Here is a 71,368-nt window from a genome sequence, read left to right as displayed (position 1 = left end):
TCCGAGTCCTTACTGGCTCCTCGTTGAGTGTAGGTAAAATCCAGTCTTCCCAGCCTGGCCTTCCACAGTCTAACATCAGCCCACTTCCCAGCAGCACTGAGGATAGTCTAGCCAAATGTTGTGTGTAGCCCTGTGTCTGGAGTCACTCTCAGTGAGACCTTCCCCCTCCTTCAAGGAGCAGTTTCAACGTCAGCGTCTCCCATCATCTTCCCCGTTCTCCTTGATTCAAAGGCTCCCTCTCTGAGCTGCGCATGCGTTCCGGTCTCTTGGCATGTATCATACACGACTGTGTAGTGCCGTTTGCATGCTGTCCTTACTCAAGCTCAAAAGCAGGGCCTATGACTTAGTCACCTTAATGTCCCCAGGGCCCAGAGCACATAGTGGCAGAGAACAGGAGCTCAATCAATGTTTGTTTAATGAATAAATACATAATTCAAATCCAACGCCCTGCTGTCTTCCAGTGAACTCAAATCATCCTAGGCAGAAAGCATATTTACCTTTGTAACCTGACCTCCCACCATTGGTCAAAATTAGAATAAGAGCTTTGAAGATTAAGAGCTGTCACGCTCTATCTGGCACCTTTCAGACTCAAGGTTGGGAGTGACTCACAGTTTACACCCATGGGTCTAAGATGTTGGCAATAGCATCAGCTGCCAGTAGAATGATGCCTGGACTTCCAGGCCTGCTGGAGCCTGTCCCTGGAGCGCTCCTTCTGACTTCACAGGCCCTGGGCCCTGGACTGGGATCTCCTTCTCTGATCTGACCCTCCCCCAGGACTGTTGGGCCTTTGATTTTGGTGTGTGTTTCTTTTTGCTTTCATTTTTCAGCTTTTATCTGCTAGGAAGTTTTGGGTACAAGCAACAGAAAGCACTTTGGCTAATGTCAACACAAGGAGTTTATTGTAAAGATGGAGCTGAGCTCATGCAATTGAAGGGCACACTGGAGAGCCAGCCCAGAGGGCCTGGAACCAGAACAACATATGAAGTCACATATGGGTCTCAGAAACAGGAAGGATTGATAAAAGGACAGATCTTAAAAGGCTGCTGTTGCTGCTTCTGCTGCTGGTGCAAGTACGTGCCAATGAATTTTCGTCTTTTTGTCCCTCTGGTCCAGATTCAAGCTCCAAGGAGAATCCAACTGGACCTAGAATGTGCTTCCTTTTTGCCATCCACTGCCCTGCCCCCTGATCCTTTTCTGGTTACCAGCCCACAACTCACAGTTCCACCCGTCACTCGTCGCCCTCCAGTCCTGTACAGTTGCTCATGAGGGGTCTCCGAGTCGCCCCCTCCAGTCTTCTGCCTGGTCCCAGTGACACAGCCCTCTGAGTGGCAATGCAGGCAGCAGCAGGAGAGCTAGACACCAGCTGTCCTCCTGCTTCGAAAATAAAGTGTTTACTTGTTTAGCCAAGATGACGGGTCATTGGTGGCCAATAGCATAAAGCAAATTTGGATTCAATGAGTCACTTTAAATTTCATAAACCTTACATTTCCTTTCCCCTGGCACAAAACATATAGTCTGATTCTGAAAACTCACAAGCGATTTGTTCTTTTAAGTGCAAACCTGAGACCAATTTACTAATTAGCGATTTGTTCCTCCTTCCTGGGCTTTAGTGACGCCAACTTTAGGCACAACTGCCAGATTCAAGCCTCAGTCTCACTTGTTCCAGTACCAACAGAAGCTTCCTGAGAAGCAGTTCTGAGCAGAAGTCATAAACACAGTGCTCTTCATTTCTACCCATGGGCCTTGTGGGTTCACTTCATGCTCGTTTTCTCCCTAATGAAAGGCAAGGGAAATATCAGCTAGAAATTTCATAATCAGAGTGTTTGCCTAGTTTGCTATTTTTAAACATCACGGGCTGTGCTTGAAATGAAGGATGTGCCTGAGGCTGGTGAGCGTGGCTGGTGGATGAAGAATGAGTGTCCCGTCCGCAAAGCTGCGCTGGAGAGGACAAGGAGCACCCGTAAATAATGGATTAAGCGTGGCTCCAATGAGAGCCTATTTGTCCAGCAGCCTCAAAATGAAAACACGCCGCCGATGACTCATTGGATAATAGTAAATATGACGGGCTCATAAAACCGCTGGTTCCCACGGGGGCTGTTGCACAGCCTTTGTCTGGTCTTGAGCTTGTTATGTTCAGAAGCTACCAATTTAAAACTCCCTTCCCCCAGTAAAGACGTGGCTCCTGGATGGAGAGAGTTATTGGGGTGATTTGCAAAGTCTGGATGGCACAGGGGGAGGTGGCCTGCCTCCCAACTGAGATGCTGCTCCTCTGCTCGCCAGCCTGTGCCCAGGGGCTGGGTCCAGCTCTGCCGTGGGCCCCACGGAGACCTGGATGCTATATGGACTTCATTAAGGGGAAGGCAGAGACCTCGGCCCCAGGGAACCTGAAACTGAAAAGAGACATGGCCTTGACATAAAGTGAGGGTTCTCAGTCCAGCCTGGGAGACGAATAAAGAACATAAACATGTCTCCTCTCCACCAAACTAAGCATTTCCAGCCAGAGTACCACTGATAATACAACAAGAAGAGTACGAGGTTCTCTAGGACTATGGCTGACGGGAAGGGGATTGTTTTCAAGTTTGGGGGAGCCATGTGGGCAGAGGGTTTGAGTGGGTTCTCTGGAGTCTCAGAGGCTTCACTGGGACCCAGGAGGGGAGCGGGGAGGCAGAATGAATTGGAGAAATGTCAACATTAGCGTTATCTGAAAATGGGACGGAGTTTCCCACCGTTGGAGGAGTGCTGGAGGGAACTGATCATATAGTCACTGACTTCCTTCGGCTGCTGGTGCCATAGGCACGGCTTGGATGTCCACTTGTAACAAAACAGAAGCCCTGAGGATTGACTTCAGTTTGCGGGTGGGTTGGTTGCCCTAAGAGACAGGTGCTTGATGCAAATTTCGCAAATGTAGGAGTAACAGTGAAAGAGGGAATTAGTCTCAGCTCTGTTGCCAAACCACTCAGGCAAAGGGGCAGAGGCGGGGAGATTAGAGTGGGTTGAGTTCTTCTGTGTTCTGGGGATCAGGCTTGATGCTTTGCATAACAACTCTTTACCAGGAGTAAGGGATTCAGGGACTGTGTGAACATGGGCAAGTCACTTACCCTCTCTGGCCTTCAGTTTCCTTCGCAGTCAAATCACAGTGGAGGTGTAAAGGTAAGTGTTATTTTCACTTGTAATTCACTAAGTATTAATGCACATATCTATTCAACAAACCATTTCCCATGGCACCTTGATGTGTTAGGTGCTGGGGAAACAAAGACAACTGGGACCAGGCCTGCCCTTGAGCAGCTTGTGGCTCATACGAACATATGTGATGGGGTGGATGTGATGCCCACCACGGTGGAATCAGTGAGGACTGGGGAACGTAGGGCTGGGAGTGGAGGGCAGGGAGGGGTAAGAGATAGTGGCAGCTTTCTGTGCCTGGGGGCAGTTGGAGAGGAGCAGGAATCTAAGCATATTATTATTGTCATAAGCGAAGATTAGCAGAATGCAGAAGACCCTAGGAGGGCTGAGTTGTGAAATAGGCACGAGGCCTAGAGTTATGAACATCACCATAGGACGAGCTCCGGGCTTCCTTCCTAGGGCATTTGCCAAAAGGGAGCAAACTCTCCATCACTTTCCAGTGGCCATTGTATCTGAAGTGAAGAGGACAAGAAATAGGAGCCAGAGGGCCCCGAACCAGGCTCTTGTTCATGCCCACTCAGTGATCTCGTCCTCCACTCTGGCCTTGCAGGGCCTGGGAGTTAAATGTGTGACTCAGCAGAACTGCCCCTGATTACAGACCTTGGGACTCAGGGGCTGCCAGTCAACAACCCAAATCAGGAATAGGAAATTTGCAAATGACAAGGATGCATCTGTTTGTGGGATGCAGAGTGTTTGTGCTGGAATTCCTTAGGGGTAGGGAGCAGAGGAGAGTTTTCATTTGGTTCCTGCCCTTAGACCCTTACACCCTGTGGGTAACTCGGAAAGTCCCAATAGTGTTTGCGCTGAGCAATTGTCTTAGTTTTGCAGACATCTTAACTGGATAACTTGGTAGTCAATGATGCTGTGGACTCTGGAGGGAGTCCTGTGTAAACATCTCAGCTCTGCACTTGGCAACTGTGTAAACTGGGGGAAGAAACAAATCTCTTCATGCCTCAGTTTGTTCATCTGTAGAATGGGTCTCACAGGGGAATGAATGAGAAGAGCATGTATGCTACTTAGCAAATAGTAAGGGCTCAACAGATGTGTAGCAGCAGCAGCAGCACCTTGTTATTCTCTCTGTCTTCATCTTTATCACCACCCTTATCATCACCACCATTATTTTTGACCCATGAAGGTCAGGATTGGAGGGGTGGATGGCCACCTCCTCCCATAGGTCTTCTAAGTGCCTCTTTGGCTCCCAGACTCCTTTATTCAGGGTCAGAATTCTGAATAAAATATTTTATCAAGCAAACTTTCTCTGACTGTACATGCCAAAAGAACGAGTTTTAGACTTTCAAAAGTTTCATCTTAACTGATGTTTTCCAGGGTCCGCTGGACTGCAAGGAGATCAAAGCAGTCAGTCCTAAAGGAAAGCAACCCTAAATATTCATTGGAAGGACTGATTCGGAAGCTCCAATACTTTGACCACCGGATGTGAAGAGGTCACTCATTGGGAAAGACCCTGATGCTGGGAAAGATTGAAGAAAAAAGAAGGGGGCAGCAGAGGATGAGATGGTTTAATGGCATAATCAACTCAATGGACATGAATTTGAGCAAACTCCGGGAGATAGTGAAGGAGAGGGGAGCCTAATGTGCTACAGTCCATGGGGTCACAAAGAGTTGGACATGACTTAGCAACTGAACAGCAACAGCAATGCATTGATATTCAGCAGTAAAAATGTGACAGAAGATCAAATTCAGGACTTTCTGGGTCCATCTGTGGTTGTTTTACTTCCCGTGATGTCAAGCGAAGAGGAGAGTCTAGCTGAAAGCTGGATCCTAGAAGTTAATCATTGGTTCCTCGAAGCTCACCCTCACTCTCTCACAGTACTGGTTCAAAGACTGCTTGGGGGCAGGAAAATATACCATATGTTATGAGGTTGAGTTTAGAAGCCGAGAAATAAATTGTTACTATTATGGATGAAGCAATTATCATAAATCTATTTTTAATCTCTCCTTCCTTTTAAAATAATCGAGGCTGTCTTTTCATAAGAGGAAGAATCCAGGCTTTGATATAAGGGAAGGTGCAAAAAAGCTCTCCTTTTTCTAGCTGAAAATGCTAATTGAGCAATACTTATTTTTTTAACCTTCATTAACTGCATTAGCCTGCATTAACACCTTTTAAAAACCTCTTTAAAATTGTGTTCGATTCACCTTCTTTAATCTCTTCTTTTCTGGGAGTGTGGAATCACTTTGATCCTCATCTTCATCTTTTCTTTGATGACAACTTTGGGTTTAATTTGTATTTGGGAATTGAAATGCAAATTTGCAGTTACCCACAACCCCCTCCCGCTCACACTCTGCTGGAGTGGTGAGGACCTGGATGAATACTGATGCTGTATGTCCCTGGCCAGAGCCCCCACTCAGGCCCCAGGCTGGGGTAAGAGTTCACTCTGGTCGCACAGGTCCTGAACACTCGAGAAAGTTGCACAAAATGCTCAGTATTGTGCCTGCCTTTGGTAAACCTTCAACCAGTTGTAGAACAGTTGTTTCTTTTCCAAAATTTTATGGGGAGCTTCTTTATTTCTCTGAAAACTGCTTTTCTTTGTCCTTTATCATAGTGCCTTGACGTTGGGGAGAAAGCTGCAGAAATTTTCAAGAGGAGAAAGACATAAAACTATATCATTTTCTCATGAAATTAAACATAGAATTGCCATAGAACCCAGAAATTACACTCCTGGTAAATACCTCAACATATTGAAAACAGATGTTCAAATAAAAACCTATACATGAATGTTCAGAGCATCATTCTTCACAGTAGCCAACAGGTGGAGACAGCCCAAGTGTCTATCACCTGATGAAGGGATAAACAGCATGTGGCATAACCAGGCAATGGCATATTATTCAGCCATGAAAATAAATGAAGTAATGTACCACTCTACAGTGTGGCTAAACCTTGAAAACCTAAGTCTAAGCAAAAAAAAGCCAAGTGCAAATGCCACATATTCTATGATTCCATTTACATAAAAAGTCCAAGGTCAGCAAATCCACAGAGACAGAGAGTAGGTGAGTGGTTGCCATGTTGGGGTGGGGGACAGGGAAATGGGGAGACACTTTCCTTTTGATGCGATGAAAATGTTCTGGAACTAGACGGTGATAAGGATTGTACAACAGTGTGAATGTGCTACAAGTCAATAATGATACATTTTATGCACATTTTACCCCTAAACTAATTTTTTAAAAGATACTGATTACTCCAAAGGGAACTGGGTTTAACCCCAAGATAATATCAACAGCAGGCCTGGGTTAATGCATGTGGAGAGACACTAGGAAGGCTGGAAAGAGAATAGCCTTGGCAATCAGGCAGACCATGGGTGGGCTATCATCAACCCCACTCATTCCCAGTTTGCACCTGGGCAATGTTATGGCTTTAGGAGCCCAGTCTGTTTCTTAATCTGTAAAATAGGAACAATAATCCTACTCACATGTGGTTAAAGACATGTTATTTAACTTGACACTTGCTCCTTGGAAGAAAAGCTGTGATCAACCTAGACAGTATATTAAAAAGCAGAGACATTACTTTGCCAACAAAGGTCCATCTAGTCAAAGCTATGATTTTTCTAGCAGTCATGTATGGATGTGAGAGTTGGACTATAAAGAAAGCTGAGCACCAAAGAATTGATGCTTTTGGACTGTGGTGTTGGAGAAGACTCTTGAGAGTCCCTTGGACTGCAAGGGGATCCAACCAATCTATCCTAAAGAAAATCAGTCCTGAATATTCATTGGAAGGACTGATGCTGAAGCTGAAACTCCAATACTCTGGCCACCTGATGCGAAGAACTGACTCATTGGGAAAGACCCTGATGCTGGGAAAGATTGAGGGCAGGAGGAGAAGGGGATGACAGAGAATGAGATGGTTGGACGGCTTCACCGACACGATGAACATGAGTTTGAGCAAGCTCCAGGAATTGGTGATGGACAGGGAAGCCTGGCGTGCTGCAGTCCATGGGGTCGCAAAGAGTGGGACATGACTGAGCGACTGAACTGAGCATGTGGTTATTGAAAGGATGAAGAGAGATGACATGGTTAATTTTCTTGACACTTGTGGGTGCTCAATGAGAAAATTGCTCACCTCCCCTTCTGTATCAACTGTGGTTATTTTTATCACGAGCAACCAATTTTAGTGGACTCAAGCAAAACAAGGAACTTCATGGGAAGACTCTGGGGGCATTCCAGAAGTCAAAGGCGAGTTTCTTTGAGGAGGGCAGGAGCCAAGCTGCTCCTGTGCTCCATAGCCTCTGGTTGGTGAGCCTTCGCTTTGCCTCAAGCATAAGCATTCCCTGACCACCATGTATCTCCTTTTTTAATCTATCAGGGGAGAGAGTCTGATTGGCCCAGCTTGGGAGACGAGGGTGTCATCCTTGCCCAGGGCAGGGTCTTGGAGTACCTTTATATCCTGGGAGTCCTCTCCTGCATCCTTCAAGAGCAGTGCCTAAAGAATGGGAGTCCTGAAGCAGTTACCCACTGGTGCCCACTACACCACTCCTAGTGGCCGGGGTGCGGCAGGGAGTGAGGAGAAGCAGGGCATGCAGAGAAGTGGAGCTGCAGCCCCTGAGGCAAGCCTGACTTCCCCCTGCATGGCATCTCCTTCTCTTCCCTCCTCTAATTGGATGATGCAGCTCCCAGCATCTTCATGACTCTTCACACAAGAACACACATGCCCCTTACTGACTGTGCAGCTGAAAGCAAGCCTTGGCTCGCGTGGTTGTCCTTTCACTTTTCACCACAATGTAAGACTGATGGGGCTCCTCATGCTCAGTTCAAGTTCACCTCTTCCTTGTTGCCTTCCCTGATTAGCCCCCACCCCAACTCAGTCTTATCTCCCCTTCTATTCCTCTTTCCCTGCAAAGACTGCTGACAGATGCCCCTAGTGCTGTTCAGCTTCTCATAGCGTGTGTGTATGTGTGTGTATGTGTGTGTTATGTGCATGTGTGTGTTCCCTACAATCCTGGTATGTGGGCTCCAGTGCCGCATCATTCATTTGTAGCTTCTGTAGCACCAGCACGGTTTTTAGTGATGTAAAGGGGTGACTGGGAGTCCAGGATGACTGCAAAGAGGTAGAGGGACCCTCTAACGGGTACAGGTAAGAACTGACTGATGGAAAAGGACTGTGCTGCCCAGTGAGTCCACATCCATCCTGGGCAAGGCCATAGAAAGAGGGTCAGCCTGCAGAATTGGAGACTCAGGCCACCAGAGGTCTATTTGCATGAAGACCAGAGGTTCTCATGGGAAAAATTTCACCCTAAGGGAAAGAGAAGGGGCACACAGGTGTGACCCATCTCAGAGCAGGGGTGGGTGACAAAGTGTACCTTACACTGTCTGCTGATCAGACTCCCAAGGAGGTAAAGCACCCACACCTCTGAACCTCAGATGCAGAATCCCCACTGTGGGGCAGGAGGTAAAACTTCCATGCATTTGAATCTCACTGGGCCCCTTACTGACTGTATGACTGAAAGCAAGCCTCTTCACCTCAGTTTTCTACTCAGCACAATGGGCACAAAAACACCTGTTTTTGAGGGTTGCTGAGATTAAAGGTAATGCATTCAACATGCCTCACTTCATATAAATGACTTTAAGACTTAGGGCTGGAGAAAGTGGTTGGGAACTCCTGGAGTTTGGAGGGAAATACAAATAACCTGGAAAGTCTTGTGACTGGCTCCTGCTCAGTCTGCCTGGTGGTCAGCTTTTGTTGGGTAAACACCTCTTGGGAGGCAGGGCCCAGCTGTGAAAGTCCTTTTGCTCTGAGGTCAGGGCAGGAGATGCGTTTGGGAAGGCAGGCTCCCCTGTCTGGTGTGGCTGGTGTGTTCTGGCAGCTGGCCAGGGCTGGTGAGCCATGACAGGCAGACCTAGGCAAGCAGCCTACCCCTGCTCACTTCCGCAAGTTGACTAACACTAGTGTTCTCTATTCTGAACCAAGAATCTGTAAAGACACAAAGCTGCTGAGATGGGTGTAGAGAAGGATGCTTATTCTCACCCACCACCCCCGCAAGAGGCAAAGTTCCAGGGCAGCAAACCCCAGATAAGCCTAGCATATTTTCCTGGAAAGTTAATTTTCCTGGAAGATTCTAATATCAACTCTAATATAAAACTCAAACATGTTGGAAAGCAAAATTCCCATGAATTTTTTAGATGAAAATCTGCAAGTTTTTCACAGTTAGAAGGGAACTTTCAGTTATACTGCAGCCTGTGGAAGTACCCACTCACTTCCACCTAAGACTTACTTTCATAGATAAATCTGGGTAACTCTGGATTAGAAGTGTGTGTGTGCGTGCATGGGGGGTTGGTTACTGGGCTATAACTTATAACTGCAGCTATAGACTTTGGATTTTAATCTCTTTTCTGCAGCTCAGAACCACTCTAAGGACAAAGCTGAACTATTGCCATGCCTCTAAGTCAGATTTTATTTTCTTGGGCTCCAAAATCACTGTGGACGGGGAATGCAGCCACAAATTAAAAGCACTTGCCCTTTGGAAGGAAAGCTATGACAAACCTGGACAATATACTTAGAAGCAGAGACATCACTTTGCTGACAAAGGTCCATCTTGTCAAAGCTATGGTTTTTCCAGTAGTCATGTACAGACGTGAGAATTGGACCATAAAGAAGGCTGAGCACTGAAGAATTGATGCTTTTGAACTGCGGTGCTGGAAAAGACTCTTGAGAATCCCTTGGACAGCCAGGAGATCAAGCCAGTCAATCCTAAAGGAAATCAATCCTGAATATTCATTGGAAACGATGATGAAATGAAGTTGCTCAGTTGTGTCTGACTCTTTGCAACCCCATGGACTGTAGCCTACCAGGCTCCTCTGTCCATGGGATTTTCCAGGCAATAGTACTGGAGTGGATTTCCATTTCCTTCTCCAGCAGGTCTTCCCAACCCAGGGATCAAACCCGGGTCTCCTGCATTGTAGACAGACACTTTACTGTCTGAGCCACCAGGGAAATTCATTGGAAGGAAATTCATTGGAATGACTGATGCTAAAGCAGAAGCTCCAGTACTTTGGTCACCTGATGTAAAGAGCCCTACTCATTGGGAAAGACCCTGATGCTGGGAAAGACTGAGGGCAGGAGAAGGGGGCAACAGAGGATGAGATGTTGGACAGCATCACCAATTCAATGGACATGAGTTTGAGCGAACTCTGGGATTGAGTAAAGGACAGGGAAGCCTGGCATATTGCAGTCCATGGGGTCACAAAGAGTTGGACACAATTGAATGACAGGGTGTATATTGTCACCCTGCTTATTTAAATTATATGCAGAGTACCTCACGAGAAACACTGGGCTGGAAGAAGCACAAGCTGGAATCAAGATTGCCGAGAGAAATATCAATAACCTCAGATATGCAAATGACACCACCCTTATGGCAGAAAGTGAAGAGGAACTAAAAAGCCTCTTGATTAAAGTGAAAGAGGAGAGTGAAAAACTTGGCTTAAAGCTCAACATTCAGAAAACTAAGATCATGGCATCTGGTCCCATCACTTCATGGCAAATAGATGGGGAAACAGTGGAAACAGTGGCTGACTTTATTTTGAGGGGCTCCAAAATCACTGCAGCCATGAAATTAAAAGATGCTTACTCCTTGGAAGGAAAGTTATGACCAACCTGGATAGCATATTAGAAAGCAGAGATATTACTTTGTCAACAAAGGTCCATCTAGTCATGGCTATAGTTTTTCCAGTAGTCATGTATGGATGTGAGAGTTGGACTATAAAAAAAGCTAAGCGCCAAAGAATTGATGCTTTTGAACTGTGGTGCTGGAGAAGACTCTTGAGAGTCCCTTGGACTGCAAGGAGATCCAACCAGTCCATTCTGAAGAAGACCAGTCCTGAGTGTTCATTGGAAGGATTGAAGTTGAAGCTGAAACTCCAATACTTTGGCCACCTCATGCGAAGAACTGATTCATTGGGAAAGACCCTGATGCTGGGAAAGATTGAGGGCAGGAGAAGAGGGTAACAGAGAATGAAATGGCTGGATGGCATCACCGACTCGATGGACATGCGTTTGGGTGAACTCCGGGAGTTGGTGATGGACAGGGAGGCCTGGCATGCTGCGGTTCATGGGGTCGCAGAGTCGGACACGACTGAGCGACTGAACTGAGCTGAACAACAACAATGAAGTGTCCAAATTCCAGGCAGAAAATCAAGAAGGAGGAGACACACCACAGCCTGAGGCCATGACTCAGTAACCCTCGAGCTGCTACATCTCAGGGCGCATTTCACATGGCAAGAAGCGTCAAGAAATCACAGGCTTTCCTGTTACTCAGGAAAAAAGTGGGGGTCATTCCAGCTCATAATCAGCCTGAAAGTTGTCCTTTTCCTTAGATAAAAGCCCAGTCTGCCTGCAATGTCTCTTGCCGTCCCGGTGTAGATGCAGAGAGATCAAAATGAAGGAGATTCTTTTAACACTCCTGCTGGCTGATGACTAGCTAGTCTAGGTGTTACCCATTAGCTGGTGACTTTGGGTAACTTATTTAAACATTTTAAGGCTTTTAGTTTTCTCATGTTTAAAATAGTACTAGTTAATAATACTTTCCTTAAAGTACCGTTTGGAGCATTTGGTGAGGCAGTGAATACCAAAGGGCTTAGTTTGGAGTCTAGAACATAACAGACACTCGGTGCATATTAATTATTATTATTAAAACTGAGAAAGTGACAAAAACTGTTCAAAGGATTGGGGAATATAGGAAATAAATGGAAGCCAATTCTCAGAATTTCCCTCCAGCAATACTAAAAAAGTGAATTAAAAATTGCGAACTCCAGTAAGCAAGCAACCACTGACAGGAGCTACATGAGGAAAGACATGCCCTGGTCCCATGAATGTTAATACTGACGGTGAAGAGAAGAAAAGAGGATTCCAAGTGGGGAGGAGAGATGCAGTACAGTGAGGCTCCTCTTTGATGGATAAAAATCTAGATTTTTTTTTTTTCCCCAAGAAGACCTCTAATCTGGAGAGATGCAAAATGACTGGGTTCCTCTCCCTTTTCCAAATCTGTCTTGGGAGTAGTGGGAAGGCTTCATGGGCACGTGAAGTGGGAGATGGTAGTGAGGAAGGGGAACCCCCTCCAACAGACATGAAGGCTTCAGGGCTACGTTCTGAACCACAGGGAAGATCTTGGCTCAGGCTGTTCCCCATGGTGATGGAGCACATCCTCAAAGCAGGTGGGGAACACCTGGGCCAGGCCACTTAGCAGACTTTGGACGAGAAAACAGAACCCAGTTACTCTAACCAAGAGTGCGTCCTGCCTGAGCTCAGCTCCTCCCCACCCCGTACCCTCCACCATCCCTCAGGATGAAGAAAAGTGGCCAGAAATGCTTTCCCCAACCCTCAGCCAGGAGACAAAACCACTGGTCTCAGGTGTGGCAAAAAGCACTGAGGAGGGACTTCCCTGGTGATCCCGTGGTTTAGACGCTGTGCTCCCAGTGCAGGGGATCCGGGTTCGCTCCCTGGTCAGGAACTAGATTTCCCAAGTGGCAACTAAGGATTCTGCAAGCCACAGCTAAGACCCGGGGCAGGCAAATAATTTTTTTTTTTAAAGTGCTGAAAAGCATGTTCACTATATTGATGCAAACAGGAAGTCCAGAACTATTCAAAGGAAAGAAAATAAACAGAAAAGATAAGGCAACTAGTTTGTGTTATAACCGAGAGAGGAAAGTACCCAACTTAGAAGAAAAGATGATCATGAAACAGAAGGGGATTCTCCACTACTGCTTCATATACCCGTTTGAAGACTACCCAGACTAGTTTCATAAACCCATAAATTCTAGCCCTAAGTTACAAGAGAGAGGAACAGAAGGGGATAGAGATTGCAAAACCCCAAAACTAAATGCCAGACCCAAATCTTCATGTATGCTGAATAAATTAGAAAGAGCCAGGAAGGAATTGACATCCTTGAACATAGACAAAACTGAAATTATGGACACAGAGAACAGGCTTGATGAGGTAGAAGAAAAAGAGATTACAGCAATTAGAGCGGAGTTACTAGATATCAACTGAGAGGGAGATGCTCCAATATGTTAAATTCAGGTATTGCCTGAATTTAAGAATGCATCAAAGGATAAAGAGGATGTACTTAAAGTTGGACCAGACAATGTCCCTGGGATGGAGAAAGGAATAATCCTGCAGATCAGAAGAGCACAGGTGATTATAAACACTCATTGCTGAACATAGCTTAGGTAGGCTACTGAACTTCCAGGATAAAAACAACAGTATCTTTGGATATTAGGAAAGAAAAAGCAAATCACCAACAGGAGTTAGAGAGATGGTGGGGGAGGGGAGTGATGTAGGAGGAATCAGGCTGACTATGGGCTTTCTCTGTCATAGTCATCAATTCCTGAAGACCATAAAATAATGTCTCCAAAACTCTGGGAGAAATGGAGTGTCATCTAAGAATAAAACACACAGGCATGCTATTGTTTAAGTACAAAGACCAGGTAGACAGGCATTCTCAAGTCTAAGAGAATTTGTGAACATATCAGGCATGAACGCTTAGTTGAGCTCTACTTGGTAAGAAAACCCAGCCAAATAAGTTATGAATAAAAGTAAAGAATTCAGGAATTAAGAAATATTGATGGTGATCACAAATGCATTTAAAAATAAAGTTTCAAACAACTATGAGAGTTACAGTTATCAAACATGAACTCTTAAACCTTATAAACATAAAATAAAAAATACTAATGTCTTTATACAAAGTGGGAGATCAGTTGATACTGTTTATTATTCAAACAGGCTTCCCAGGTGGCACAGTGGTAAAGAACCCGTCTGCCAATGCAGGAGGCCCCAGAAATGCAGGTTCAATCCCTGGGTTGGGAAGATCCTCTGGAGTAGGAAATAGCAATCCGCTTCAGTCTTCTTGCTTGGAAAATTCCATGGACAGAGGAGCCTGGTGGGCTACACAGTCCATGAGGTCACAAAGAGTCGGACACGACTGACTGAGCACAACAGCAATCCAACTCCAGCACTCTTGCCTGGAAAATCCCATGGACGGAGGAGCCTAGTAGGCTGCAGTCCATGGGGTCGCGAAGAGTCGGACAGGACTGAGCGACTTCACTTTCACTTTTCACTTTCATGCATTGGAGAAGGAAATGGCAACCCACTCCACTGTTCTTGCCTGGAGAATCCCAGGGACGGGGGAGCCTAATGGGCTGCTGCCGTCTATGGGGTCGCACAGAGTCAGACATGACTGAAGTGACTTAGCAGCAGCAGCAGCAGCAGTTTGAGAAAATACTCATTATAATGTATAGTGCTTTTTCATGGTGCCTCAGATGGTAAAGAATCTGACTGCAGTGCAGGAGAATGGGGTTCAACCCCTGGGTCGGGAAGATCCCCTGGAGAAGGGAATGGCTACTCACTTCAGTATTCTTGCCTGGAGAATTCCATGGACAGAGGAGCCTGGCGGGCTACAGTCCATGGGGTCACAAAGACTTGGACATGACTGAGTGACTAACAATTTTTCACTGTTAGTTAACCTTATAGGAATCTTCAAGGCTGTATATTGTCACCCTGCTTGTTTAACTTATATGCAGAGTACATCATGAGAAACGCTGGGCTGGAAGAAACACAAGCTGGAATCAAGATCGCCGGGAGAAATCTCAATAACCTCAGATATGCAGATGACACCACCCTTATGGCAGAAAGTGAAGAGGAACTAAAAAGCCTTTTGATGAAAGTGAAAGTGGAGAGTGAAAAAGTTGGCTTAAAGCTCAACATTCAGAAAACGAGAATCATGGCATCCGGTCCCATCACTTCATGGGAAATAGATGGGGAAACAGTGGAAACAGTGTCAAACTTTACTTTTGGGGGCTCCAAAATCACTGCAGCCATGAAATTAAAAGACGTTTACTCCGTGGAAGGAAAGTTAAGACTAACCTAGATAGCATATTCAAAAGCAGAGACATTACTTTGCCAACAAAGGTCCGTCTAGTCAAGGCTATGGTTTTTCCTGTGGTCATGTGTGGATGTGAGAGTCGGACTGTGAAGAAGGCTGAGCGCCGAAGAATTGATGCTTTTGAACTGTGGTGTTGGAGAAGACTCTTGAGAGTCCCTTGGACTGCAAGAAGATCCAACCAGTCCATTCTGAAGGAGATCAGCCCTGGGATTTCTTTGGAGGGAATGATGCTAAAGCTGAAACTCCAGTACTTTGGCCACCTCATGCGAAGAGTTGACTCATTGGAAAAGACTCTGACGCTGGGAGGGATTGGGGGCAGGAGGAGAAGGGGACGACAGAGGATGAGATGGCTGGATGGCATCAATGACTCGATGGATGTGAGTCTGGGTGAACTCTGGGAGTTGGTGATGGACAGGGAGGCCTGGCGTGCTGCGATTCATGGGGTCGCGAAGAGTCGGACACGATTGAGCGACTGAACTGAACTGAACAGGAATCTTAAATTTTTTTTTTATGGTAAAGAACATTTATTTGAAGTTCAACGATTTCTTCTGTTTCATTTCAGTTTCCTTTTCTGCTGATAAATTCATGTAAAATTAAATTTAATACTTTTTATTAAAATAGCATATATAGCATTATCCCATTTTTATTAAAGTATTTCTGACTTTCTCTCTACATATGTATCCAATTGTTTGGCTTTCTCTTCATATAAATGCAGAGAAAGTTATCTGCAATGATGTTTACCTAATGTTAATAATGGTTATTTCTGGTTGATAATTAACTTTGATCTTGTACTTTTCTGCTTTGCTTAAGTTCTTTATGATGAACATACGTATATTTTTAAAAATCAAAACTATACAGTGATTTTCTTTTCTGTTTATTGTTGTAGAAACCCCTGAACATAACCATACCAAGAAGTTAACAGTGTTTTTAATTCTGAGTGTTGGTAACAGGATACTATTTTTTTCCTAAGAATAGATACCAAGAGTAGTTATCTATGGCTTTTTCCTGTAGTTTTCAAATTTTTAAAAATAAAAAATCCTAAATTAAAGAAAGTGATGCAAATAAAAAGAAAGAAATAAACATTTTGCAGAAGGCACACTTTGAAGGAAAGCAAATGATCCTAGTTTGGGATATTGACTAAAGTCTGGAAGTGATCAGAAGAGAAGGGGTTAATGCTGTCGGAATCAGCAGGGTAGAGACTCGGAATTGAAGGACTAGCCTGTGAGCAACTACAGAGAGCACCTGCAAATTCTCTGATGAAAAATGTGGCCATTTCAGCTAAGATTGGCATGGGGTAGTAGATTGGTAGGTAGGTAAGCAGATAGATGATATAGAGACATATAGTTAGATGATTGGTGATGGATAGATTGGGATCCAGAGGAGAATCCCAGATGGAAAAAAGCTAGATGATGAAGAACAAAAGAATTTTGGTGGACTGCCTCTTCCCTCCCTACTTTTGATGAGGGGTTTCTCAATTCTCCATGTTTATAATGGGGTACCCGGTAGGTAGAGCCTGGATTTTAAAATAAAGTTGGAGCTGGAAAAACTCCTCTGGGGGCTTGTGAACGTTTGAAGCAGTGTAGTGTAAGACTGGAATTCATCTCTTGGACAGTTCTGGGAGTGACCTCTTCATCAGGGCAGCAAGTGCCTGTCCATTTTTCTTGGGGAATCTCTGAAACATGGGTGAAGTGTACCAGCATCAGCATCTGCAGCCTGCAAGGTTCTGGCTTGTACCTGGTACGTTAGGAGAGTCTGGTCCCGTGCAGTTAGGATCCTGCCTACACCCCACTCCCCATCCAACACCTGGATTTACGATATTCTCACAGTGGCTTGTTCCTGTCCTCTTCTCTTACGTTTTCTCCCGAGATATCTGGAGCCAAGAACCAGGCATCACTAGGTGTGGGAGCTGCGTTCCCCCAAACCTACAGATCTTCTTGGGGGCGGGGTGACTGTGCGTGGAACTGGGCATGAGTTACTGTTGAGCTTCCCTCACCCAACAGAGTTATTCCGAAAACGGGAAGTCATTCTTTTTTTTTCTTTTCCATTATGGTTTATTAAAGATCCTGAATGGTTCCCCGCGCTGCACAGCAGCACCCATCCTGTGTATGTTTGCATCTGATAATCCCAAACTCCCAATCCTTCCCTCCCCCAGGCAACCACAAGTCTGTTGTGTTTTTGTTTCCTCAGATACATTCATTTGTGCTGTATTTTAGAGTCCTTCTGATTGTCACATCTGGGCCCTGCTGTTCAGGCCACATGTGTGTGGCTCAGAGCTGTCCAAAAGGAGAGGTGTGTCCCGAGGCCATAAAGGACACAGGCTTTGCACTGGGGAGAGGCGGATTTTCTTCTCTCTCTCTGGGGCCAAAATGAGTGGTCTTTGAGGTGTGCAGACTCCTGGAGACTCCTAGGACTGTTCCCCCTACCTGGAATCCTGCTAGGAGCTGGGCAGACTCTAGGTCAGATTTTGACTATGAGCTTTAAGACCAAAAACATCTGGTAGCAGTTGCAATTAGTTTCCACCTTCAGTAAAATTGTCGTAAGGTATCAGTTAGGTCTTGGATGAGTTGGAGGGTGGAGACACTGGCCTGCGTCCAGGACTGAGAAGACACACTAAGGAGGGTGGTGGGTGCGGTGGCTGGAGAATCAGATTATGAGCTGGTAGGCGGTGATCCCCTGTGTGGAGCTGTGTGGGGTGGTAGAGAGGGGGAGTCACATAATAAGAAACGACCAGAGTCCTATGAACATGTTTGCATTCTGAGGGGAGGCTCAGAAGTCCACGGAGAGGAATCCTGGGAAGCACTGCCCCCACCCTCCCCCGTCACAGGAGATGGACGCTTGGACTTGTTATGGGACTGTTAAAGGAACGGTGACCCCAGAAATCTGGAGGATGGAGGCATTTGGGTTGCTTAGGTCGAGTGTGCATCTCCCCGTCCTCATTTCAGGAAATGCACAGCTATTCTCACCTGAGCGTTTGTGGGCGGCTCTAAAACCCTGAGTTTAAAGGTACTTGACATGACTAACGGGAGGGCCCTGAGCCAGCTGCAGCCAAGATCCCAGAGGTGGGGGTGCTGTGGGCTCCCACCCCTGAGAGCCAGGGGCTGGATGAGCTGCACTCCTGCCTGGGGCCCCCTCTGCTCACACACATGCCTGCCGGGCTGCATTCCCCCCACAGCTTCACGTTCCTCGTCCCAACTGGACTTTCTTCTTTTTTTAGGCACTGCAGGAGTGGTTTTAGGAACTGAAATTTCCCTGTTCTCTACTTCATTTCATCCCTACAACACAGCTTATGAAAAATGGACCTTTTTTTCTCTTTTTCCACCCTAACTTCCCCCCTTCCATCTCCATTGTATTTTTTATTTAAAAACAAATCATTTGTTTCTTCATATTTTAAAAACGTATTTATTTGTCTGTGCTGGGTCTCTGTTGCTGCTCGGCCTTTTCTCTAGCTGTGGCAAGCAGGAGCTACTCTCTAACTGCCATGCCTGGCTTCTCATTGCGGTGGCTGCTCTTGTTGCTGAGCATGGGCTCCAGGCCTGTGGGCTCAGTGGTGTGGCTCTCGGGTTCTAGAGCACAGGCTCAATAGTTGTGGCACACAGGCTCAATATTTGTGGCACACAGGCTTGGTTGCTCCGAGGCATGTGGGATCTGCCCAGAGCAGGGATTGAACCCATGTCTCTTGCATTGGCAAGTAGATTTTTTTTTTTATCATTAAGCCACCAGGGCAGCCCTTGTTTCTTCGTATTTTTTAACATAACTCATATGCCTATGGTAAAAATTTGATCTCGCTTAATCTGGGGGACTATAAGCTTGAGAAGCCTGCAAGGTATTGCAATTGGGCTGTTTTGTTTTTCTGGGGCCAAAAGGCACCTGCTGCTGTCGGGCAGAGTCTTGAGTGTTGTGGGGACTAAGCTGTGGTGCCCGAGGGCAGAGGAGTGACCACTGGAGGGCGCTCAAGTCGTGGCTGCGCCGGTCCTGGTAGTGGCCTTGCTTGGTAGGAAGGGGGCGCTGTGGAGCCAAGCAACCCAACACTGTAACTTCTGCCCCTGCCAGTCACACCTTGAAGAATTCACCTTGTGCTCCGTCGCTCAGTCATGTCTGACTCTTTGCGACCCCCTGGACTGTAGCCCTCCAGGCTCCTCTGTCCATAGAATTTTCCAGGCAGGAATAGTGGAGCTGGTTGCCATTTTCTACGCCAGGGGATATTCCTGACCCACGGATTGAACTGGTGTCTCCTGCGTCTCCTGCATTTGCAGACAGATTCTTTACCACTTCACCTCATGGGAAGCCCCTCTGGAGACCCACTTGGTATGTTGCAAGTCCTCCACTTGGTCCAAGGGCACCCCACCAGCAAACTCTACCATCTTCTACAACTCAACCTTTATGTTCGGGGCCTTAAGGCACCTAGGCAGGGTACCTTAAAACATGACTACATTTCATCTTCACAATAACCCTAGAAGGGAGATGTTATTATTCCTATTTTATGAAGGGGAGCAAGTGGAAACTTAGAAAAAATAGGGAAGTGGTTCAAGGTCAGGATCATTCTACTAGCAAGGAGTGGGGCTGAGAATCTCAACTCGCACCACTGACCCCAAAGTCCAAGCCACAAGCCACTACTTCTCTGTGTTGCCCCCAGAATCAAGCTGAGAAAGCATCGTAGTCCTTGTGGGGAAGGGGAGGGTTTTGGCCGAGCAGCAAGAAGCCCACTAACCCTGCCCAGGGACCAGGTGTCATGGAACTGCCATTCCATGGGGGTTGCTCTGCTTTTCACAGGGAGCCATCAGGCCTGACCAGGAAGTGGAGGCTTACCTTTTGGTTCAGTCTGACTAGGGATGCTGGTGTGCAGGATGTGTGGTATGTGGTGAGCAGCTGCTCTCCCTGAGGGTTCCTGGGTCTCAGCCAATGACACCAGGGCTGTGAGGCTGCTTGCTGGCTCAGGGGCAGCTCCAGGTGTGGGTGTTCCTGGCTTATCTGAAGGGTGGGGCTGGAGTCCTGCTGAGCTCAGTCTTCAGCCAGGAGGAAGTGCAGCCTCACTCCAGGGAGGCTCGCATCCATGCAGCACAGTAACCCAAGGCTGTTTCAAAATGGGGGTGTAGGGTAAGGATGGGAGTGCTCTCTGGGGAACAGGGAAGCACAGGGCAGGTCTTGTCAGTCTAAGCTTCCTGTGACACCCCATGGTCAACAACCAGCTTCTTAGAACTAGAAGTACAGACCAAATTAGCCACAAGAGGAACTTGTCTGAAATCCTCATTTTACAGATGAGGAAACTGAGACTTGAGGGAGGCTGTGACTCATCTCAAATGACAAAACCAGCGAGGGGCAGAGGGGAACAGGCTTCTGACTTCTCAGCACACTTTTGGGCTACCCCAGGCCTTCCCTGCAGGGACCCGGGGGTCTTCTGCTATCTTATTGGAGACTAAATCCATGCTCTCCCCTCCTTACTCCCTGCGCCAGCTCCTCCTAGGCCAAACCACACATTCCCTTCCATTGCCCCAGCTCTTCACTCCCACTTCCAGGCCTTAGCTCACGCTGTCCCCCTGCCTGGCCTGCAATGCTGCACCCTGACCCCACTGGCTTGCCTGTAGAATGCCTCCTCATTCTTTACAACCTGTATCAAATATTACCTTCTCCAGTCTCCCCACCTGGAAGCAGTTCCCTCTTCCTCTTTATTCCTGAATCCAGTGTTTGGGCTTTTCTGTGGGAGGAGTTATCTGCTTTCTCTCTTTTTATCACATCAATTAACACCCTGTGAGTCTTCCTTGAGACACTGGGAGATGAGAAGTGTGAGTACTGTAAACCCCTGTTTGGACATGAGAAATCTAAGACTCAGAATGTTAGATGAGCAGAAGCCAGGCCTCCTGACTCCCACACCATCTGGGTGGGAGCCAGCCTGCTTCCTCTGCAGAACCACCTCTGTTGTCTCTGGGAATGAATCTTCTGGAGTTGTGCAGTGCACAGCCTGGGCAACTGTATTTTACAGCCCTGCCTTGGTGTCAGGCTCAAGGTCCTACTTGAGGCAGATGCTCCATAAATGTGGGCGAATTCAGCAGAACCACAATTCAGAGGTAGGTCTCTTTTCTTTTCCTTCCCTCCCTGCTTCCTTTCCCAACCTGTTTCCCTGCCTTTAACTCCCTGCGTTTTCCCACTGAATTTTTCATTGGGAAGAAGCACATTTAGAGATGTGAAGCGCACACTTTGCTGGGCTTCAGCTTTGATGAATCTTTGATGCTGACCCTGGGGAGGCTGAGGCTGCGGCAGACTGGGGGAGGTGAGGGAGGAGCTGGGAGGGGCCTCTATGCCTGACTCTCCCTCTTTTGCGTCTTGGTGTGGGGGCAGAATTCAACCCTGCCTCATGCTTGGCGGGCCTGGCTGCGCTCTGCACCCCAGACGTGTGTGGATGGGAGGGCTGAAGTGTGTGCAAGCTGTGTGTGGGCGGGGCCAGCACAGGCTGGGGGCAGGGTAGCCAGAAGTCACACCACCAGACACCACCCACTCCAACCTCAGCTCCCTCCACTCCCCCTCCCTCCTCCTGGGGCTTTGAGGTCACACCAGTTTCTGGCTGTGCGGCTTTGATGAGTCGTTTAACCTTTCTGAATCTTAGTTCTTCAAAGCAAATTGGAGATGCTAATCCCTTCCTCTGCAGGCCAGTGTGAGTAAATGAGATACCTATTGACTGGGCCTGACTCATGCTACAGGCTCAGTAAAAACCAATCTTCCTACCCCTCCATTCAAATCCACTTTTTGGCAGGTTTTAACACCAGTGAGTGCAGTGCTGTGGGCAGGGCGGGCCCTGCCCTGAGGTCTGATACTCAGCTTAGCCCTGTCTACACAAGCAATAGAGGATAATCAACGTTCAAAGTGCTGTTCTTGGCATCCCAAGCCGTGAGTTTGAGTTCTGAGCTGACTCAGGGTTGTGCATGTGACTCCAACAGCCCCTTGCGTGGGGGGCAACCCTGCCTGAGTCACAGCTGGGTGCCCCCGTGATACCCAGCACAGGTGCCTGGCCTGGAGCACTGCTCAAGTTGTGTAGCTCAAGTTAAAGGCAGGGAAACAGGTTGGGGAAGGAAGCAGGGAGGGAAGGAGAAGAAAAGACAGCTACCTCTGAATTGTGGGGGTAGAGTATGGTGGCAGTGGGCCTTTGAGTGTGATGAGAATGCCAGCCATTCACTCCCTCAGAGCCTCTCTCTGCACAGGCTCTGCCAAGGTCATAGGCTCATTACCCTAAGAACAGAGGGGGATTTGTTTTGTGGCCCTGCCTCAGTAATTTGCTTCATATCATCTCATCATGCACCCTTTACTAAAACCCATGGCTGGGACTCTGCTGTGAGCGGCTGCACAAACGCCTCGGCCTGGGCTCAAACCACTGCCACTTCTTTCTCCCCGCATTTCTCTGTTGGCTGAGATGGAACAGCTGGCCCACTGAGGCTGCGTCCAGTAGGCCAGCCACTCTGCCCTCTCTGGAGCTTCTCCAGGGCCCCTTCGGGCGTTTCCAGCAGAAGATAACTGGATAGCACAGGGCTCACCATCAGCCCAGCTCTGCTCCCCAGACCTTCCCCTGCAGGTTGACTCTGAAGTGGCGAATGTGTGTCAGTGTGTCTGGATTCACAAACCCCAAGTCTCCCCTTGGGTTTTAAGGTCCCTTCCACTCTGAGGGTCTGTAACTCTAGGATTAACCTTGCAAATGCGTAATGGATTGTGGAGGTCCTTACCTTGTCAGGGATGTCAGGGACCTTTCAAATCCCTTGGATCCTCTCTTGAACTACCCTCAGGTCTGCTTTCATGGGTTGGTCAGCTGTCTCAGATTTCTCCCTCTATTTGGAGTCAGCAAGGTACCCAGACAGTCACCCTCCCCAGCTCTCCCCACCCCCTCAGTAGTCCTGTCAGCCACACCCAAGTGCGCATGACTTAATCAGATTTCTCCCCCTCACTGTCCCCAAAGGAAGGGGATTTTGACTGAAGTAGAGTAAGGGCCTAGATTACTCAAGAAGCTCTAGTGAGCCCTGCCTTTCAGAATCACTCAGCTTTGCATCAGTCTGTATAAGCAGCAGAGTGTAAGGATGAGAAGACAGCTGCCCTTGGCATTGAAAGGCCTTGTTTGAGCAGAAGAAAGTGCTCTGGGGCGGGCAGGCCTGGAGGCTTTCAGGAGGGCCCCTGAAGACCGGGAGCCAGGGGTCTCCCTCTGGGACTTTGCCCCCAGGCCGAGGGATAGAACGGGCATCCAGGTTCCTCTGTCTGTGCCCAATGCCCATCTTGCTGCCCAGATGGCCCTGAGGCATCTGAATGCTGGAGCCTGACGTTACAAACATCTAACCACCAGCAGGGGTCGCTGTTTTGGTGTCTAAGACCAAGCTAGAGGGTGGTGTCTGGGTTTGAGGGGAGAACCTGAGGGCTGGAAAGTGAAGGCGTGACACTTCCTTAGGGATGGGGGTGTTCTGCAGCTGGAGAGCAGATGGCTTGAATTTGGCACCCAAATCTGAGCCTCCTAGTGAGTATGTGGCATCCTGAACACCCCCCCCACCGCCAGGATCGGGGGGGGCCAGGTTCAGTTCTCAGGCCCCTGGCCCTTCACATGCCCCCATGCCCCAGGTGGAGGAATCTAGCAGGGCTGTCCCCTCTGCCACAGTCATCACCGTGATCTGGGGAGCTGGGAAGCGCCTTGGGAACACAGCATGTGCAGTTAAGAGGCGGGGGCCTGGGGCTGACTCTCACCCACCCCTTGGGAGGCCCTGTCTGTGCAGTGACGGGTGGACGAGAGGTGCCCTGAGGGATATTCGGGCGTCTTGGCTCTGTCACTCCTACCAGCCAGAACAGCCCCAAAAAGGGTCAGATGCTGGAGTCTGGGGAGGTGCGCCTGTTGCTGGGATATTTGGACTCCAGGCATTTCGCAGAAGCAGGTGGAGTGGGCAGCTGAATGATAGTTTCTGAATGGCTTCTTGTCCTGCCAGCTCCCTTCACTGCTGGCAGGAAACTGCCCCATCAGAGAACCCGCATCTGGCTTTCAGAGGATTTCCTCCATTAACACACCCAGGGACAGAAGTAATGCTGGAGTCACTGCCACTGGGACTAGGATCATTGTAGGGGGCACGGCTCCAGGACTCGGGGCACTTGTGGGAGCAAGAGGGGCCCGGCGAGCGGAGAACTCAAAGACAACTTCCTCCATGCGGCTGTCTGACCTTTGCCTCCAGAGCTTCACTGAGCCTAAACTCTTACACAAACCTGGTTTTCATAGAGCTCAAGGTACCTGAGGGTGGGGGTGGGGGGTGGGAGTGGGTACATAGCTTCTATCCTGCATCACGGATGAGGGCCCCAAGGTTCACGGTGATTTGCCCAAAGTCACAGAACCAAGATTCAGCAGAGCCGGGTTTTGTGGCTGTAAGATCCAGCTGGGCCCCATGGCCCCATGTGGGCTTGGGGTGATTTAGGGAAAATCATAGGTTTCTGCAGCCGCGTGGTCACTTCAGGGTCAGTCCAGGCAGGGTTTCAGGGCCCCTGGACTGGGGCTGGGGCTTTTGGCCCGAGGGAGAAAGTTGTGAGAGCTGCTGGCTGGGCTGCATATAGAGTTTTGGAATTAGAAGGGAACTCAAACTTTGGTGGGGTCAACCCCACCCTCTCTGTTTACAGCAGAAATGCCTGAGGCTCAGAGGGGCCAAGATCCCAAATAAGGTCGCCAGCGAGTTGTGAGCACAGAGGAAACTGACCCTGGTCTCCTGGCCACCTCTCCACGTGGCCCCAGAGCTTGTCTCTTTCCAGTAAACTCTGCCCTAGATATAGGCTGCTGCTCCGCTGTTTTCCTCACAGCACATACAAGGAACCTTTTCTCTTTGACACTTTCCCCTGGGCTTCCGAGTTTATATTCTTGTCTCTCTATTCTCTGACCTCCCACTGCCCTGCCTGCTTCAAGCAGTTGTTTGTCTGTCCATTCGTCCTTCCATCTATCTATCCATCCATGCGCTCATTCCTTGATCAAGGGTTTAAGAACACCTCCATGTCCCAGGCTCTGTTCTGGGCCAGCCAGACCTGGGTCTTGCATGTTCTAGAAAACAGCAGAGACTTCAAATGGAGACTCTCCCCATCATCCCAGAAGGCCTGTGATTCAGGCCATAATGGGAAAGCACGAGGGCGAATAGTGTGTGTGAGTCCTGGCCTGCTGGGAGAAGCAGGGAACTCTCTACAGGGAGTGACGTTATTCTACCCCCTCCTTAAGTGCCACTGGTTCCTCAAGGTTAGGGACCTCAAGATCTAGCCCTCTGTGTCTTCCCAACAAAAGCATAGTAGTGGGGGCCCAGTGGTGCTCTGTGAAGCCTGGGGAGATGAGTCGGGAGTCAGACGAGCATGGCTTATGGACACAGCTACAGTGATGAAGCTTGGGGCAAATTCTTTAACCCTCTTGAGCCTCAGTTTCCTCATCTGTAAAGTGAGGATGTAGGTGGCCCACCCTACATCTAGGAAATGGGGACAAATATACAGTCCCTTCTTTCCTTGGACTTGACACTGGGAAGACTCGTTTCTCAAGCCCTCCAGCTTGTTCCTTGTTCTGGCTTTTTGTTCCTTTTTAATCTTGTGGTGCAAACGAATAACAGGCTGACATGATATGACTGATATGAAGTGGTTGTTATTGTTGAAAAGAGCACCAGTTTTGAAATCACAGGCTCGAGGGCTGCTTTTACCCCAAGTAACCGTGTGGACTTGGGCAAGCTTCTGTCTCCAAACCTCATTTTCTCATCTGTAAAATCAGTCCACCTGTCTCCCAGATGATGGAGGTATCAGATGTCAGCGCTTGGAACTATTGAGCATTGTAACCTGGGTGAACTCCATAGCAGGCTGAGGGTCTAACAAGAAAATGGGTGGGATGGAGGCCAGGCCATCCAGCCCGGTGCCCCAGCTCTGGCCATTAGCTGTGTGAGACCCTCGGCTCTTATGCTGCGGATTTCCATCAGAACGAACAAGCAGCACTTGGGTGCAGGGGGCTGTGTTGTGGAGGGAGGGCCCAGCTGGTTCCCAGATGCAGGCACGGCTACTGCATGAGAGGACCTGGGAGGGCTCATTACTGGCTTTGCTTCCACCTCTTCATGCTCCCAACCCAGGAAGCACTATCCTTCGGGTGGAGCCATCAAATATTCAGAGCAGAAGATGGTGGAGCTATGAGCCAGGGAAAGCAGCCCCTCCTGGCCTTCAGGTTAGCCAGCCCTCCATGAGGCTGATGTGTGGGCCCGCCTGTGGGTGCCCTGGAAGCCTGTACCCACCCCTCTTCTTTCATCTCCTTTCTTGTTCTAGACACTCCCCCTTCTTGTTTGCCAGTTTTTCTCCTTCCTCCTTTTGACCTTCCCTTCCATCGGGCTTGCCCTCCCCATCTCTGAGGCCCTTTCTTTCCTTCATTCATTCAGAAACTTAACTGACTGCCTCCTCCTTACTCCACGCAGGGTCTAGGCAGATGCCCAGGTTGGTTGATTGGCAGTTCTGATTTGCAAGAGTTGGTTTTTCTCAGTTAAAGTGCCCATGGACTCCTAATGTGTAAAAAGGTACAGAGAGAGCTGCACCATCTTGACCTTGCCCTCCTGGGTCCTTGCTGGGCATGGACGTGTCCCCAAACAGTATAGATGGAAATTCTCAGCTCTGCTCCAACCCTTTGTTTCAAGGCAATGGGACCCCACTCCAGTGGGAAAATCCCATGGACAGAGGAGCCTGGTGGGCTGCAGTCCATGGGGTCGCTAAGAGTCAGACACGACTGAGCGACTTCACTCTCACTTTTCACTTTCATGCATTGGAGAAGGAAATGGCAACCCACTCCAGTGTTCTTGCCTGGAGAATCCCAGGGACAGGGGAGCCTGGTGGGCTACCATCTATGGGGTCGCACAGAGTCAGACATGACTGAAGCAACTCAGCAGCACCAGCAGCAGCAGAGAGGGCTTTGCTTAGGTCACTCAGCGGATTGATGGCAGAACTGGGGCTGGAATCCCTGTGCCCCAACTTCCAAGATCTCCTCTCCCCAGGTCCCAAGTCTCTTCCAGTTTAGTTTAACTTCTCCCAAAGCCCACCCCCCCCCCCCTTGGTCTCTTCTTGGAGACCTGAGCCTTCCCTCCAACACACCTGGTCAGTGCTGGGGCATTTCAGGTGCTTTCTGGAGGTAAGATGAGGCCAAGGGAGGTCAGAAGATGCAGGTGGCACCCAGGTGAAGCAGATATTGGGGACAAGGACACTATGATGAGGGAAGAACCCCTAGAATGTACACCGACAGCAGCTGTGGGTCTTTGGGGAGGAAGTGGATGGGCACCCAACCCTCCTCCTTGGTCAGAAGGGCTATTGTGAATAATAATAGATTCCAGATCTTGATCTCAAATGGTATCACAGGCACAGTCATTGTTATTTAATCCAGTGAAGCATTTATATTCCTCCTTGCCCTGCAAAGGAAGCCAAGGCGTAGAGAGGTTCAGTGACTTGCTGGAGGCCACATACCCAATGGCAGAGCTGGGATCCGAAGCCAGCCTGGCTCCATGAGGAGGGCTTGGGGTGCCTCTGGGTTGTTTGTGTGGGAGCCTCATGCTCTTGAAGTACCAGCAGGTGATAGGTCTCCTTCTCCTCCACCTGCTCACACCTGCACCCCTAGGCACACCCGGTCACCGTGGTAACTCTATGCGCTCGTGAAGGGGAGGAGTAGGATCTTGGCAAAGAGGGTCTGAAGCGCAGGACCTGGCCCACCTCTCAGGTGAAAGCATTGACTGCGTCTATTCATCTACTGCCCCCAGACAAAGAACTGTTTTTCACAAGTTTTGGTAAAAGGCTGCTTGTGTGATCTTGGAAGACACGTTTGCAGAGGCGGGTCTGTGAGATTCAAGACTCTGACACACAGAGTCAAGGTTTTTGGCCTGACAAGTGGTCACAAGGCTACATGAAGCAGGCCCGCCGGTGCTCCTGACTTTGGGGGACTCTCTAAGCAATTATGCGCATGCTCTTGGGTCCTAACCCTTGAATTGCTGAGACCTCCTGGTTTCCTGATAAAACTATACAGACTTCCCTGGTGGTCCAGTGGCTAAGACTGTGCTCCCGATGCAGGGGCCATGGTTTGATCCTGGTCTGGGAACTAGATCCCACATGCTGTGAGAAGAGTTCACGTGTTACAACTGAAAAAAAAAAGAAAAGATCTCACACGCTGCAACTAAGAATTCTGCATGCCATAACTGCATGCTGCAATGAAGACCCAGTGCAGCCAAATAAGTAAATATTAAAACACACACAAACAAGCAAAACAGAAAAACACCTAATCCTTGGCGTGTGCAATTAAAAAGAAAAGAATTGTTCTATACATTGGGCTTTTCAAATCCTGGTTATTCCTAGAGCCTAGAAGTACATTTAAGTGTTAAAGACCCATTATAAGAAAATTCAATCTATTTTCACCTCTGATGCCTGGAATCACAGAGGAAATGCCCTCTTCTCATTCAGCAGGCCTGGGACAGGTGGGCCCCAGGGACGACCTGCTTTTCCTGCCCAGGTGCCCACTTGAGAGAACCAGTGAATGTTTTCCTTCTGACTGGGCTCATTAAGCCAGGCGCTTGGAAAGGGGAGAGGAAATTTCCTCACTTCATAAAAATTTAAACTCCTGTGCAGAGGCAGCCAGCTCCTACCTAGTTATTTTCTCTCTCCTGCCTAGAGATATTTAGTTATCTCTCTTCCTGGTGGGAGATAAGGGACTGGGAGAAGATGGAAGCAGCGGAGGTGGGTGATGATTCATTCTCTGGAAGATGTGCTGCCTTCTGAGGAACTCATGAGAATAATCAGCATTGACTGAGCCCTCCCCATGAGCCACGTGCTTTGTATTGTCTGCATTTGTACAAAAATCCTCTGAACTGAAGATTCTTTTCCCAGTTTCACAAGATGCTCAGAGAGGTCAAGTGACTTACCTAAAGTCACACAGCCAGAGGCTGGAGGAACTGGAATTCAAACCTGAGTCTCTGTGCCACCAAGGCCTGGTTTGAGAGCACTGTGTTATGTGGCTTCCTGTGGGAGCAATAGCTGCTAGCAGCTTCTGGGTGAGGGGGTCAGGTTTGGAACATGCTGGCTCCTGGCCTGCTAGCTTGGGGACTCAGACTGTCCTTACTTGGCTCTGGGTGGGACCCACTCGGGGGAGGGTGGGATGAATGGGAAGATGCTGGAAGATCACATTCCAGCCCATGAGAACTGAGACCCTTTACTTTTCTTTGCGGGGAGACAGTTCTGGAGTCAAAGTTGGGGAGTTTGGATCCTGAATGGTCGCTGACTTTCCCCATGCCAGGTTCAAGCCACTTACATTCTTACATCTCAGTGTCCTTATTTGTAAAACGAGGCTATCTGTTAGGATCAACACCAGGGTCAAGACACTGATGTCTGTGAACAGCCTCAGCCTGGCGCACGGGAGGCGCTCACAGCACATTCGTTCCTCTCCACAAATTCTGTCTGGAGCAATGCTCCTCTGAATTCTATGTACCTCACTTTGCTGTACTGTCCACTGTGCCCGCCACAGCTCTGTGGAAGGAAGGAGACCACCCGCCCCTGCTGGCGGGGACAGGGTCTCCCTTTGCTCTGCCCAGGCCTAGGAAGAGCCCACGACGCTCATCAAGTGCGTGTGGAAGGCGCCTCCGCATTCCAAGATGCCAATTGATGTGGTGAGCTCTGTAGCATACAGGCTCTGAGGGGAACCTGGGAAAACTAAGAAGAGGACGCCCTCATCCTGAGCTCCATCAGGAGGCAGTGTGACCGGATTTCAGATGTGTCACAAACCCAGTGTTTGCTTATTGAGCTTGGGACCTCTTGGGGAATCGTATCCTGTGCTGCCCGGAGCTTAGAAAAGGCACATTTTAGCCTTAATGAAATGATGATTCATCTAAAAGCATGGACAGAAAACCTCTGCCTTAACCAGGACCCAGAGGAGCAGGCTGACCTCACCAAGTAAGAGCCTGTTGGAAGAGGACATTCAGGCAAGTGCATGGCCAGCTGGGAGAGTCTCAGCACTAGAAGGGGGACCTGGTCAAGGTAGGGCAGGGCAGGGCAGGGCAGGAGGAGTCATGGGCTCTCTAGAATTGTTTTATAATTTTTTGGGCCTTTTCTATTATATGCGTTAAAAAAAATTGGAATATAGTTTCTTTACAATGTTGTGCTAGTTTCTGCTGTACAATGCAGTGAATCAGCTCTGTGTATACATATATCCCCTCCCTCTTGGGTCTCCCTCCCTCCCCACCTTCCCCATCCCATACCCCGCCTCCCCCACCCCCAGGTCATCACAGAGCACTGAGCTGAGCTCCCTGCACTCTACACCAGGTTCCCACTAGTTATCTATTTTATAAATAGTAGAGTATGTATATCAATTCCATTCTCCCAATTCATCCCTGCCCTCACCCGGCTTTGTGTCCACATGTCTGTACTCTGCATCTGTGTCTCTATTCCAGCTGTGCAAATAGGCTCATCTGTACCATTTTTCTAGATTCCACATACATTTATTATCATTTATTCCTGGGCTTCCCTCATAGCTCATTGGTAAAGAATCTCCCTGCAATGCAGGAGACCCCGGTTTGATTCCTGGGTCGGGAAGATCTGCTGGAGAAGGGATAGGCTACCCACTCCAGTATTCTTGGACTTCCCTTATGGCTCAGCTGGTAAAGAATCCGCTTGCAAAGCGGGAGATCTGGGTTTGATCCCTGGGTTGGGAAGATCCCCTGGAAAAGGGAAAGGCTACCCACTCCAGTATTCTGGCCTGGAGAATTCCATGGACTGTATGGTCTACGGGGTCCCAAAGAGTTGGACACAACTGAGCAACTTTCACTTTCACAGCTTTGTGAGGTACAGATGTAGTTACTTCCATTTTACTGGCGAGGACAACGAGGCTCAGAGAAGTACAGCATGCATTCCAAGTCACGCCGCTAATAGCAAGACCCTAGAGGGGAACCCAGGTCTAGCTGGTTCCAAGGCCTGCGTCATTGCTACTGCTCCTTGGAGTTCTGGCTATGGTTGGCTTGCTAGTGAAATCACCAGTCAGCATTCTTCCTCAGTCATGGGCATGGAAAAGCCAGTGACAATTCAACAAACTCTGGGTGGACAAAATCAATTAATAAGAATCTTTTCCCCTCAGGGGGCTCATAGTCTAGGCTGGGTGTGAGGCAAATAACCAGGCCATCTCAGGGAGGCTCGTCTATGATGGGAGAAGTGACTGCTTTGAACCCAGCCTGAGGGACCAGAGAGCATTCCTCAGGGAAGAGGTGTTTGAGTCTGAAAGAAGAATAGATGGAATTAGGACCCTCAGTCCTCTTGCAGGCAGAGGGGAGACCAGGACACCCAATGTACCGCCTTCCCTGCACAACCAGACCTTCAGTTCATCACTGGGTTGCCAGCACCACTGACGGTGAGATGAGAACTTGGGAATTTCAACAGATTGGCGGCTGCTGATGGCTTTGCATCAGAAATGTAGTCAAAGTTGGGCAGTGCAGGGACGTCCCTGGTGGTCTAGCGGCTAAGATTCCATGCTGCCAATCCAGGGGGCCTGAGTTTGATCCCTGGTTGGGGAACCAGATTCCGCATGCTGCAACTAAGAGTTCACATGCCACAGCTAAAGATTCTGCGTGCCACAGCTAAAAGATCCCTCATGCTACAAGTTAAAAAAAGAAAAAAAAAAGAGAACCCATATGTCATACAAAGACCTGGTGCAGCCAAATAAATAAATTAATAATAATAATGATAAAGCTGGGTAGTGCACAGCTTTGCCCTGGTCCTACAGAGTCAGAATCTGGAGGGTTGAGGGGAGTCAGGGAACTTGTGTTTTAAACCAGTGGATTGTCCACAGAGCCCACACAATGCATCAGGAGGGTACATGTTCCCTCGGACCCAGCCCCGGCCTGAAACAATGGAAGCACTCAATAAGAAGTGAAAAACAGGAAGAAAAATATACAAGAAAATTAAAAAAAAGAAAGATGTATACCTTATTCTTTTCCACTGTGAGTTTATAATCTCTCTGGGGAGACAAATCACCCACATCAAAAAGACTCATGATTCTGTCCTCTCATAGGCTCTATTAAACATCCACTGCCTGGATCAGACAGGGCTTCCCTGGAGGCTCAGACAGTAAAGAATCTGGTGCAATGAGGGAGACAGGGGTTCAATCCCTGGGTCAGGAAGAACCCCTGAAGAAGGAAATGGCAACCCACTCCAGTATTCTTGTCTGGTGAATTCCACAGACAGAGGAGTCTGGTGGACTACAGTCCGTGGGGTCGCAAAAAGTGGGACACAGTGGAGAGACTAATGCCCAGATCAGACAGGCAGGGCTGAGGCAAGTCCCTGGACGAGGATTGGGACAGGATAAGTAAACTCTCCACCATTTTTGTCGGATCCAGTTTAACCCACATTTATTGAGTGCCTCCTGCATGGTGGGCCCTGGGCTAGCTGCCGAGGATATGGGAGAGAGACATGGTTTCTGCCATCTAAGAAGGAACTGTTTAGAGACGGAGACAGACAAGTGAATAAAAGATTACACCTCGGTGTTGTATACAGAGAGAAGGCAACAGGCAGATCACAGCATGATGATTAAAATATGGGCTTTGGGCTTGGATAAGCTGGGGTCAGATCTCAGTTCCAACACGGCCCAGCTGGGCACCTGGGGAAAATTCCTAAGATCATTCAGCATCAGGTCCCCGTGTGTATAATGGGATCGTTTTAGGACGTTAGGCAGGGTGTCTAAATAGTGCTGCAGCTGATGCACCACTGCCGGCCCCGGGAGTCTCTCAGCAATGTCAGCTCTGTGGATCATGATGTACAAAAGGGAAAGTGACGAACTCCGTGAAGGTCAAGATTGGGGCAGTGACGCCAGGACAGAGTTTTGAAGGATGAAAATGAGCTCATCAGGCAGTTGAGGATGGAGGCAGTGGGAACACGCTGTACAAAGGCTGCCTGAAGCGTATGGTAATGTATTGTTTTCGAGGATGTGGTCAGAGAACCTTAATCATTTGGGAGTGGCTGGAGGTGAGAAGGATGGGAGAGGAGTGGGAGGTAAAACTGTTGGAGTGGATCCTAGGTGCCATGTGATAGAGCTAACAGGGATCGTTAGTACACCACGGCCATGCTGCCACTCTCGGATGCTTCACCCATCGCAGACATTGCTAATCAATCACAGACCTCTTCTTTGCTGAGCCAGAATATGACTCTGACACTGTGGGCAAATTCTCCAGCCACCTGATTGGTACTGACCTGCAAGCTGAAGGCTATTTGCCATCCCTGAGTGAGGACTAGAGACAGGTCCTTCCAGAACCCACTCATGTATCCCTGCCCCCAGCGGGGAGTCTTATCAAACCTTTCCTGTCTCTGCCACACTGTGGCTTGGGCTGCAGTGAGCTGGCAAGCCATAGCCTTTCCTTCCTTTAGATTAGACTTCTCCGGGTCCATGTCCTAACCGCGGGTCTAGGAGGCAGCTGGAGCAGCCTGCCATTTGAGGTCTGGCTGGCCCTAGGCTCTTCCACCCCACCCTCCCCACAGCGAAGGCAGCAGTACCACCCAGCCCCAACCAGGGTTGACTCTGTGGGTGGGCGGATCCCTCTGCTGGGTCTGGCTTTCTCTCCACCTGTAGCAACTGCAGCCCAGGTCCACCACATCAGGCCCAGTAACAACCTTCCTCGCCCAAGATGATTCCAATTTGGCCAGAATCTCATGGTGCTTGTGTGAGTGAGGGACGTGAGCAGGGCGGGGCTCCCTCTGAGACTGGCCACTGCGGCAGGGACCGGAATAGCCCAGACAGTACCACGTAGGTCAGGCCTGCTCCACTGAAGCAAACCCTGTCCTTGGAGAGGCTGGAGTGAAGAACACAAGACTCAGTTTCCAGACAGTGTGGAGTCAAATCCTGGCTCTGCTATTTACCAGTGTTACCAGTTTGCTTCTCTCTGCCTCAGTTTTCTTATCTGTAAAATGGGGATGATAATAGTAATTCCTCTTAGGTTTTTTGCAAGGATAAACTGACTGATTCTTTTTTTAAAAAGTGCTGGCATTTAGTAATCACCTTATAAAGATTAATTATTGTAAGGAAGGAAGGACAGAATGGGTACACAGAGGGCTTGTAAATAGGATAGAATGGTTCTGAATATGACCTTGCAGGGCAGGAAAGGCACCTAGAGGGATCATGACTGTAGAGGCTCCAGTTTTATGAAAGGTCAGAGCTTCCCTCACATTTGTCAGGGGCCTGGGACCCCACAGCCTGTCTTGACCCACCTCACAAGCCCTGGGACGAACCTTGCCTCTCCTCCACTGGAACTGACCTCCCTGTCCCCCAGAGGCACAGAACTCCTGTGAATTCCCTCCAGGCCTGGTGAGATGGGAAATTAATTCCCTTTAATCCTATACTTAATGTACAAGATTCCACTCCCCAGTGAGACAGCGAAATTAATCTGCCACTAATTTTCTGTTTGCCAAGCCTGGGTTTCAGCATTTTCAACCCTGCTTTCCAACTGTCTTTCATCCTGGGGAACAAAGACCAAATTTCTTCTCAGGCTGTGTTTATTCTGTGTCTTCAAGAAAAATGAATCACCCAGGCATTCTGCTTTACTGGTTTGAGGAGGGTGGAATGAGGTCTGCCTTCGTCTCTCCCGGAGGGCACAGATTCCAGGCCCATCACCCCAGCCTCTCCCCAGCTTTCTGGGTGTGATGGGATTAGGAGCCCCATGATCTGTTTGCTTACTCAGAGTCTGTGTGTGTAAGTCACAGACAGGATGGGTAATGGCCACCTCCTGAGAACTGCAGGAGGGGGAGGCCCTGAAGCTCAAACGCCATGCTCTAAGGTGAGGTGAGGACCTGGGTCCCCTCTTGCCAGGGTGTTTGTGTGCTTGGGTGGAGGCTCAGGACCTGGCCTCACTTACCTGTCTAGCCTCTGTTCCCAACACCTAAGGCTTCAGTTATGCCTGCTTTTTCCTGAGCACGTTTATTCTAAGCTGCTCCCTCTGTTGGGCCCCCTGCTCCCCTGGCCCCCCTGATGCCAAAGGCTTTGACTTCTCTGTGCCTCCTTATAACAGGAATAATGGTAGCACCTGACGGAGGGGGGAACGGGTGTACTGAATAAGTGGGAGCTTGGACTGACTCAAATGCCCCACCTCTGGGCCATGTTCCCAAACCCCCGACCGACAGGGGGAGGCCTCTCCTCTGGGCTCCTTGGCACCTTGTTCACATCTCTGCTCTGTCAGGGTGCCCTAGCCTGAGCCTGGTGCATACTGCTGCATGCCCTGGAGCCAGGGAACGTAGTCTCTCTGCATTTTGTTTTCCTCGCCTGTAGAGCAGAAATAATGGTAATAAAGACCTCACTGGGGTTGTCACGGGGAATTTAATGAGATGATGCTCATTAAGGGTGTAACACAGGGTGTGCTCTGCGGTAATCAGTGAATAAGTATCATGATGTCTCTTGTGAATCCAGTTATTGATCATGCATTGAAAAGTCTGTCTTCCCCAGCAAAAGCTCCGGGAAATCTGTCCTTGCCCAGCAGAGCTCCCTAAAGGCAGAGACAAGCCTTAGTTTTTTGTGGGATCTTTGGTGCCCCACGTACTGGGCATGTCTCCAGAGAGCGGCAGGTGAGGCTGCCCAGGTGGAGGGAGGTGCTGGGAGCTCACCTATCCTGGGTGCAGGATGATCTGCCCCCAACCTAGTGCGTCCCTGGGGGCCATCTTCTGGCACCATCTGAGTGAGCTCAAATCCCCAGCCCTGTGTCATTGTCACCTGTAAGCTGAACCATCGCCCCGACGATGGTAATAACCTTGTTCCACTCACCGTCCCCCTCCCCCAGGGTCACTATCCTGTTAGCAAGCCCCCAGGTGTGTCAGAGAGACCCTGGAAACCATCTAACCCACCCTCATATTTATGCCCAAGGAAACTGAGGACCAGAGAGGCTGTCCAGCCGGCCTAAGGCCACACAGAAAGTCAGAGGCAGCACCAAGGTTGGATCCAGTCTCTTGATTCCCACTGGAGGACTCTTCCTGACATTGGGCCGCCTGTCATCCTTCACCAGAACTGCTATGGTGGAGGAAGGACACCAGCAGTTACTGAGCATCTACTATGTACAGTGTACTTTGTAGGCTTTTGTGTGTATTAGTTCAGTCACTCCTCCTGACACATCCGGAAGAAGTGATGCTATGCTGTCCATTTTACAGGTGGGAAAACTGAGGCTAAGGAAGATGAAGTCCCTGATCAAGTCACAGTAAGGCGATGGCAAGGCTGGAATCCAAACTTAGATCGGTCTGCCTCCAAAGCCCATGCTCTTTCTGTTCTCCCTACAACCTCCTGTGGAGAAATGGGCATAGCTGGGCCACAGGCCTGGGTGAACGGGCAGGGGGCAGCCAGCCCTGCATCTCTGTCTCCCTCTGCAGTGGGAGACATGGGGCTGCTTGAACAATCAAATTACAGACAGTGACTGAGGAGTCAGGAACAGTCAGGGCTTAGATTATCCTGGTGGGACTTCCCACAGTCTCCGTGACCCAGCGCATGGCCCCTCCACCTGGACAGATTCCTGCTGCTGGGGTGGGGGTAGCGGGCGTGTGCAGCTGGGTTTGCAGAGGGCTAGGACTGGAGCAGCAGAGACCAAGACCCGGCAGCTGCCACGAGCCTCAGGCTGGCGGTGCCAGGAAAGGGGCAGGAAGTGGTTTGTGGGGAGCGGTGACGAGGCTGAGGCTGTTCGATGTGGTTTCTGCCCTGGAAACCTGACTCATGTGGACGAAGCTGAGGCTCCCCTTCCCCAGGGGGCAGTTAGTGCAATTACAGGCCCTGGTTGGGCAGGAAAGGGAGGGTGTGTGCTCTGAGGGAGAGGCCGAATGGGGCCTCAGGAACCCAAGGCCGCCCTAGGGGTCCGCGGTTTCCCCACCGCCCGGTGGGCGGAGGGCCTGTGGGCGGACGAGTCGACGAAGGCCAATGGGCCTGAGCCGAGGAGGGAAACTGGCGGTGCGCGCTCTGCCTGCGCAGAGCCTCCTGGAGGGAGGCTGCAGTCTTCGCCGGAGCCCCGGCTCGATTCTGACTCACCACGTGAATTTGGGCAAGGCCCTCTTCTTTCTCTGAGACTCACTTTCTTTCTTTATCTCTCAAAGGAGGTTTCCACCGTTTCCACCAGCTCTAAGAATTAGATGACTCTCCCCCGCCGCCACCCAATCAAAGGCGCGTACAAACCGCAGGCAGAAAAATAACAACACAGAAAACCACAGTTAACAAGTAGTAACTGCTGGGGATGTGCTGGGCCCTGCTCTGAGCCCTTTGCATGCTTTCTATTGAGTTGACCAGAAAGTTCGTTCCGGTTTTTCTGTAAGATGTTATGGAAAAACCCTGATGAACTTTTTGGCCAACCCTCCCAACAGCCCTGATGTGCCCATTTCACAGATTAGGAAATAGATGAAAAAGTCACAGGGAGCTACCGGTGGGACAAATCTGGCCTGCGTCCTGGAGAGGAGGGGAAATCTTCTGATTCTGAGCTGAGGTGCTACCAGGCCCCCCGTGTCCCCTTGCTGCCCCCTCCCCTTGCCCTAGAGCCCCTGGCCTGCATTGTTCCTCCCTCTCATGCTACCTCCTTAGCTATGGAGTCATGCCAAAGGGATAAGAAATTGCTTTCTCTGTTCTAGGAAAGAGGAATGCTGGACCCTGCTGTTCAGATGCCTTACCACCACCCCGACTCCCCTGTCCCCCATCAATTCCAGGTGACAGAACCAAAGGCAACCTTATTGGCCAAGCAGAGTGAAGCTTCAGGGAGTTCTGGGGAGCTTCCTTGGGGTGTGTGTGTGGGGGGGGTGTGGTTAGGCGGATGGACGGGCTGCATGTGCCCATTCTGAGGGTCCAGCTGCTGCTTTTACTGGGTGCATGATAAGCTGTGGAACGCACGTGCAGTTTTATGGGAAGAAAGTGTTGGCTCGCACAAAACAAATTTGAGTATCCTGATGGAGTTCACCACCCCCTGTTTAATGAATAGTGACACTGAGGCTCAGAGAAGGAGAGTGACTTGCTCCACAAGCAGTTGATGGCAGAGCTGGGCCCAGAACTCACATGTCCTGACTCTGAACTCTGTGCTTCATGCCCACCACAGCTCAGGCCAGGCGGGACCAGGAGCTGCCTGCCTAGAGTAAGAATGGAAGCTCTTTCCTTGTCAGACAGAAATTTCAAGCAAGGCCTTTTTGGATTTTATTAAGCAGGACATGACTACTAAAGTAGGGGAAACCCAGCTTACTTACATTCCCCTCTCCATCTTTATTGATATAACTGACATATAATATAGTGTAAGTTTTGAACCGATGGTTACCAAGCAGGAAGGGAGAGGGATGGGATAGTTAGGGAGTTTGAGACTGACATGTACCCACTGCTATATTAAAGTGGATAATCAACAAGGACCTACTGTATAGCCCAGGGAACGCTGCTCAATGTTATGTGGCAGCATGCATGGGAGGGGAGTTTGAGGGAGAATGAATACATGTATATGTTTGGCTGAATCCCTTTGCTGTCCACCTGAGATGGTCACAGCATTGTTAACTGGCTATACTCCAATATAAAATAAAAAGTTAAAAAAATATTGTAAGTTTCAAGTGCACAGTATGATGATTTGATGCACCCATATACTATAAGGTGTTCACCACAATAAGGTTAGTTAACACATCTTTCACCTCCCATAAATACCATTTTATTGTTGTCATTGTTATGGTGAGAACATTTAATAGCTACTCCCTTAGCCACTTTTCAAGTACACAATGCAGTATTACTTGACTGTATAGTTCACCATGCTGTGCATTACATCTCTGGGACTTAATCATTTTATAACTGAAAGTTTGTGCTTGTTGACCAACTCTTCCTGTTTACCCCACTCCTCAGGCCCTGAAACCATCCTTGTACTCTCTGTTTCTATGAGTTTGATGGTTTTAGATTCCACAGGTAAGTGAAATGATACGGCTTTTATCTTTCTCCATCTGACTTATTTCACTTAGCCTAATACCCTCAAGATCCATCCACGTTGTGGCAAATGGCAGGATGTCCTTTTTATGGCTGAACAATATTCCAATGCAATGGAATGTTTCATTCCATGTATGTAAAGCACATTTTCTTTATCCAGTTCATCCGGTGATGGATAGCAGCTTCCTGTTTCTCTTGGGGAATGTGGAATAGTTCTGGCCAGAAACCTGCAGATCTACTAGATGAAAATGCCACCAAAGTATTTAGCAAGAGTGTCTGCATACAGTAGATGCTCAGAACTGCTAACTGAGGCTGACACAGCTGTGTTTGCCTACCCAGAGTCACTTTCACACTGTTTGACTCACAGAAGAGTCCAGGAGGACAGGAGTGAAGGCCAGAGTTTCCTCCAGGGCCAGGGGCCAGAGTGTATGTTCTCCCCTCCCCCTTGTACATGTCATGATCCAGGTCTGAATATTGTGGGGGGTACTGGTTTGAGGGTGCAAAGACTCCTGGCTCCAGGGTCCTAGTCCTAGGTCGTAGGTCTTGGATCCTAGTCCTAAGGTGTCACCAGCCCTTTCCTGTGGGCCTCAGCTTTCTTCTCTGTGGAAGGGAGAAGTTGAACCAGCTGGTGGTTCTCAACCCTGGCTGTCCAGAACATCACCGGGGCAGCTTTCAAACAATCCCCAGGCCCAAGGCTCACCCTGAGTCAACTGAAATTCAGTGAGTTCCATCTGAGCATCTGTGGTTTTGATTCTGATGCCCAGCAAAGGGTGATTGGGGGGTGAGGGGGTCCTTGAGCTGCATAGGTTCTCAATAGGCTGCTGTGTATAGGGTTCTACATCTCCTCTTGACTTTGGTTGGCCATCCATCTCAGCTGGAAGTGTTCCCCAGCTTTTCTCTCCTGCTGTGTAACAGATGACAGGCAGTGAGCCCCTGGGTGCTGCCAGGAGAAGGCCACCCAGGGATTGGACTCCAGGGCTGAGACCCCAGAGACGATATTTTTCTCTGCACAGGCCAGTCTGGGCTGCTCTGATTAGATCATGGCCTCCAGCTCTGAGGCAGACTTCCAGCAGGAGTCAATCCATCCAAAGACTTGGGACTCTGGTGGCCTGGATGGGGATCCTGGAAGGGAGCTGGGGTTGGGGCCTCAGTAGGAGCCTGCTGAGGGCCAGCATCCAAAGTCAGACTCCCAGCATCCAGTTCAGGTTCTGCTGCCTCTGGGCCTCAGTGATCTCATCTGTAAAATGGGCCATATCATCCTCAGCCCAGGTGGTGTTAGGAGGCTGCTGTGGGGATTCTGATATGGAGACCCTTGGAGAGAGGTTCAGGCAGTACCAGGACATAAAGTCTCAGGTGGAATGACAGTACAGGAATGAAAGCTAAGGGAGCCAGGCTTAGATGATACGGTACTGGGAAAGCTGAACCCAGGAGTCTTTATACAGGAGAACAAGGCCTCAACATGTGCATACAGGTGGGAGTATTTTTCACCAAGGCATCCTTTGAAAGAAGAATTCTAAGGACTTCCTTGGTGGTCCCATCATTAAAAATCTGCCTTCCGATGTAAGGGACGTGGGTTTGATCCCTAGTTGGGGAACCAAGAACCCACATGCCTCAGAGCAACTAAGCCCAAGAGTTGCAGCTACTGAGCCTGTGCACTCTGGAGCCTGCACCACTAGAGTCGGTGTGATGCAACGAAGACCCAGTGCAGCCAAATAAAAATAAATTAATTTATTTTTAAATTTTAATTAATTAACATTTTTTAACGTTAAATTAAAGTTTAATGTTTAAAAAATGTTATTTAAAAAAATAATTTTACCAGAAGCCCCAGTTTACAAAACGTGGCTGATGTGGGGGACAGTTAGTTCCTGGATTTGCCTCCCCTTCTCCCCCTCCACAATGGCCTAATTTGGGAATAAGTTTGAAAGTCACTGACCTTGAGCTGAAAGACCAGCGTTTTGTCCTTCTGAGGGAGGTCTGTAAGGGAAAGAACATGCAGTGGTGGTGCTGGTGGGGGGTGGTTTGCTCTGCATCCAGGAGCTTTTCCCTGCAGTGGGGTTGGTAGGTGCTGAGTCAGGGCCTGGAGTGCTGGTCTCTTTACCCTACCTGAAACTTGAAGGGTGAACACAGCCTCTTCAGGGGTCCTTTAGGGGCCCTGCTTCCAGGGGAGGGCTGGCAGGGGGCCCATCCTGCCTTGGTCCTTGGTTGGGTGCAGAGGGACAGGCTTCTCTCAGGAAAACCTGACATTGGCCACTTGGCTGGGTCCCTTGGGGGAGGCACGGTGGCCTTGAGGTGGACAAGAAAAACAACACAATGACTTCTCTTTCTCTTCCCTCTGTGGACCTGCCTGCCAAGAGGAGCAGGGACAGCCCCATCAGGTGGCAGCGGGGTGGGAAGTTCATGGAGGGAGAAGGAAAACAGCGTAAGTCAGAACTGAGGATGCAAAACCTAGGATGCGTGGTTGAGAGAGCAGGATTGGGAAGGGCTAAGATGAGAAGATTCCCTGGTGGTGGCTCAGACAGGAAAGAATCTGCCTGCAATGCGGGAGACCTGGGTCTGATCCCTGGATTGGGCAGATCCCCCGGTGGAGGGCATGGCACCCCATCCAGTATTCTCGTTTGGAGAATCCCATGGACAGAGGAACCTGGTGGGCCACAGTCGATGGGGTTGCAAAGAGTCGGACACAACTGAGCAACAAAGAACGATGAGAAGAGACTGGCCTCCAGGCCCTGAGGGTGGGGTTCCGTGGGCTCCGCCTTCAGAACATGTCCTGAACCTACCACTTCCCACCACCCCCACCGGGCGAGCAACCCTGCTTGAACCACATGCGCTCACACGCATCCTTATTGGCCCTCCCTGACGGACTGCTCCCCCCTTCTTCTTCTTTTTTTAAATTATAGATGTCAATTTTATTTTTATTTATTTAAATAAAATTTGGCCGCATGGCATGCGGGATCTCATTTCCCTAACCAGGGATCCAACTCATGCGTCTTGCAGTGGAAGTGCAAAGTCTTAACCACTGGACTGCCAGGGAAGTCCCTACTCCCCCTTTCTTATATTCCATGTGGGGTCAGAATAATCTGTAAGAAAAGAAGGACATTACCATGCCACTCCTGAACCCAAAACCCTGAGCAGCTTCCAAATTTCTGCCTGGATCTCCAACTTCACCACCTCCCTCCCTCTTCATCCCTCGCTGGTTAACAGGCCTCCAAACTGTTCCTGGAACCCCCAATCTAGCTGCAGTTCTCTCCCATCCCCAGTAGCACCTAATCTAGGATTGCCAGATTAAACAGAGGACATCCAGTTACATTTGAATTTATATAAACAACAAATCTTTTTTCTTTTTTTTTTTTTTAGCATAAATGTGTCCCAAATAGCAGATTCATTGCTTATCTGAAGTTTAAATGTAACTGCACAGTCCGTACTTTTATTTGCTAAATCTAGCAATCTTAGTCCTGTCCACTCCCTCTGCTGCTGCTGCTGCTGCTAAGTCGCTTCAGTCGTGTCCGACTCTGTGCGACCCCATAGACGGCAGCTCACCAGGAGCCCCTGTCCCTGGGATTCTCCAGGCAAGAACACTAGAGTGGGTTGCCATTTCCTTCTCCAACGCATAAAAGTGAAAAGTGAAAGTGAAGTTGCTCAATCGTGTCCGACTCTTCTCGACCCCATGGAGTGCAGCCTACAAGGCTCCTCCGTCCGTGGGATTTTCCAGGCAAGAGTACTGGAGTCGGGTGCCATTGCCCACTCCCTCTAGACATGATATTTATTAGATCAACTGTCCTGTGCTCATGGGCTATTAGGAGCAGATGGAAAGCTATCTTGCAAGTATGTTATTTTACATAAGCGTGTTTAAGTACAATTATTTTAAATAAACTCTTCAATTTCAAGTAAAGGCATGAATTTTAAATACATTTATTTTTCCAAAATAAATCTACCTGATGTATGTGGGGTGTCCTAGAAGCCATGTTCTCCTATCTCTTTTCTACCTTTAGTGACCCAAGGGGTGGAGACTTTAGGAAAATTGGAGGGGGTGGTCTTTTAAATTAGAAAATCTGGGTTCAAGTATAGGATCTGTCATTGACTTCCTAACTGTAAGTTGGGGAGTTTTTCTCACTGCTGTGGCCTCAGTTCATTCATCTATAGAAAGGGGCTAAAACTCTATCTGCCTCATAGGTCATTATGAGATTCGTGACTCATGAGCATATTCCAAGAACTGGTCATGTGAGGGGGTTATCAAGACCCTGTAGCGTGGGGTTCCAGAGCCACCCAGACTGGGGGGCTGGGAGTGTGGCCATATTCAAAAGCTCTGAGCCTCAGCGCTTGGCTCCACTGTGAGTGCCAAGCTTCTTGACGTCTTGGGCCTCCTTGGCTGTCCATGCAGTTCCAGGTTATGGCACCAGGGGTCAGGCTTGCACATGGATGGCTGAGCTCAGCCTTTATGGTGCCCCAGGGGCCCTTCAGCCTGGGGGCGCGTGGGGGTTGGGGGGTATAAGGATGGGGCAGTGGCCTGTGTTTGACATGGTTCTTGGCCCTGTGGGGCAGTGACCTACAGATGTGGAGGGTGAACTGCCCTGCTCTCTCCTTTTATATTTTGCTTGGCGCTTCTTAGAGGACTCCTCATCTCTTTGGCCCTCATCTAGAGACCCCCATGAAGGAAGCTGAGTTAGTAGGTAGCTAGAATCTGGAGAGAATTCTGAGCAGGGAGTTTGAAGAGACTTTGGGCTGCTCTCTGCCAAGTTACTGGTGTCTTTGTGGGTTATATTGCCTTCTGAGCCTTGGCTCCTTCTGCAGTAGAATGGGATAAGAATGCCTCACTTGGGATTTCCCTGCCTCCCTTAGACTTTCAGTGGCTAGGTCTCCTCAATTCCAATGCAAGGGGCCTGCGATCGATCCCCGGACAAGGAGCTGGATCCCACATGCCGAAACTAAAGATCAAAGATCTGGTGTGCCGCAACTAAGACCCAGTACAGCAAAATAAACAAAATTTTTTTTTAAAAAAAAGAAACAATGCCTCCCTTTCACGGGTATGTTGATCTGGTGAGGTGATGTGTCGCTTTCTGGCAGGGCTAATGTCTCTAGCATCTGTCTAGAATGGCTTATGTTTAAAGCTGGAGACCCACCCCGAGCACAAACTACCCAGATGATAAAGAATAGACGAAAAGAACCCAGTGTGGGGGCAATGACGAGACACCACGTGATCCCTTGCCAACTTCTGGAAGTAAGTGCAACACTGTGAGGAGGGTCGGGGTGCCACCGCCCAGAGAGGTCTCTGGCTTGATCACTCATAGCTGGGGGCACAAGCTCAGGGCTCACTGGGCAGGAGGCTGACTGGGCTTGTTGGCCCATGGACATGAGCAGTGGATCAGACAACCAGAGCGGGTGTGCCGGGGAGCCGGGTCACAGCACACAGGCTGTTGGCTCCTGGGACTTCAGATTCAGCTCAGGGTGTTTCTGGGCACCCGCTCTGGCTGCAGGGCTCATTCACTAGAGACAGACGCAGATGCTTTCAGCGCAGTGGAGTGAGCCTCAAGATGGTCGTCATCTTTGGTCCAGGCATCGGATCCAGAGAAGACTTCTCTTATCGTGGCTCCCTGGCCTCCTCTGAGAACCTCACACATCTGCCTCTATATTGTACAGCCAGAAAGGTGGCTCACCCGGGGCCCTGGAAGAACTGGTGTGTGTGAACCAGGCCCACCCTTGCCAGGGGCCCGGCCTCCCTCCCAGCCCCACACCTGCTGCACCTCAGCCAGCGGGAGCCGTGCTCTGGGGGTTCTGTTCTGTTCTCTGGCTGCCGCTGCAGTGTGGCTGGGTTGCTCCGGGAAGCCCGAGGCCTCTGGGTAGTGCGCTTTCTCAGGGTGGGTCCCTATTGCCCTGATGGATTGCCCTCTCACCCCTGCTGGGTTACTGTGGTTTCCTCATCAGCAGAAATGACTCCTTACCCACAATTGCATCAGTCTTTCCACAGATGAAGTGAATCACGTTGCACGATGTGGTTTCGGACCATGCCCTGTGCTCTGTGAGGGGCTGGCTGGGCCAGTGGGCTGGGGGCTGGGGTGGACTGTGCTTTGACTTGGACTTGGGAGAGGGAAGCAAAAGCCAGAAGGGGATTGCCAGGGGCGGTGGGGGGGGGCGGAGGGGAAATGGAGTTGGTGTGAGAGGATGTGGAACTCATTCTCATGGGCCTGAGAGGGGGCTGAACCAAGTGTCCAGTGACCCTGACCGCGACCGCATTGGGGAACCATACGGCTTACTCACCCCCAGCTCTACCACTACCTCCAAGAGGAAAAGAAATGAAGAGCACAAGCTGATTCATCCTCTAATGCGCTGCAGGGGAGGGGGCGGTGGGGACTGGGAGATGAGCTGGTTTCGTTTCCTCTTCTTTCTCTATTTTGAACTCCATGGCTTGCTTCCCCTTTAGCTAACATGTTGTGGCCACAGGCTGAGGGCTTCCAACCTCAAGGCCAATTTCTTTCCTCTCTCTGCTTCACAGCCTACAACTGCCCTTGGGTAGAAACTGTCTTCAAGGACTGTGAGGATTCCAGGGGGTGGATTCTTCCCAGAGGCAGAAAGAGGCATCCTACTCCCCATCCACAGCAGCAGGAACAATTCTGCCCGTTTCTCAGGTGGAGAGGATGAGTCCTCAGGGAAACGTGGCGAGTGCCTTGCTCTCCTCCTCTCTTTCTGAACCAACAGCACAGCCGAGCTCCGTATGTCAGAATTGTGGGATCCTCCGGGATCTGCTGGTGGGAGCGGGTGGCAGTGTCTTCTGTCCAGGGAGAGGAGGATGTGCAGAGGCTCAGAGTAAGGGCCCTGGAATGGGTCATGGTTTCAACCTTACCAACCTGAGCAGAAAAGACATGGGCGGTGACACATGGAGGTGTCACTGGAGCAGAGCAGCCCAAAACACAGGGTCTACACAGGCTAGATCATGCCTGGACCGGTGTGGATTTGCCTGAATGACAAACTCCTGTAAGCTACTGAAATCTGGGGGGCTGTTTGTTACATAGCATGGTCCATCCGGGCTTCCCAGGCGGCGCCTGCCATTGCAGGAGATGTAAGAGACACTGGTTAGATCCCTGGGCCAGTAAGATCCCCTGGAGGAGGGCATGGAAACCCACTCCAGTATTCTTGCCTGGAGAATCCATTGACCAGAGGAGCCTGGTGGGCTATGGTCCATAGAGTTGCAAAGAGTCAGACACGACTGGAACGACTTAGCAGGCATGCACACACACAAGCATGGTCTATCTATCCTGACTCCATAAATGCAAGCTCAGGAGATTGACCTTGATCTTGGAGGCCATGGGAAGTGAATAATAAAGTCTTAGAATGGCAGTGCCTATACCCCACACTGGGGCTAAGACCGAGCTCTGTCTTCCCTCTAGATTGTAGGTTCATGGATGCAGTGATATGGTGGTTGTTTTTTTTTTTTTTTCTCCATCATTGAGTATATCTGGAGCCTGGGATCGTGCCTGGTATGAAATAGATGCTCATTAAGAATTTGTTTTCTCCCTTCCTGCCCCCAGTTTCTTTCCTCTCCAATTTCTTCTCCTTGTGGACACCATTCACTGCCTCCTTCATTCTTTAATTTTGTCCAAAAATATTTTTGAAGCATCTATTACATCCCAGGCACTGTGCTTTGCATGTATTATTTCAGTTTTATGCCAATCTTGACAAAGAGGCACTTATCCCATCTTCCAGATGAGAAGCTCTCTCCCTTTCTCTCCATCTGCTTCCTTCCTTTGGTGTTTTCATCTTTATTGGGAGCTCCTTGGGGGCAGCAGACAGAGCAACAGAGAGAGAGAGAGAGACAGAGAGAGAGAGAGAGAGAGAGAGAGAGAGAGAGAGAGAGAGAGAGAGAGAGAGGGAGAGCCAGGATGCTTCTAAATAGGGCAAATCTAGGTTCTTCCCTCCAGGAACTTGACTTGGTGGGGGTTGTGCCATGTCAGTAGATGGGTGCCATCCTGCATGGTACTCCACCAGAAACACGCACAGCACCTGTGACACAGGGAGAACCCTTGAGCTGGGACTTTAGACGTGTCCCTGGAGGACAAGGTTGGGAGTGGGGTGGACCGGGGACTTTGTGGGAATTCCCACAAAGATGAAAAGTAATGAAGCAAGTAAATTATTTATTGAGGGAAAAGAGTACAGTACATGTGAGAGTTGGACCACAAAGAAGGCTGAGCACCAAAGAATTGGGGCTTTTGAACTGTGGTGTTGGAGAAGACTCTTGAGAGTCCCTTGGACTGCAAGGAGATCAAACCAAGCAATCTTAAAGGAAATCAACCCTGAATGTTCATTGGAAGGACCAATGCTGAAGCTGAAGCTCCAATATTTTGGCCACCTGATGCAAAGAGCTGACTCACTGGAAAAGACCCTGATGCTGGGAAAGATTGAAGGCAAGATAAGGGGAAGGCAGAGGATGAGATGGTTGGATGGCATCACTGACTCAATGGACATAAGTTTGAGCAAGCTCTGGGAGATAGTGAAGGACAGAGAAGCCTGGTGTGCTGCAGTCCATGGGGTTGCAAAGAGGACATGACTTAGTGACTAAACAGCAAAAACAACCTGTGGCTAGACACATGGGCAGACTCAGATGGAAAGTCCCTGAGTCTCACTCTCATGGCAGTTTGAATTACTTTTATGGGGCATTTCTTCCAGGTTTCCTGAGGTCAGTTGTTTTGATTTGCTTGGTTCTCAGTCCATATTTCAGAGAGGGCAATGGCACCCCACTCCAGTACTCTTGCCTGGAAAATCCCATGGACGAGGAGCCTGGAAGGCTGCAGTCCATGAGGTTGCTAAGGGTCAGGCACGACTGAGCGCCTTCACTTTCACTTTTCACTTTCATGCATTGGAGAAGGAAATGGCAACCCACTCCAGTGTTCTTACCTGGAGAACCCCAGGGACGGGGGAGCCTGGTGGGCTGCCGTCTATGGGGTCGCACAGAGTCGGACACGACTGAAGCGACTTAGCAGCAGCAGTCCATATTTGGTGTATCTCATTTTCCTTCCATGTATGTGGAGGCACCTCTTAGCTAAGATGGATTTTATTGAAAAGGCCTGTGGGTAGAGCATCTCTTGACATCACTCTCCCTTTGATCTCCAAGGAACTTTTCTGCACACGTGTGTTTCAGGGGGTCTTCTGACTCTGAGAATAAGAAATATGTGGTCTGGGCAGGGCCCAGCCTCTCCCTTAATTGTCCTGCTATTCTAATCCACAGGGAGTGAATCTCCAATGGCTTTACCCTGGGGCAGGGGGAAAGGGACCATCTCTCTCCTGCATGGTAAAAATTTGGCTTATTTAGGGAACAGTCACGGACTCAATATGACTGGAGTGTAAAGCCAGTAAGGAAGATTTCCTGGAGGTCGGGTAGGAAGAGCGGATAGAACCTGTGTTGTGACATTTAAAGACTTAAGGTCAATGTATGGCACAAACCACTATAATATTGTAATTAGCCTCCAATTAAAATTAAAAAAAATTTGTAAAAAAATAAAGACTTAAGGGGCTTCTTCATCCTCGGCCAGCAGAGCCAGGAAGTGAAAGGACCTGCTCAGCTGTTGGGCAAGGTGGGCAGGTGGGGGCTGGGGAATGAGGGGGTGGGGGACTGTGGGGCTGGGGTGGAAGGATGAGGAGGGGGCTGAAGGAGTTATCTTGGCACTGAGACCCTGGCCTCCTTGTCCTGGAGGCAATTAACCGCCTTGCAGGAACTCTGGCTGCCTGGGGTGGGGGCATTAAATATTTATGAGTGAGTGCCGCTCCTGATGTTTTCTGAGCAATAACTTTTCATGATGTGTGTTTGGCGAGCTTGGCAGCTGCCCCTCCGGGGCTGCCGGCGCATTAATCCCGCTGGTGGTCCCTCCCACCACGCTCTTAGCTGTAAGTTTGCCCTGATATCAGGAGATGGAGCAAGGCCTGCTCTGCGTGGTGGTGGGGTGCTGGGGTGGGAGACTGGAGGAGGGGTGCCAGCAGGGCAGGGGGACAGGGGTGCTCCCATCTGGAGCTGACAGGAAAGGCTGAAAACCCTAAATCTCACTCATGCCTTACCTTCTCTCGCTGATGTCCTCCGGGCTGCTGAGCCTTGAGGACCCTGAGCAGGGGTGCGTAGCCATCACTGGGGCATGGTGGTGGCTCTCTGTGGGACCTCAGTGATGCACCTCCAGTCTCCAGACCCTGGCCCACGCTGACTGTTAGGATGTGGTGCGGGGCCGGTGTGTGCTGAGGTCCTGGGGGTGTCGCCGCAGCCCTGCTGGTGGGGACAAAGCCCCTCAGGGTCCCTCTCTCTGTCCTCACTCAACCAGGACGCATGTAAGGAACAGGCTTGGCTTCATCTGCGGATTCCCGCTTAGCAGCAGGCAAGCTCTTGAGCCCCTCTGAACCTCCACTTCCCCATCTGTAGAATGGAGCTTTGAAATTGTGGTGAGATTACAGTGCTCTGAGGATAGTGTTAGGTCAAAATATGGCCCTTCCCCACAAGTGCCCTGAAGGGTCTTCATGGCAAAGGAGACAAAATGGCCAAAGGGATACATTACAGCATTGGCACCTTGGTGCCTGGGCAGGTGTAGGGCTCCTGGAATCCCTGCCCTTCACTTATACAAGGGCCCAGATCTGAGTGTTGCTCTGTCCTGTAAGAGGGGTGGGAATAATTGGGGGACAGGGGGCAGACAGAAGGCAGGAGAGGGCACCTCCTCGTGGCACCGAACCTAGTAGCCCAGCCAGTCCGAGGCCCTCTAGGCCAGGAGAGAGGGTCTGGCCCAGACACCGAGGAAGGATGAGGGAGGGGAGGAGCAGCTCTTCCTTTGCCCCAGACCACCCTCTTCTCATCTTTCAGGAGGGAGGGGTGGGCAGAGCGCGTCAGAGTTGGGGAAGGATTTCTGAGCTCTCCTGAAAACGGGGTCTCCAAGGGGCAGCCAAGCCCCAGCTGGATATGGTGTGACCTGGAGGGGCCCTCCTGGGGGATTAATAGGGTGAGGAGGGGAGGCCTGAACCAGAAGAGCTTTTCAATATTGATGAAAACTGGTTAAGCAGATTTCAAAAGCAGGTTAAAGGAAATACCTTCAATTACATTCAGTTCAGTCACTCAGTAGTGTCCGACTCTTTGCAACCCCATGGACTGCAGCTCACCAGGCTTCCCTGTCTATCACCAACTCTCGGAGCTTGCTCAAACTCATGTCCATCGAGTCAGTGATGCCATCCAACCATCTCATCCTCTGTCATCCCCTTCTCCTCCCACCTTCAATCTTTCCCAGCTTCAAGGTCTTTTCAAATGAGTCAGTTCTTCACATCAGATGGCCGAATTATTGGAGTTTCAGCTTCAATATCAGTCCTTCCAATGAATATTCAGGACTGATCTCCTTTAGGATGGACTGGTTGGATCTCCTTGCAGTCCAAGGGACTCTCAAGAGTCTTCTCCAGCACCACAGTTCAAAAGCATCAATTCTTCAGCGCTCAGCTTTCTTTATGGTCCAACTCTCACATCCATACATGACTACTGGAAAAACCATAGCCTTGACTAGATGGACCATTGTTGGCAAAGTAATGTCTCTGTTTTTTAATATGCTGTCTAGGTTGGTCATAGCATTTCTTCCAAGGAGCAAACATTTTTAAATTTCATGGCTTCAGTCAACATCTGCAGTGATTTTGGAACCCAGAAAAATAAAGTCTGTCACTGTTTCCATTTTTTCCCCATCTATTTGCCATGAAGTGATAGGACTGGATGCTGTGATCTTAGTTTTCTGAATGTTGAGCTTTAAGTTAACTTTTTCATTCTCCTCATTCACTTTCATCAAGAGGTTCTTTAGTTCTTCTTTGCTTTCTGCCATAAGGGTGGTGTCATCTGCATATCTGAGGTTATTGATATTTCTCCTGGAAATCTTGATTCCAGCTTGTGATTCATCTAGGCCAGAATTTCACATGATGTACTCTTCATATAAGTTAAATAAGCAGGGTGACAACATACAGCCTTGATGTACTCCTTTCCTAATTTGGAACCAGTGTGTTGTTCCATGTTCAGTTCTAACTGTTGCTTCTTGACCTATATACAGATATCCTAGGAGGCAGGTCAGGTGGTCTGGTATTCCCATCTCTTTCAGAATTTTCCACAGTTTGTTGTGATCCATACAGTCAAAGGCTTTGGCATAGTCAATAAAGCAGAAATAGATGTTTTTCTGGAATTCTCTTGATTTTTTGATGATCCAACGGATGTTGGCAATTTGATTTTTGCATCCTCTGCTTTTTCTAAGTCCAGTTTGAACACTTGGAAGTTCACGGTTCACGTACAGTTGAAGCCTAGTTTAGAGAATTTTGAGCATGACTTTGCTAGCTAGATCAGTGCAATTGTGCTGTAGTTTGAACATTCTTTGGCATTGCCTTTCTTTGGGATTGGAATGAAAACTGACCTTTTCCAGTCCTGTGGCCACTGCTGAGTTTTCCAAATTTGCTGGCATATTGGGTGCAGCACTTTCACAGCATCATCTTTTAGGATTTGCAATAGCTCAACTGGAATTCCATCACCTCCACTAGCTTTGTTCTTAGTGATGCTTCCTAAGGCCCACTTGACTTCACATTCCAGGATGTTTGGCTCTAGGTGTGATCACAGCATTATGGTTATCTGGATCATGAAGATCTTTTTTTGTACAGTTCTTCTGGGTATTCTTGCCACCTCTTCTTAATATCTTCTACTTCTGTTAGGTCCATACCATTTCTGTCCTTTATTGTGCCCATCTTTGTATGAAATATTCCCTTGGTATCTCTTATTTTCTTGAAGAGATCTCTAGTTTTCCCATTTTATTGTTTTCCTCTATTTGCATTGATCACCGAGGAAGGCTTTCTTATCTCTCCTTGCTATTCTTTGGAACTCTGCATTAAAATGGGTATATCTTTCCTTTTCTCCTTGCCTTTTGCTTCTCTTCTTTTCTTAGCTATTTGTGAGGCCTCCTCAGACAACCATTTTGCCTTTTTGCATTTCTTTTTCTTGGGGATGGTCTTGATCACTGCCTCCTGTACAATGTCATGAACCTCAATCCATAGTTCTTCAGGCATTCTGTCTACCAGATCTAATCCCTCGAATCTATTTGTCACTTCCACTGTATAATCATAGACCTGTCTCCTGACTTCCCTGGTGGCTCAGATGGTAAAGTGTCTGCCTACAATGCGGGAGACCTGGGTTCAATTCCCTGGGTCGGGAAGATCCTCTGGAGAAGGAAATGGCAACCCTCTCCAGTACTGTTGCCTGGAAAATCTCATGGATGGGAGAGCCTGGTAGGCTACAGTCCATGGGGTCACAAAGAGTTGGACACGACTCTATAATCATAAAGGATTTGATTTAGGTCATACCTGAATGGTCTGGTTTTCCCCACTTTCTTTAATTTAAGTCTGAATTTGGCAATAAGGAGTTCATGATCTGAGCCACAGTCAGATCCCGGTCTTATTTTTGCTGACTGTATAGAGCTTCTCCACCTTTGGCTGCAAAGAATATAATCAATCTGATTTTGGTGTTGACCATCTGGTGATGTCCATGTGTAGAGTCTTCTCTTGTGTTGTTGGAAGAAGGTGTTTGCTATGACCAGTGTGTTCTCTTGGCAAAACTCTGTTAGCCTTTGCCCTGCTTCATTTTGTACTCCAAGGCCAATTTGCCTGTTACTCCAAGTATCTTTTGACTTCCTACTTTTGCATTCCAGTCCTCTATAATGAAAAGGACATCTTTTGGGGGTGTTAGTTCTAGAAAGTCTTGTAGGTGTTCATAGAACCATTCAACTTCAGCTTCTTTAGCATTACTGGTCAGGGCATAGACTTGGATTACTGTGATATTGGATGGTTTGCCTTGGAAATCAGAGAAGGCAATGGCACCCCACTCCAGTACTCTTGCCTGGAAAATCCCATGGATGGAGGAGCCTGGAAGGCTGCAGTCCATGGGGTCGCTAAGAGTCGGACACGACTGAGCGCCTTCACTTTCACTTTTCACTTTCATGCATTGGAGAAGGAAATGGCAACCCACTCCAGTGTTCTTGCCTGGAGAATCCCAGGGACGGGGAAGCCTGGTGGGCTGCCGTCTATGGGGTCGCACAGAGTCGGACACGACTGAAGCGACTCAGCAGCAGCAGCAGCCTTGGAAATGAACAGAGATCATTCTGTCATTTTTGAGATTGCATTCAAGTACTGCATTTTGGACTCTCTGTTGACTATGAGGGCTACTCCATTACTTCTAAGGGATTCTTGCCCACAATAGTAGATATAATGGTCATCTGAGTTAAATTCACCCATTTCAGTCCATTTTAGTTCACTGATTCCTAAAATGTCGGTGTTCACTCTTGCCATCTCCTGTTTGACCACTTCCAACTTGCCTTGATTCATGGACCTAACATTCCAGCTTCCTATGCAATATTACTCTTTAAAGCATCAGACTTTATTTCTATCACCAGTCACATGCACAACTGGGTGATGTTTTTGCTTTGGCTCCGTCTCTTCATTCTTCCTGGAGTTATTTCTCCACTGATCTCCAGTAGCATATTGGGCACCTACTGACCTGGGGAGTTCATCTTTCAGTGTCCTATCTTTTTGCCTTTTCATACTGTTCATGGGGTTCTCAAGGCAAGAATACTGAAGTGGTTTGCCATTCCCTTCTCCAGTGGACCACGTTTTTTCAGAACTCTTCACCATGACCTGTCCGTCTTGGGTGGCCCTACACGGCATGGCTCATAGTTTCATTGAGTTAGACAAGGCTATGGTCCATGTGATCAGATTGGTTAGTTTTCTGTGATTGTGGTTTTCCTCCTGTCTGCCTTCTGATGGATAAGGATAAGAGGATTATGGAAGCTTCCTGATGGGAGAGACTGACTGAGGGGAAAACTGGGTCTTGTTCTGATGGGTGGAGCCATGCTCAGTAAATCTTTAATCCAATTTTCTGTTGGTGGGCGGGGTTGTGTTCCCTCCCTGTTGTTTGACCTGAGGCCAAACTATGGTGGAGGTATTGAAGATAATGGCGGTGTCCTTTGCAAGGTCCTGGGACTGGTCCAGGGAATATTTGGGACTGCTCAAAAGAATGACTTAGAACAGTGTGGAACCAGGAGGGAGAGGAGGAAAGGGGTGCTGCTTTTGCAGTCACCCCAACCCTGGCTTCAGCTGGAGGGGTTGGGGGAGGAGGACGAGATCCCCAGAACCACGCTGCCAGGCTGCAGTAGTCCTGGCTTCACATCTGTAAAGTTAGTCCCTGATTATGAGATTGTCTTGTTAGCTGATGGAGCCTTTGGAGCATCTTTGAGGCACAGTGCGGGGAGGTGATGGAGAGAGCCTGTGCCCTCAGCCAGTCTGGAAACTGAGAGCCAGCAGCATTGCTGGCCGATCGGTAACTCTCCCTGCACCTTCTCCTGTCCCTCAGCCAATTGTTTATAAAACAACCAGGGGGATCCTTTAAAAAAATCTCAGATTTGTGTATGCCGCTACTTAAAACCCATCAATGGCTACCCCATGTTGTTAGGATAGAGCCCCTAATTATTTCCTTGGCCTTCAATGCCCCACCAAGTTCTCCACCCTTAAAGGCCCCCTCATTCCAAGCTCTGTGCCCTTCCATCAGCATCCAGCACACAGTCTTCCTGGCCTCAGGGTCTTTGTTCCTGCCCTTCCCTTTGCCAGGAATGTTTGCCCACTTAATTCCTCCTCATCCCTCTCAGGCCTCTCAGGCCAGGCCAGGCCCTCTGTCCACTGATGAAAACACCCTGTCCTTCTTCCTTGAGGGTGTTAACCACAATTACAGTGAAACCATCAATTGTCTAATTCATCCTTGATTGTGCTTCCCAAGCTTAAATGTCAGCCTTGGGGTTGGGGGGAGGGGTGTGAGTGGGCCATGTCAGTGTTAATCACCCTATAGTATTACATATTCATGGTATGATACATCTGAGAATATGAAAAACATTGGAATCAGATAAATCTGGGTTTTAAACCCAATTCTGCCGCTTACTAAGTGTGGGACCAGAGCATGAATCTTAAACTAAGAAGCCTTTATTCCCTCATCTATAAATTGAGGATACTGATCACTATCTGGGGCTTCCCTGGTGGCTCAGACAGTAAAGAATCTGCAAAAAAAAAAAAATCCTGCAAAGCAGGAGACCCGGGTTCAATCCCTGGGTCGGCAAGATCCCCTAGAGAAGGGAATGGCTACCCACTCCAGTACTTTTGCCAGGAAAACCCCATGGAAAGAGGTGCCTGGAGGGCTATGGTCCATTGGGTCATAAAGAGTCGGACGTGACTGAGTGACTAACACACTTCCCACACACATCACTATTTTCCTCATCACCTGTTGGGAGGACGAATCTAGCTACACCTGTGTGGGTTCTTGGCCATGTACTGTAGCCACCTAACAGCGGGTTTTGGCCACTTCCCTGTGCAGGCCTTCGCTCAGAGCCAGGCACAGTAGGGCCTGGGTTCCAGCCGCGTGGCCGGACCCTGGGGCCTGCGGAAGGGCAATGCTGATGCTAGCGGGAGACTCGCCCCCACCCACCTCCTCCAGCCGTGGGAACACAGCAGCTTTCAGGGGGAGGTGTGCGGTTTCACTTTCATAGTTTTCAAACAAGAAGACAAAAAGAGGAAAAATGAAACCACCCGGGAAAGTGGCAGGGGCCCACTTTGTCTGCAGCCTGACAGGTTTTGCTCGGCGGGCACAGCTGGCCTCAAGTATTTATTTATTTTTTAAGTCACTGACTCATGAGTCAGTCGGTTGGCTTGGTGGTAAGACGCAACCCGCTATCAAGGAAATAGCTGATGAACGACATGGCGTGGACACCGTGCCAACACACCGCTCCCGACTTCTGCAAATCCCTTGTTTTCGGGCCAGCACGGGCCAACTGGAGCTGCGGTTCCTCGCGCTGCGCTCCAGGAGCCACCGCCAAGCGCATCTGAAATCCTCAACAGTTGTCTCATGATTGCTGCTCGCCGCCAATGCGTGTTTGCTGTAATTACACCGTGTCTAAAGGAGAAGCACAAAAGACTTGTTGATTTTGGATGGGGGCTGACCTGGGCTCCTGGCAGAGTGCGGGCCGCCCCGGTGAGGACGTGACCAGCTGGGGCAGGTGCTGAACCAGGGCCATTGCAGCCCGGCCGCCTCAGCCTCGCCCTGCCACTGCCAGCTGACTCAAGTCGGCTTTCTTTGGAGAATCACCCGAGGGGAACAAAACGAGGAACTGGAGTTCCTATAAAAAGCAGCTCGCTCCTTCCTTCAGCCAAGTCCCCACATGATAATCATCTCTGAAGTGGGCCGCCCCTCCCTCCCAAGCCGCTAACCACGCTCATTGTCTGTCTCTTGTCTCTGCGAGGAAACAGCTTGGCTTCCGAGAGAGGCCTGTCCACCCTGGCTGGGGAGCGGCGGCCATCCCATCTGAGCCCGGCGGCTTCCTGCTTCCCCCACCCAGGCTGTGCTGGGCCGTTGAGAGGTCGGCCAGAATGTGCTGGAAAGGAGAGCGAGCTGGCTTGGAGCTGGGGACCCTGGCTACAGTTCAGAGGCCGCCGCTCATGTACTTAGTGACATGGACAAACTGCTTACCCTTGTGGGGGGTTCAGTTTCTCCATCTGTTATTTTGGGAGGTGGGGGTTGGGCTACAAGGTGGTTTCCAAACTCCATTGAAATGTCTTCCCAGGGAAATATTAGATAGAACCTCACTGCTGAAAGCAGAACTGCTGGATGGAGGTGGAGATTGCATCCCCCAACTCCAACCACCTAGCATCTCTAGCTAGGGGACCTCGGGGACCCTGGAGGAACCCCTGGGTACCGTGGAACACCATTTGAAAACCGTGGGCTCGGATCTCATAGGTCTGTGCCAGGCTTTGGGTTAGAAGAATCTGTGCCTGTTGAGGTAAAATCCTAGGGGTTGCCTTTGGCTCTGTCAGGTGAACCTGATTCCATCCTGGGATGGGGAGGGGGGATCATTTCAGCAGGAAGACGATAACCCATGGTTACAGCAACAACAACAAGAACAGTTTTGCTCCCGCTGAAGTTTCTTGAGCAACTGGCAGGCCGCCACGAATGTACTTAGGCGGAAAATCACCAGAAAAAAATGATATAATCTGACAGATTTTTCACAGGCTTAAATATTCATGAATTAAAGGAATTGGCAGAATTTTCTACATTATTAGCTTTCATCATGGCTGCAGGAGCAGTTGGTATACTGGCTGCTCTTCAAGATCCATTAATCTCGTCCATCATAAGAGCAGCCATTTTAAAATTAGCTATTTTTACTGAGTGATGGTGTACGGGGGAGATGGGAAAATGGAAATGCTATTCCAGTTTAAAGGTCCTCCTGCTCCTCACTTTGAAATCAGCAGGGGAAGCCAAACAGCATCTCTACAGGAAGAGGGTCAGTGTGACTCCAGGGCTGTGGAAATCGAAGCACAAGGTGGGATACAGGGCCCCTCTAGTTCCTTCACTAAGCACAGCCAGCCTTCCGTCTGCTGAACCCAAACTCTGGGCCAGGGACTGGGCAGGGAGTTTGAGACACCTTTCTGGGATGCTGAAACCAAGAGACCCAAATAGGAATTTCTGGGTAAAGATGACATTTTGATAAAAGTCTTGCTACCAGATAGCACTCGGGGTGCAGGACTGCAGAATGGCCAAGTAATAATATTCATCATTTGTGGAATGTGTACTGTAAGCTGGATACTGGGTACTGGGAGGTATCTATCTACTGGACGGTACCTACCTTCCAAGATTTTTGATGCTAGAGTGAGATGGTGCATGGTTATTATATATATATATGAAACAAATCAAGAGAGGTCAAGTCAGTTACCCGAGGTCTCATAGCCAGTGAAAGGCAGGGTCATGATTCAAAGCCAAGCCTGTATGTCCCCAAAGGTAGAGTGTTATAACTGCTGGCCTATGGCACTGTGGAGGATCATTCTCTCAACACATCCAGAATCTGCTAGGAGGAAGCTGCTTCTTTCAAATCATAGAGCAAACTTGTGGATCAGATCATTCCTACAGAAACTTGAAATCAATAGGTTAATTTCTTCCTCCCTCCCTCCCTTTCTCCTTCCATCCTTCCTTCTCTCCTCCCTTCCTTCCCTCTATCCTTCCCCCTCCTGTTTTACAATGTAGGTTTTATTATTCTTCAGGTATGGTAAAGCCAGCAGTTCAGAAGATGATTGCTGTTGAAAAGGTAGATTATTACTCACAGTTCCCCAGAGGAGGGCAGGCCATGCCACAAGGGGCTATGTGGGGAAGTACCAGGGTAGATCAGGAGGCAGGAGTGAGGGGAAAATGTGGGCGAGAGTCTTTACTGTGGTTTCCAAGGGAAGGAACAAATGAGGCAAGCTAAGCAGGTTTAGGATTTGCTAGTTAGAATGATTTCAGCAGTGCTCTGGGGTGCAGGGACTGACCCTAACAATCTGGTACCTGGCCCCTGGGGTGAGGAGGGAAAGTAGGTAGTGACCCAAAGTGTGAAAGCCTGAAAAAGGAGGTAGCTGGGGGGCAGGGTAAGGGGATGGGTGGAAAGAGGGACTGGCTGGTTTGCATATGAAACTCATACTATCTCAGAGTTTACTAGCCTTGGGAGCTGCAGACTCTTCAGGGCCAGCAAAGCCCCAGATTTCAAAGCATCAGAAAGTCAGGGGGAAAAAAGACATGATTATTATGCTCACTCTTACTCATCCATCTATCCATGCATCCATCTGACTATCCAGTCATCCATGTATTTATTGAGTTTCTGCTATGCGGGGTGCTGACTTAGGCACCTCTGTAGGCCTTGCTCTGATTCTTCAGTACGAGGCTGAAATCTGCATGCTCAGGAGAGCCTGTTCCTTGCCTACCAGCCTCATCTCAGAGGCAGAGCTTCCGGGAACCAGGATTTCCTCGGTTCACTTTCTGTATGCAGGTCTGCCTTGTTGCACATGAGCCAGGGCTCAAGGAATTGCAAAGAGGTACTCTGTTTAGGTGCTATCCAAAATATTTAACAATGCAGAGGCAGAGGAGCTAAGTAGATGCACAACCAGATGGGTGCATTTGGTTGAACGTCACCTGCCTGGGTGAGACCAGACCCTGCTGTGCTGCTGGGGGTGGGGTGGGGTGGGAAAGGGGAGGGGGAGTGGCGGAGGTGGGGACCGAGACAGTGTCAGTGCTCCCTGTCTGCCGACATGGGATCAGCAATTGCTCTGCATCTCAGGATATTTCTTTGTTGCTGAGGAGTGAAAACTGCAGACAGATTGAGTGGGGGAGCTGGCATTTGGGTAGCAGTTCTCACGTTTATCATCAACAATAATGATGATTAGTCATCATAATAATTAATAATTATTTACACTTGTATGGTGCTTATTTGTGGAGTATTTACTCCATGCCAAGTGCTTTTAAAACAGCTTATAATTGTAGCCAAAATTTACCGAGCTCTGCCGGAGGCCAGTCACTTCTGTGCTTAGAACTGTCTGGACATCACCGTGGTTAATCCACACATCATCCCTGTAAGGCAAGGATGTAATCTCCCTTTTACAGGTGAGGAAAGAGGTTAAGTCTCAGAGAGGTTAAGTTACCTATCCAGGGTGACACAGTGAGTAAGTGGAAGAGGTGGGTCTCAAAATTCAGTCTGTCTGACTTCCTCTCAGTTCTCTCCTTGCCCAGCCTAACCCTTGGGCCTGTACATTCTTGTTCCTATGGGATCAAAGAGAAGGGTCAGGGCCTGGGGCTGTAGGCACAGGTGTTCAGGCACTGGGGGGCTCCTTGAGGAGGGGCTCTTTCCCTCCTTTTTTTACCTTTCTATTCTTGATTGCCCATCTTAGATTTATTCTCCCACTTTCTTATCCATTCCTCATTCATGACTAAATCGGTTCTCCAGTCCCTCTTTCCACGATTCTTCCCAACTGTGCTCTGCACCTCTGAAACCACCCACTCCAGTTTTCTGGGGACACAGGAAAAATTGTAACAATCATGTATAAGCCCTGGGGCTTTCAACTCATCAACAGAGGTGAAGTGCCTGTTGCTGCCAGAGAGGGACCCTCTCCAGGAAGGAAGTAAAGGTGGATCCAGGGGTGCCTTTCCTCAGCAGGAACATTGTTTCTGCTCCCCAATACTGCTGGTGCTCACAACAGTTCTGTGGCATGAACAGGAGGGAAGGTGGTGCTGCTGGTACTAGGTGGGACATACAGGTCTCTGCTCAGCTTCCTCATCTGCAAAATGGGCATAACAACACCAACCTAATGTGAGCTCGAGCTCAGTTGCTTCAGTTATGTCCAATGCTGTACGACCCTATGAACGGTAGCCCACCAGGCTCCTCTGTCCATGGGATTCTCCAGGCAAGAATATTGGACTGGGTTGCCATGCCCTCCTCCAGAGGATGTTCCTGTCCCAGGGATCAAACCCGCGTCTCCTACACCTCCTGCACTGCAGGCAGATTCTTTACCACGGAGCCACTGGAGAAGCCCCGTGGTTTTCAGTGAGGCTTAAACATGTCAGTGTATTTCCCAGACCACAGCAAGCACCATATAAACACTGACTATGATTGTTGTATTGGTTACCATTGTTGTCATTGCTTTGCATTCTAGCTATGTGACTCTGGGTTTACCTGACTTCATTTCCTCCTTTTTAAAACAGGGATATAAAAATTGCCACTTGGGGTCTTGGGAGGTATTTCACATAAAGCACCTTGCACAGTGGGGTTCCCAGGTAGCGCTAGTGGTAAAGGACCTACCTGCCAATGCAGGAGACTTACGAGAGACATGGGTTTGATCCTTGGGTTGGAAAGATACCCTGGAGGAGGGCATGGCAACCCACTCCAGTGGTCTTGCCTGGAGAATCCCATGGACAGAGGAGTCTGGGGGGCTACAGTCCATAGGGTTGCAGAGTTAGACACGACTGAAGCGACTTTGCACGCATGCACACCTTGCACGGTGCCCACCTCTCAATAGGTGCAAAGTTAACCACCATTCTCTTTCCCCTCTCCTCTTCCCCATTCACATGTATCGATTAGCACTAAGGCCCAGGGAGGTGGTTTCTGCGGCTGTCGCAGCAAGCCAGTGATCAGTCTAGAAATAAAGCCTCAGACTAGACTGGGTTGGCAGAAAATGCCTGTCTTTGTTGCTCGGTCTACATTTTGACTGCACTTCGGCTAAATCTGTTTGTCCCCAGTGGTCTTGGCTCTCTCAATCCCTCCTCAATCTGTGTATACCTACCAATTACTTGGCGGAGAAGAGTCCGGCACAGTTCTGAAACACAGGGACATTCGGAGCTTCATGGGTTTCCTCCGGCAGGATTATGGTGCAGGCATTAAAGTCTTTAGCAAGCTACAAAAGAAAGGTAGCACGGAAATGATAAATATTCTTTCTGAGCTCCATTAATTCCTGTCTTTAGGCGGGACTGCACCAGGAGGCTGACTCATCCCAGGTGGTGAGGCTTCCGTGGGGGCTCATCTCCCACCACTGTGTCTGCCTCCCTGTAGAGCCCACCACCCTTTTTCTTCCTGTGGGGTCCAGATTGTCATTGCAGAAGGGGCCAGATGCAGAACTCTCCAGAGCTAAAGCTCCCCACCCTCTCCCATTGCTTAGCCATATGGCGGAGCACAGCAGCGCAGTGGGTGCTGGGTCCCCAGGCCACCTTTCTGCCCAGGGAACCTCTAAGAGCTCAAGCGTCTTTGCACATGAGGCCTGTAGGTGGCAGCGACTCCCGGACCCAAGAAGATAATCTGTGTTGGGGAGAGGGGTTGAGCCTGGAAGCAGGCTTGACTTGGAAACACCTGGGGATTACAGGTGGAGCTTGGACTCAGTCTGGAAGGCTAATCAAGAAAGCATATCAACACTAGAAAGGGCAAGACTAGGAGGAAAGTTGTGAAAAGGTGGCTGTAAACCCAGACTGCCTAGTTTAAACACTTGCTCTGTTGCTTTCTGGCTATGTGACCAAGAGCAAGTTGCTTCCCCTGATCCCCTGCGCCGCAGTTGCTCCATCTGTAAAATGGGAATCATGGAGTAAGCAACTTAAAGGATTGTTTAAAGGCTAGATTAGAAATTACTTGTCAAGGTAACTAATAAAGACTAAATCTATGCTCAAAGTCCCCTTCATCAAACAATGAGTAGTGCTGTAGAAAACTACCGTGGCTGCATTGTCTTCTCCAAGCCTGGGTCACAGAACCACGGGTCCAGAACCCAGGTTACAGGCTGGGTAAGGGGACAGGACCTGAGAGAGCTGACCTGTGCACTGGCCTGGCAGCTCCTTCCTTCCCAACCCTGCCAGGCTTACTGCTACTGCTACTGCTAAGTCACTTCAGTCGTGTCCGACTCTGTGCGACCCCACAGACGGCAGCCCACCAGGCTCCCCTGTCCCTGGGATTCTCCAGGCAAGAACACTGGAGTGGGTTGCCATTGCCTTCTCTAATGCATGAAAGTGAAAAGTGAAAGTGAAGTCGCTCAGTCGTATCTGACTCTTAGCGACCCCATGGAGTGCAGCCTACCAGGCTCCTCCGTCCGTGGGATTTTCCAGGCAAGAGTACTGGAGTGGGGTGCCATTGCCTTCTCTGGCCAGGCTTAATCCTTAGGCATTGAAGTCCTGGGCCTGCCATGCTGGCTCCTGACTAGGTGGGGGAGGGTGGGGACAGGGAGAAAGGAAGCTAAGGACAGGCTGCTTTCCACACAGTGAGCTCTTGACAGCACCTTTTCATTAAACCATCTCTTTTGAAAGGCTTCTGTCCCCAGCGTAATTGAGGCTTTGGTTCCCTTCACTGCTGTCCGCTTGTTTTCCAAAGAACTGCTTTGGTGCCCCTTGGAGCTTCTGACAGATTTTCAGAGCAACAATTAGGGAATCCAAAGACTGCGTGTGATGTAGCCTCTGCTCAGATGCCTGGTGTGCCTCAGGCCTTAGGACAGGTCGGGCTGGATGGGATCACAGACCTGCCTGCTTAGACCGTAGGGCTCAGTCTCAGGGATCCCAGGAAGTGAGGAGACTCTTTTGGTAGAAACATCTGCTGGGCTCAGGGGTCCCTAGCTCCCATCCTGTTTTTTCCATTCTTTCGTCTTTCCTTCCTTCCAGTATTGTACTGGCTTTGAACTTAAACGCCCTAGAAATACATTCATTAGGTAGATAGCACTTTTTATCAAGGAGGCTTTGGGCTCTGTCTGTAAAACAGCCACGAAGTCCAACAGCACAGGAACAGAGGCTTTGGCTGGCCCGTGAGGGCTTCAAAGGCTGCAGATCTGACTCCTAGTCAGTGACTGAATCCCCTTTGTAACCTCCTCTCCAAGTGGTGCTGGCCTCTCTAAACACGGGTGATGCAGAGCTCAAGACCTTCATAGGCAGCCAGTGATTATGTGTCGAGGTAGCTCGGATTGGTTGGTTGGTTCCAGGGACATGGGGATGAGGCCAGAAGCTGCACCTGTCCAGGGATATTTTTTTAAAAAATATTTATTTACTTATTGGCTGCCTCAGGTCTTGATTGTGGCAGGCAGGATCTTCGTTCGGGCGCACAGACTCTCTAGTTGAGGTGCACGTGCTCAGAAGTTGGGGCGCTCAGGCTTAGTTGCCTCGCAGCATATGGGATCTTAGTTTCCTGACCAGGTATTGAACCTGCATCCCCTGCACTGCAAGGCAGATTCTTAACCCCTGGACAGCCAGGGAAGTCCCCAGGGATATTGAAGTAGCACTATTATTTTCCATCAGGTGTGGGAGAGGGGTGGGGTTGCTGTAAATATGAAAAGGCTCAGTCCTGCCCTCCAGGAACCTGAGAAGCTCAGTAGAAACCTGTCTTGAGTCCAGCGCTTTGAGGGAACGGGAGACAGTTTGGGCATAGCATTAAGGGTGCAGGGGGTCATGAACTCTGTACTGAGAAAGGGCACTCACACCACATCCCACCCCATAATCTAACCTCAATCCTTAGAACTGCCCTGGGAGTTGGGTCTCATCATCTGCACTTCATGCCTGGAAAAAGGGGTGCCCAGGGAGGCTGTGTACCTTCCCCGGTTGCCAGAGGCCTGGCCCACTTTGTGGCTGTGTGTGGACTGGCTGAGGCAGGATCCTGGGCTGCTGCGCCATGCTTCGGTACCACCATTCGTGTGTGGGGGCCGCTTGCGTGTCTATCTGGTATTGGGCAACAGGACTTCCTGTTTATCTGTTGCCAGGGGCTCTTTCACCACCATTAAGCCTGCCCTCCTGGAGGCCGAGCGTGCTTCTCAATTCTTTCTGCATAATCGTTTGCTGGTTTCTTCAGGGATGGGTAGACTCCTGTCACCCAGAGCCATTTCCCCACCTGGGTTCCTTTCAGGGCCTGAGGGTGCCAAGAAGCCCTGAGCCCCTCCCAGGGGACCTCACCCCGCGACCTTGTGAGGCTGACTCACTCCCTTCCTGAGGCCAGCCACAGCCCCAGCTGCTGCCTTTGCAGCAGTTATCTTGCCCAAGGGCGCTCAGGTTTCTCTTTCTATCTCAATCCCCGTGTGGACTCAGAATCTTCAAATAGGGGGTAGTGGTATCAGACAGACCCAGAGGTGAACGCCAGCATCTGTTATTCTTTAGTTGTGTGATCTTGGGCAGGTCACTGCTCCTCTCTGAGCCTCAATTTCTTCAACAGTAAAACAAGAATAAAGATTAAAAAATCAGAATTAGTTAACACTATGACTTTACTGTCTCTGTATCAGGTATTATATATATATATTTTTGTCTGAAAAAAAAATCTTTGTTTGTCTTAGGTTTTGGAGAACATGCTGGCTATATTTTCTAGGTCTATATTTTTTCCTTTAGCACTTAAAAAAATTGGAATATAATTGCTTTACAATGTTGTGTTAGTTTCTGCTGTGCAACAACACGAATCAGCCATTTGTATATATATCCCAACCCTCTTGAGCCTTCCGCCTACCCCTCCACCCCCTCTTCAATCCCTCTAGGTCATCACAGAGCACCTAGAGTCTGTCGTAGAGAGTGAAGTAAGTCCGAAAGAGAAAAACAAATATTGTATATTAATGCATATATATGGAATCTAGAAAAATGGTACTGATGAATCTATTTGCAGGGCAGGAATAGAGGTGCAGAGATAGAGAGTGGACACAGAGGGGAACAGAGAGGTTGAGACGAATTAAGAAAGCAGCATTGATGTGTACACACTGCCATGTGTAAAACAGGTAGTTAGTGGGAAGCTGCTATATAACACAGGGAGCTCATATCAGGTGTTGTTCTAAGTACTTTATACACATTGTCTCATTTAATCACTGTAACAACCATATGACATTAGTCATAGTTTTGAACCCCTATATTTTAGATGAGTTAAGTGAGATCACACAAGCAGTTATGGCAGAGGTGGGATACAGGAGGAGTCAGGTCTATAGTCCTTATAGCTGTGCTATGTCTCAGGGATGCACATGTTTGTCTAATAAATTATGTCTCCTTTCCCACATAAGGAATAAATGTAATGATGTTTGTATGTGCCCTGTGCTGAGCTTGGCATATAATAGATGCTCTTTAAATCTTCCTTGTCCTCCTTGTCCTCTTCTGGCTCCCCCACCCCTTTCTTTCTTGCCCCCCATGTGGACACACCTTATGGCTACAGCAAGGGGGCCAACAGGCTGTGTTTGAGGAAGGCTGGTGGGATAAGCCTGAGCCAGTGTCTCACACTTCCCGCTGTCCCTCTGCATCGGGGACAGCCAGCAAGCAGTTCAGCACACCAGCAGGCATGGGCCCAGTGTCCCTGGAGCTGACACACATCTCTGTTTCCCAGAGGAGTAGGAGGGTGTAGCAACTGTCCATGGGAGGCTGTCAGTAGGCCTGGGGTCACAGGGTTCCTCCCATATCCTCTGGGAAGGTTGTCTGCCTCTGTTTACATCCATTTCCCCATGGACAAGCTGGAGGTTAGAGATCATGTGGCATGGCATCTGACTATAAAGGGGAGAGCTGACAAGGTACAGACCCAGCCACTGGGATCCACCGGGGAGACTTCCATTTCGTCCCACAACCATGTAGATAACCAAGGCCTTAGGTAGAATTCGTACTTTCCTAATCTCTTTCTTTTGGTTTCTCAAACCCTCAAGCAGCTCAACCCCAAGGGGCAGCCAGTTACAGTTCCCCACAGACAGACCCAAGCCTGCTGGAACTCTGGGGAAGTTTCAAGAACCAGTTTGACCACAAAACCGAGAAGCAGGTCTGTTAGGCCCTATCTGGACAGAGTGGTCATGGTAGCTGTCAGATGGGGATCCAAATTAGTCATGGGAGGAACAGAAGCCAGGCTGGGGGTGGAAGCAAGCCCCGATGGGCTCTGCTCCAGGGCCTGGGATCCAGCTGGGGCAGAAGCAGAGGCTGTGTTGCAATTTCACTGCAGATCAACTGGGCCATCTCTTGTGGGTGGCACTGCGCAGGGCTGCCAACCCTTGTGTGTTTTTTTTCATAGATACAGAGATGCTATCACATGGCCCAACTGCCTTCAGCATCGTGCTGTGAGATGAAGCTGGAGGGAAGTTGTATGATAGGCATTCTTGGCCGAGCCAATGGCTCTGGCAGGGTGGGGTGGAGGGGGCCAAGGTGGAGCCAATGTTTGGACAAGTTGGAAGCAATTGTTGGAGGAGCCCTGAGCCAGAGGTCCCCCTCACTTCCGGTCAGAGTAGGCCCCTGGATCTGTTTTCAAGGGAAGAGGTTAACACTGACCACACCACCACCACCCCCATTTAAACTGTTGCTGGCTATGACACACAGTAACCAGCTCATCAGCCTGAGGCTGTCACCTTCTGTCTGGGATACACAGCGCCTGGAAAGGCAGTGAGGTGTGGTAGGAAGAACATCAGCTTTGGAATCTGACCAACCTGAAATTAAGTCTCAGGCTGACCTTGGGTAAATCGCTTAACTTCTCTGGATCCCATTTGACTCATCTCTGAAAAAAATAAAATAGTAACAATTTCTAGTCAGGATCCTTGTGAAAACTAATGATAATGTGGGAGGAGGGATGGCACATGTGCTGCTGCTGCTGCTAAGTCGCTTCAGTCGTGTCCGTCTCTGTGCGACCCCATAGATGGCAGCCACCAGGCTCCCCCATCCCTGGGATTCTCCAGGCAAGAACACTGGAGTGGGTTGCCATTTCCTTCTCCAATGCCTGAAAGTGAAAGTGAAGTCGTTCAGTTGTGTCTGACCCTCAGCGACCCCATGGACTGCAGCCCACCAGGCTCCTCCGTCCATGGGATTCTCCAGGCAAGAGTACTGGAGTGGGGGCCATTTGTAGGAACTCAGTAAAGGTTAAGCACTTTTCTTCCTCCTCGTACAAAACACACAGTCCTCCAGCCACTTCTAGGTTTATCCTCTTAATCTTGGTTATTGGCTGCAAGGCCTCTTTGCCTGGCTGCTTCTGCCTAGATCAGAGATCAGCAAACTTTCTCTGTGAAGGGCCATAGAGTAAATATTTTAGGCTTTGCAGGCCACATGGTGTGGTATCTATGGCAGCTACTCCTCTCTGCTATCATAGTGCAAAAACAGCCATAGATGGTTTGTAAATGAACTGATGTGCCTGTGCTCCAATAAAACTTTATTGGCAAAAACAGGCTGTGGGCCAGACTTGCCCATAGGCTGCAGCTGACCAACCCTTGGCCTACAATTTCAAGACTAAACACACCTGGTTATCTCCCAAAGGACTTCCCCAGGCTGGTTTCACTTTGTCCATTCAATAAGTTTTGTAATTCCTCTCTCAAATATTCCCCAATCCATTGAACAGGACTCCTTTTGGTCTTTGGCTCATAAAGTGTTAGGCTTGCCTCCAAAACTTTGCTTATGCTCTTTCCCCTTTTTTCCCATTTCCTCTCTACCCTTCTACATTCCACCTCCAATCAATCTTGCAGGTTGTCCTATAAAATAGAGGGCTCAAATCAAGGTCTCTTAAGTCACATTGGGTGAACATCCCTCAACATCCTTCAAGGCCAAACTCAGGCCACTGCCACAGTACCACTCCCTTTTCGGGTCTCCCACATCTGCGCCATTGATGCCAGCATGGCCCTCATGTGGCCCCTGGGTTGGACTGGTGTACCAGTTTCAGTGATAAGCCCTTGAGGCTTAGTCTTCAGCTTTCCTCCATCTAGCACATAACAACTTGCACTCTCACCCAGCTTGATATTTTCAGGAGTTCCTGTGTATATGGATCCAGAAGAGTCTCAGGCATTATCTCTGCATATATTGCCTATCTCTCATTCTCCTTATTCTTTCCTTCTGGAGCTTCAGTTGGTTGTAGCTTAACCTCTGCATTATATTTTCCTTGATTTTTATTTTTGTCCTCTCTGTTCCATTTTCTGTTTTGTTTTGCTCTTCCAATATAGTTGGGCAATTTCTTTAAATCTCTCCTCTAATTCAGTGATTCTTTATCTAGTCTGGTATATCCACTGAATTTTTAATTTCATAGATTATATTTTTCTCATTTCCAGAAGTTCTATTTGAGCCTTCATAAACACCTGCCTGTAAATTTTGGTAGTTTCTTATCCCTTTATCATTTGTCTTTGTTCTGTCTTTTAAGCCTTTAAGTTTTTCATACACAGCTATTTTATGATCTATCTTATTATTCTAATATTTTAAGTCTTTGAAGATCTAAATCAATGTTTTTCAAGTGAGGGCAATTTTTCTCCTTCAAGACATTTGGAAATGTCTGGAGACATTTTAGTTGTCAAAACTGGTGGTATCTGTGTGTGTGTGTGTGTGTGTGTGAGTGTGCACACACACTTCTGGCTTTTAGTGGGTGGAGGCCAGGTATTCTACTAAACATGCACAGGAGAGCCCTTATGGAAAATAATTATCTGGTCCCAAATGCCAATAGCTCTGAGGCTGAGAAATCCTGGTTGAAATCTGTGGCTTGTTGTCTCTGCTGACTCTAGTTCATGGTGACTCATTGCTTTGAGTTTGGGGTTTTTTTTGTTTTTCGCTGCTGCTAATTCGCTTCAGTCATGTCTGACTCTGTGCGACCCCATAGACGGCAGCCCACCAGGCTCCCCCGTCCCTGGGATTCTCCAGGCAAGAACACTGGCGTGGGTTGCTGTTTCCTTCTCCAATGCATGAAAGTGAAAGTGAAGTCGCTCAGTCGTGTCTGGGTCTTAGCGACGGCAGCCCACCAAGCTCCTCCGTCCATGGGATTTTCCAGGCAAGAGTACTGGAGTGGGTTTTGTTTTTTGGAGTTTGGCAAATCAAAGTGAGAACACTTTACTCGAGGATTTGTATTTGCTTCTTCTAACCACCAGGGGGCACTGCCAACCTGGGACCAATTCGCTCACTATTCTGGCTTGGGGGTTCTGCGTCACATAGGTAGCATATATTCAAACCCCAGACTTCCATGAGAACCGGCAATAAGAAAGTTTGTGTGTTAGACTTGGATGAGCTGGAGCCGACATCCATTTGCTGGCTTTGGATTTCTCTACATCAACTACTGAGTGAAGAGCTGAGCTTGGACTTAACAAATGTGGCTTGAGTATGACTTCCGTTCAGTCCACCCTGCCTCATGTGTGCGTGAATGTGACTATGCTATAGTATTTTGTCCTACATCATTTCCTAGAAGTAATTAGAAAATTTAAAAAATGCAAAACTTATTGTAGGAACAGTAGGTTCCTTAATCTTAGTACAGCTGGGCTAAACATGCAAATTATCTGGCCTGACTAAGGCCAGCCTCAGGGACACCATCACTCCCTTAACGTGATGGCATCCGCTGTGTGCTCAATGATGAGGGGAGGAATGATATTAAATACAGGCACATCACGCTGACATTATGTTGTCAGAAATCGCTTTTCAAAGTGAAGCTTAGTAAATCATCTATGTGTGTGCTATGGCGCTTCAGTTGTAGTGAAGCATCTTGTGTCTCCTGCATTGGCAGGCAGGTTTTTTACCATTAGCGCCACCTGGGGAATCCCAAGTCATCTACGCTGCAATAAAACAAAAATAAGGTAAGGTTTAGAGAGCATCTTGCAATACAGTCCCTCCTCCACAGTTTCAAAATCCAGAGAGATCTCAAACATCAAAAGCTGATTTTGTCAGATTAGCACGAGCTCATTTGACTGGAGAATCTGACTTGGACTGACCTGTGGTTAACTAGTCTGCATATTTGATATGGACATTCATGCATTTTGCTACAGAAATATTGGGTATGTGCCTGATCATAAGGTGCTGCCCCAGATTCTGCTAAATCTCCTATATTCCCCGGTGGCTCAGTGGTAAAGAATCTGTCTGCAATACAGGAGCCACAGGAGATGCGGGTTTGATCCCTGGGTTGGGAAGATCCCCTGGAGGAGGGCCTGCAACCCACTCTAGTATTCTTGCCTGCAGAATCCCATGGACAGAGTAGCCTGTGGGTTACAGTCCATGGGCTTGCAAAGAGTCAGATATGACTGAAGTGACTTAGCATACATGCATGCACTGTATGAGATATAGACTCTGTCCACTAGCACCAACTAAAATCATAAAACTTCTGATTTCCAAAACACGCATGGCTGTCAGGGTCCTGTAAGGGTTGGCATCCTATGGGATTAAGTTTGAAGGAAAAGATTCCCTCAACCCCTACTCTCACAAGCACCACACCTGTAAGAATACATTTGAACACACAATTGTTGAATGTTTATGGTGCCCGTTGGATGACAGTAGGGACTGTATTTCCATGATTAGCAATGCATGATCATCACAAGGTGAATGTACAGGGATTTGAGTGGGATATGTTTCTTTGGGGGTTCTTTCACCCCTTGGACAATGCTGGACATGTAAAGAGGACAATATATATATATTCATTGCTGCTGCTGCTGCTAAGTCGCTTCAGTCGTGTCCGACTCTGTGCGACCCCATAGATGGCAGCTCACCAGGCTCCCCCATCCCTGGGATTCTCCAGGCAAGAACACTGGAGTGGGTTGCCATTTCCTTCTCCAGTGCACGAAAGTGAAAAGTGAAAGTGAAGTCGCTCAGTCGTGTCTGACTCTTCGTGACCCCATGGACTGCAGCCCACCAGGCTCCTCTGCCCATGGGATTTCAATGACTCCTTCATAAACCCTTAGTTAGCGTCAAAAAGTTTGTCAAGAAACCTTTATGTTTGTTTTCACAATGGCAGAAACAGTGCAGAAATATACTTTTATTATAAAAATAGTACTCAAAACATACAGTGTAACATAGGAAACTTCTCCTTTACCAAACACTCCTGATACCCTTCCCAGGAAATAACCCTGTCAGCACTTAAAGCAGATATTTCCTGTTCGCTCTTTGGACTGTGCTTAGTTACTCATTCGTGTCTGACTCTTTGAGACCCCATGGACTGTATCCTGCCAGGCTCCTTTGTCCATGGGATTCTCCAGGCAACAATACTGGAGTGGGTTGCCATGCCCTCCTCCTCCAGGGGATCTCCCCAAGTCAGGGATCGAACCCAGGTCTTCCAATTGCAGGCGGATTCTTTATCAGATGAGCTACCGGGGATGCCTCTCTCTCTCTCTCTCTCTCTCTCTCTCTCTCTCTACATGTAATTATCTGTATTGGCTTCCCCAGTGGCTCAGCAGT

The 71,368-nt window shown here is 49.0% G+C and overlaps 1 long non-coding RNA gene and 1 other non-coding gene across 2 annotated transcripts; one reads left to right on the top strand and one right to left on the bottom strand.

The window, feature by feature from the left end:
- Positions 1-37,310: 37,310 nt before the first annotated feature.
- On the top strand, positions 37,311-37,370 carry MIR2285AR (microRNA mir-2285ar). Its single transcript, NR_162232.1, has one exon. It is a non-coding gene; the product is annotated as a microRNA mir-2285ar (primary transcript).
- Positions 37,371-51,616: 14,246 nt separating this feature from the next.
- LOC132346337 (uncharacterized) lies at positions 51,617-68,475 on the bottom strand. Its single transcript, XR_009496140.1, has 3 exons — positions 61,090-68,475; positions 57,723-60,087; positions 51,617-55,909 (listed from the first exon to the last, which is right to left on the bottom strand). It is a non-coding gene; the product is annotated as an uncharacterized lncRNA (long non-coding RNA).
- Positions 68,476-71,368: the final 2,893 nt, after the last annotated feature.

The sequence above is a fragment of the Bos taurus genome, chromosome 10, assembly GCF_002263795.3.
Source record: "Bos taurus isolate L1 Dominette 01449 registration number 42190680 breed Hereford chromosome 10, ARS-UCD2.0, whole genome shotgun sequence".
In the NCBI taxonomy this organism is placed as follows: Eukaryota; Metazoa; Chordata; class Mammalia; order Artiodactyla; family Bovidae; genus Bos; species Bos taurus.
This window is presented reverse-complemented; position numbering and strand designations above follow the sequence as displayed.